General features: G+C 34.1%; 10 protein-coding genes across 14 annotated transcripts in view; 6 read left to right on the top strand and 4 right to left on the bottom strand.

Annotated features, from left to right (window-relative positions):
* The window catches only part of LOC120202433 (probable beta-1,3-galactosyltransferase 4), a 3674-nt gene extending 443 nt beyond the window's left edge, over nt 1–3231 (top strand). The window contains exons 1-11 of the mRNA XM_039202857.1: nt 1–105; nt 703–805; nt 887–951; nt 1032–1243; nt 1342–1405; nt 1513–1585; nt 1778–1898; nt 2141–2228; nt 2338–2463; nt 2549–2655; nt 2739–3231. The exon at nt 1–105 is cut by the window's left edge and continues 443 nt beyond it. Of these exons, the coding sequence (XP_039058788.1) occupies nt 1–105; nt 703–805; nt 887–951; nt 1032–1243; nt 1342–1405; nt 1513–1585; nt 1778–1898; nt 2141–2228; nt 2338–2463; nt 2549–2655; nt 2739–2887 (1213 nt within the window). The 3' untranslated portion in view covers nt 2888–3231. The remainder of the gene's footprint in view (nt 106–702; nt 806–886; nt 952–1031; nt 1244–1341; nt 1406–1512; nt 1586–1777; nt 1899–2140; nt 2229–2337; nt 2464–2548; nt 2656–2738) is intronic.
* An 8604-nt stretch (nt 3232–11835) lies between these two features.
* On the bottom strand, nt 11836–14152 carry LOC120202392 (transcription factor MYB97-like). Its single transcript, XM_039202822.1, has 3 exons — nt 13808–14152; nt 12222–13344; nt 11836–11984 (listed from the first exon to the last, which is right to left on the bottom strand). The coding sequence occupies exons 1-3, from the start codon at nt 14150–14152 to the stop codon at nt 11836–11838; spliced, it is 1617 nt and encodes a 538-aa protein (XP_039058753.1).
* A 13105-nt stretch (nt 14153–27257) lies between these two features.
* On the top strand, nt 27258–28156 carry LOC120202405 (probable tetraacyldisaccharide 4'-kinase, mitochondrial). Its single transcript, XM_039202831.1, has 4 exons — nt 27258–27449; nt 27564–27623; nt 27707–27787; nt 27876–28156. The coding sequence occupies exons 1-4, from the start codon at nt 27318–27320 to the stop codon at nt 27990–27992; spliced, it is 390 nt and encodes a 129-aa protein (XP_039058762.1). The 5' UTR covers nt 27258–27317; the 3' UTR covers nt 27993–28156.
* A 679-nt stretch (nt 28157–28835) lies between these two features.
* LOC120202404 (GDSL esterase/lipase At5g55050-like) lies at nt 28836–30783 on the top strand. The gene is made up of 5 exons (XM_039202830.1): nt 28836–29098; nt 29698–29831; nt 29954–30187; nt 30265–30518; nt 30554–30783. The coding sequence occupies exons 1-5, from the start codon at nt 28840–28842 to the stop codon at nt 30747–30749; spliced, it is 1077 nt and encodes a 358-aa protein (XP_039058761.1). The 5' UTR covers nt 28836–28839; the 3' UTR covers nt 30750–30783.
* A 1876-nt stretch (nt 30784–32659) lies between these two features.
* On the top strand, nt 32660–37593 carry LOC120202432 (rab3 GTPase-activating protein catalytic subunit-like). Of its 4 annotated transcripts, none has more exons than XM_039202854.1 (14): nt 32660–32921; nt 33105–33169; nt 33605–33805; nt 33937–34034; nt 34319–34512; nt 34635–34816; nt 34979–35323; nt 35404–35468; nt 35836–35884; nt 36002–36137; nt 36436–36520; nt 36619–36688; nt 36809–36949; nt 37134–37593. In XM_039202854.1, exons 1-14 carry the CDS (start codon nt 32825–32827, stop codon nt 37455–37457), a joined length of 2052 nt encoding a protein of 683 aa, XP_039058785.1. In that variant the 5' UTR covers nt 32660–32824; the 3' UTR covers nt 37458–37593. The 4 variants fall into 4 exon arrangements, with proteins under 4 accessions (XP_039058785.1, XP_039058784.1, XP_039058786.1 ...); XM_039202853.1 differs by having other exon boundaries at nt 33602–33805; XM_039202855.1 differs by lacking the exon at nt 33105–33169 and having other exon boundaries at nt 32693–32921.
* A 4108-nt stretch (nt 37594–41701) lies between these two features.
* LOC120202431 (dihydrolipoyllysine-residue succinyltransferase component of 2-oxoglutarate dehydrogenase complex 2, mitochondrial-like) lies at nt 41702–49666 on the top strand. 2 transcript variants are annotated; one of them, XM_039202852.1, is made up of 15 exons: nt 41702–41705; nt 45197–45263; nt 45364–45438; nt 45622–45685; nt 45776–45803; nt 46118–46188; nt 46698–46772; nt 46873–46928; nt 47005–47049; nt 47200–47475; nt 47579–47673; nt 47908–47998; nt 48095–48205; nt 48890–49084; nt 49213–49666. In XM_039202852.1, the coding sequence occupies exons 2-15, from the start codon at nt 45213–45215 to the stop codon at nt 49402–49404; spliced, it is 1425 nt and encodes a 474-aa protein (XP_039058783.1). In that variant the 5' UTR covers nt 41702–41705; nt 45197–45212; the 3' UTR covers nt 49405–49666. The 2 variants fall into 2 exon arrangements, with proteins under 2 accessions (XP_039058783.1, XP_039058782.1); XM_039202851.1 differs by lacking the exon at nt 41702–41705 and adding an exon at nt 44938–45026 and having other exon boundaries at nt 45176–45263.
* A 564-nt stretch (nt 49667–50230) lies between these two features.
* LOC120202403 lies at nt 50231–51095 on the top strand. Its single transcript, XM_039202829.1, has 2 exons — nt 50231–50729; nt 50834–51095. Exons 1-2 carry the CDS (start codon nt 50447–50449, stop codon nt 50995–50997), a joined length of 447 nt encoding a protein of 148 aa, XP_039058760.1. The 5' UTR covers nt 50231–50446; the 3' UTR covers nt 50998–51095.
* Nucleotides 51096–52243: 1148 nt separating this feature from the next.
* On the bottom strand, nt 52244–53580 carry LOC120202391 (mitogen-activated protein kinase kinase kinase 18-like). The gene has a single exon (XM_039202821.1). The coding sequence runs from the start codon at nt 53549–53551 to the stop codon at nt 52244–52246; it is 1308 nt and encodes a 435-aa protein (XP_039058752.1). The 5' UTR covers nt 53552–53580.
* Nucleotides 53581–56214: 2634 nt separating this feature from the next.
* LOC120202430 (aspartic proteinase-like) lies at nt 56215–60789 on the bottom strand. The gene is made up of 14 exons (XM_039202850.1): nt 60704–60789; nt 59550–59934; nt 59393–59453; nt 59030–59124; nt 58808–58920; nt 58509–58677; nt 58381–58420; nt 58167–58231; nt 57574–57687; nt 57394–57458; nt 57089–57245; nt 56881–57000; nt 56629–56717; nt 56215–56484 (listed from the first exon to the last, which is right to left on the bottom strand). The coding sequence occupies exons 2-14, from the start codon at nt 59916–59918 to the stop codon at nt 56400–56402; spliced, it is 1542 nt and encodes a 513-aa protein (XP_039058781.1). The 5' UTR covers nt 59919–59934; nt 60704–60789; the 3' UTR covers nt 56215–56399.
* A 2035-nt stretch (nt 60790–62824) lies between these two features.
* Nucleotides 62825–65158, bottom strand: LOC120202429 (probable WRKY transcription factor 31). The gene is made up of 5 exons (XM_039202849.1): nt 64848–65158; nt 64670–64753; nt 64396–64566; nt 63951–64298; nt 62825–63570 (listed from the first exon to the last, which is right to left on the bottom strand). Exons 1-5 carry the CDS (start codon nt 65001–65003, stop codon nt 62839–62841), a joined length of 1491 nt encoding a protein of 496 aa, XP_039058780.1. The 5' UTR covers nt 65004–65158; the 3' UTR covers nt 62825–62838.
* Between the last annotated feature and the right edge of the window lie 3562 nt (nt 65159–68720).

The raw sequence follows: 68720 nt of genomic DNA, 5'->3' as shown, positions 1-68720 counted from the left end.
GAAGAGTAAAGGATTGGAACCAAATTCAAAGTCTTTTGTGACCAAAAAATGGACTCTTTTGCTTTGCATTGGCTGTTTTTGTGCTGGGATGCTGTTTTCTGATAGGTGAATTCATCTCACCCTCTTTTTTTACTTCTTTAAACTCCATGTCTTGATTTGGTTGTAGCTTGTGTTTGCAGTTTGGTGGAGTGGATGCTTGTAAAGTTCTCAATTTTTTGAGTTTTATATTTTATTTCCATATATTGCTTTTGCTTTTGTAAGTTTCCTGATTTAGGATGGTCTTGTTTAGGATATCTATGGGATTCTTATTTGTAGTGGTTATGGAAACTTTGGATGTTGTAAAGCAAAGATCTGCAGTTTCATGGAGTATATTGGAGACTTTTCTGTTCTCTGTTTCATGTTCTTTTGTGATGGTTTCGGGTTTGTTTTGTTGATTGGTGTCATCGATGAGATCGAACTAAAGTGATTAGAGTTCGAAATCTGATAGAACTCATGATTTCGACTGGCTTCATGCTCTGTTATAATTCATAAGAAACCAGAAAGATGTCACCAAATCTTCATTTGGCATGGCATTTTCTGTTTTCAAACACTTCATTTGCTGTTCCATTTATCCGACATTGGTTACTTGAGGTCTCTGCTGCGATTTTCAGTGTGAATTTCGGTTAATTTCGATAATTAATTATATTTTTTTTCGACATTTAGAATGTGGACAGTGCCGGAGGCTGAAGATAAAGCTGCATCACGAGGACCGGGGTTTAAAGATGACAGGCTAAGGTTAATTTCGGAGGGCTGCCATCCGATACTGGTAAGTGTTTATCTAAATACTTGAAAGTTATGTCACCTACTGCTAGGTTCGGTTAGCTCATATGATGTCTTCTGTTAACAGAAACATGTGCAGCACGAGCCGAAGAATGTACTCGGGGAAGTTTCGAAGACGCATAATGCTATCCAGTAAGTTTATATCTGTGCTTGGTTCGGTTTTCCTGTTAAATTTAGTGAAAGACTTGTGTTTTACTGAATGTAAAAAGCAGAACACTGGATAAGACGATATCGACTTTGGAGATGGAGCTAGCAGCTGCGAGAGCAGTGCAGGAATCCATAATTAATGGCTCTCCCATTTCAGATGACATGAAAATTCCCGAGACGATTGTGAAACGAAAATATTTGATGGTTGTAGGCATCAATACTGCTTTTAGCAGCAGAAAACGAAGAGATTCAGTTCGTGCTACTTGGATGCCTCAAGGTTCGTAGATTGGTTTCTTTTGTTCAATATATTAACACATTTCTAAAATGATTTCGTGAGACGAATGATTATCGTTCCTTCATCGGTATGAAAACCAGGGGAAGAAAGAAAGAAGCTCGAAGAAGAGAAGGGTATCGTAATGCGATTTGTAATTGGTCACAGGTGGGTACTTTATTCGAGTTAAAAGCTATTTTAGTTGGAAGTTCACATCCTGTATCCTGTGGTCTTTGCTTCAACTTACCGTCGAGTTCTTTTCTGTCCGTTGACAGTGCTACCTCAGGTGGCATCCTTGACAGGGCTATTGAAGCTGAAGATCGAAAGCACGGCGACCTTCTGAGGCTGGTACTACCCTCATTCTTACATCATCATCAGCTTTATGTATACATCTTCTGTTCGATATGAGCCTTGCAGAAAAGAGCTCTTTTCTGCAGTATTATTATCGTTTACTTCGATATCTAGAAGCTAGAACATGGTCACAAAGCTTTTCGACAACCATTTTGCTTTGCTTTGATTTAAAAAAAATCATTTCTTCAGGAACATGTTGAGGGTTACCTTGAATTATCAGCAAAGACCAAGACATACTTCGCCACTGCCGCTGTCTTGTGGGACGCCGATTTCTATGTAAAAGTTGATGATGATGTGCATGTAAATATTGGTAAGGGAAGCAATATCTCTTGCCTGGTTTTGCAATTTCAGAGAACAGAGTCTTTTCGGATTGGTGAAGATCAAGCTCAATGTTCTTTAATATATTTGTGCAGCCAAAATGCATGTTGCATCTGAAACTAATACCGATCAGTTTTCGCCCCTGGATTCGTAGATTAAAATATGCAAATGCTTCTCGGTTTTGCTTTTCTCCTAATAATTTTTTAAAGGTGGTCTATCTATGTGGTTTTGCAGCAACACTTGGAGCAACTTTGGCTAGCCATCGGTCGAAGCCAAGGGTTTATACCGGTTGCATGAAATCCGGTCCGGTTCTTGCTCAAAAGTAAGCCAAGCGTGTTCAAATTTTCAGTGTTATGTTTTTAACTTTTAACTAAACGTTTTGAGATATAACCTTCCGTTTTAAATTTCTCACTTTCCTCATCGGAGAACAGGGGAGTAAGATACCACGAACCCGAGCATTGGAAATTCGGCGGGGAGGGAAACAAGTATTTCCGCCATGCTACCGGCCAACTATATGCCATTTCTAGAGACTTGGCTTCTTACATATCGATTAACCAGTAAGTTCCCGCATCTTCCGAACGACAACTTCGCATGATCTTTGTGTTTTATGTGCCTTTTCTCTCATGGAACATAATTTTCCAGGCATGTGCTGCATAAGTATGCCAATGAAGATGTCTCGTTGGGAGCATGGTTTATCGGGTTGGATGTCGATCATATAGATGACCGCAGACTCTGCTGCGGTACGACAGGTAATGTTTCTTCAAACGTCCTCCTGAGGTTATGTGATGCCGATTGTTCAATAAAACCTTGATGATAACAAACATCGATGCAGACTGCGAGTGGAAGGCTCAAGCAGGCAACATCTGTGTTGCTTCATTCGACTGGACCTGCAGCGGGATATGCAGGTCGGTCGAGAGGATGAAGGACGTTCACCGGCGGTGCGGAGAAGGGAAGAATGCTTTACGAACCGCAACTTTCTAACAATGTCCGGTTTCCTCCGAACTCGGGAGGGAAGCGAGCGAAACGGAAAACGAGCTTTTTCTTTCAGACATGGAGAGTTCACAAATCAAACAACTGTAGAAAACATGAATGGGTTGAAGGCTGCTGATAGTGTCTGCTCCATTTCACACAGGGAGAAAGACCCAACAAAGAGCAGTTATATATATATAGAGAGAGAGAGAGAGAGAGAGAGGGGAAAAGAGCTTTTGTAATTAACCATTCTTTTATTTGCCTTCTCTTTTTAAACTATGAGTGGAAAACTCCATAATAAGTATAACAATATTAAGGCTTCCGCCATTGATGCCTTTCGAGTTCTGCTTCATGAATTAGCATCTTCATCTCTTTCTCTTTCATGATTATGACTGAAAGTCGTGATGAATATTTCATCAATACCGGGCGTATTCGTCAAATCCGATAACTTGAAATTTATATTAAATCAATCTTTGGGAAATTAATCGTATTTAGCTGCTCAAGTTTTGTTATGTTTTTGTTTTGATCATCTAATCTTAAAAGCTTTTGATATTACCATCTAATTTTTGAATTTAATTTCTTTGCCATCCAATTATTGATTGTGTAACAGCAGTACTAAAGCTTTACGTGTTGGATAGTTTCATTTATGGAATTAACCTGATCTTTAACCATTCTTCTCTCTTATGAATGATATTTTTTTCTACCATCGTTCGACTGTTGTTGGTATTACTTAAAATGTATTAAAATATTTCTTTCTTTTACTCTTTCTTCTTTTTAATTTTTCTTTTCTCGAAATATCCTTAAAATCAAAATAGAAACAAAAATAAAGTTGAGCTTTGAACAAGACAGGAGTAACGAAACATGCCTTTGTTGGGCTATGAGCAATGGACAGTCAACGCTGTCAATGATCAAAATGAAAGAAAAAAAAGTTAAATGAATTGTACATAAAAAGTATTATTATTATTGTTTTGCCGCCCAAAGGGAGAATCTTTTAGTATCGCGTGGAGTACGTATAAAAGCTGCGTCAGTGTATATGAATTGTGAAGCAAGAAGAGATCAAGCGATGTCCAAACCTGCTTGTTTTATTTCTTATCCAGGCTGCCAATTTTGGTTACTAAAGCTTAAATAGCTTTATTGACCTTCAGATAGATTCAAGGAGAAGTGCTTTACGGAGACTTAATTTAAAATTAAACGACGATTAAAAAATGACTGTAACTAAAAATATTATAAAAATAAGTAAAAATATACATGAGACCTTCCGTTCTTCAATGTAGTCCTTCACTTTTTTCACTTAATATGACCTTATAATTTAAAAAAAAGATTCAATTTAATTTTTTGACCAATTTTTTTTCGTCTTTTACTGATGAGATCGTTATTTTGTATTGACGTGACACGTCAAGCAGCTCAATCCTGCGTTTAATGTTGTTATAAATTAGGTAAATTATATCATTTATCATTCAACTATTTTTTTCTTCTATTTTAATCACTAAAATTTATTTAATCACCATAACTTATTTTATTATTATTTTATATATAAATATTATTATTTAAAAAAACTAAAAAAAAAACCATTCCCTCATCCCCTACCTCCAGCCCCCTCCCTCTACAATTCCCCACCCCACTCGACACAGCCTCCCTCCCTCACGTCTCCATTGAACCGACAAGACAGAGAGCTTCATACCATTCCTTGAAGAAATAAACACGAAACTGAGGATCCATGCTTGGATTCTTCAAATATGTACAAAATTACGAAAATTTGACAGAGATTGCACCTTACAGAATTACAGGGCAATCGAAGTAAAAGAATCTTTGGATTCTTCTATGGAATTTGCTAAGAGCTTTGGTGTCTTGTCGGTTCAATGGAGACGTGAGGGAGGGAGGCTGGGTGGGGTGGGGAATTGTAGAGGGAGGGGGCTTGAGGTAGGGGATGGGGTGGGATATTTTTTTTTTGTTAAATTGGATAAATAAAGTTTAGTGACTAAAATAGAAGAAAGAAAATAGTTAAATAATGAATGACATAATTTACCCAATTTATAATAGCATTAAATGGATGGTTGAGCTCCTTGACGTGCCACGTCAGCACAAAATAACCGAACTATTGGTCAAAGACGGAAAACGTTTGTCAAATAACTACATTGAATATTTTTTTTTTCTAAATTGGAAGGTCACATTGAGTGAAAAAAAGTGGAGGGACTCAGGTACCTTTTTGCATAAAAAATATAATATTTTCAATTGAGCGTATCTGAAAATGTTATGGATAAGGTGTGCAATCGAAAAATATTAAGATAATATTAACATTTTAGGTTGCAATCAACCTAAAATGTTATGTTTTTAAAACATTTTTTGTTGTGCCCCTTCCATACCGTTTCTTAACCTATAGGTTGTTGTTATTTAAACATTCTCATATTTAAGACCACGTGTTGACAGTATTATAGAATTAAGCATTATACATTGAAGGGGATAATTAAGAGGTCTAAACTTGTATTATAAAGTGGTTTTGGTATTTTTTATATATGTAAAATATATACCTCTATAGTAACTAAATTATAGGGTATGGTTTATTTTAACTACTAAACTATGAATTTCATCTAAACTTGGAGCGAAAAGAAAATACCTTTCAGTGAGGCGGTGGCCGCCTCCACCACCGTCCTTGCTGCTTTACTCTCTCATTCGACCACTTCTCTCAAGATCTAATAAGCCCAACACAGTGACGTTGAATCCTTTTTTATGTTCTTTGAACAAGTGATTGGTCGGCCCCGCTCTGGTGTTTTTGGGTATTAGGGTTCGCTAGCTTTTATCCCCAATTTTGCTACTCGATTGATGGGGTGTTTTCTTCTAGCTTGGTGTGATCGATTCTTTCTCTACCAGCTGTGAATTTATTCATGTTTCCAATTTATTGCTATTTCGTTGGTTTACTTGTGAAATTAGTTTCAAAGTTTTGAGATACTGTGTGGGTTTCTAGTCAATTTCTGGAGTCAGATTGCGATAGTTTAAATTGTATGCAAGTTGTTTGTGTAAAAGCTATAGTATACCAGTCTATTGCTCGTTTGAAATATACAATATGAGGGAGAGTGTTTCAGGTCTTCCATCAGAAATTGCTTCTTTGTTTGTGGATAATCTACCAAACACTATTCATTGGAAAGGTTTATGGCAGATTGTGGGTCGCTATGGTGAGGTTCTGTGTTGTACTTTCCAAAGAAGAGGAGTCGAGTAGGCTCTAGGTTTGGATTCGTAACGATGTTGGTTCTGAAAGTGTTGTTCTCAAGGATTTAGCGTCTCCAGAATTGTTTGAGCTTGGTGTGTGTCTGTCAGGGGTTGTGGAGGTTTAAGGCTTTGGTCTTGAGGTTTTTGTCGTGGTTTTTTAAGAGGAGCTGGAGTAGATTATTATTTAGTATTTTAGTGTTAGGATATTAGTAGGTTGATTTTATTATTTGTCTGAATTGTTGTGGCTCAAGTATTACTGGTTGCCATGCTATTTTCTGGTGGATTTCTTCATTTCACCGTTTACTGTTTGGTTGGTTGTGATTGTCCAGTGGCCTGTACTTTGGTGGGTGGTGTCTGTCTTGTGCTTTGGTGATCTGCCGCGTTTGATTGTGTGTTGTTGTTGCAACTGTCTTGTGTTTAGTTTGACTTGTTATATGTTCTTTGGTGTTACTTATTGATGTTGTCCACTGTCCGCTCCTGTGTTTGTGTAATGCATTGTCGTTTCTGCGGTCTGAATTATGTTCGATCTTTCGTATTTTGGGGAGCTGGGTGGTGTGCTTGATGCTCTTGTAGTTGGGTATTATAATGGGGAGACAGAGTCAGTGCCGTTGTTTCCATGGTTTGTGTAACATCCCAAAATTCGGGTTAGTGACTAAAATGAAAATTTTTGGAATTTGAGGATCAATTTAAGGAAATTGATAAGTTCAAGAATTTAAATAGGACTATTTCAATATTGGATTAAATCATAATTATGGAATAAATAAAGGGCATTATGGTAATTAGTTTAAAAAAATATTTTCTTTCCCTTATTAAGAATGAAACACATGGGATATGAAGAGTGATCTAGAACTCTTCTTTTCCTTCTTCATTTCTTCTTCACGTAGGTTCAAGCTCAAACCTCAAAGGTGAGTTTTAATTTTTATGATTAATTCTTGAATGTTTAAGTTGGGTTTTATTCCATGAGTGTTATATAAGCTTAAGGAAAGCTTATATAAGCTTAAAACACCAAAAGGAGAGAATTAGAAAGGAAATTGAATTAAGGGTTGAGAAATAAATTCTTGATATAAAGAGGTTTTTAAAGTTTTAAAGATGGATTTGACTTGTCAATGGGTTAATTAAGAAGTTAAAGGTGATAAAATTGAATTTAGAACACATGGAAAATTTAATTAAATTCTTTGATTCAAGAATTATGGTGGATTATGGGAGATGGTAAAGTTTTATAGTGTTATAAGAAGTTGATGCATGTATAGATAAGTTTTAAGGCATAAAGAAGGGTTAATAAGTAGAATTTGAGGTCAAAGTAAGAATTTTCGGGCTCAAAATGTAATTTCTGGGTTGTGTGCATCGACACATCTTCAATGTGCATCGATGCACTCTCAAATAAATTAACATCGAGTACAGTTAGTGCATCGATGCATGAGGAGTGCATTGATGCATCCCCGTAAAATGGAAACATCGAATGTAAATTGTATATCGATGCATGGTAGTGCATCGATGCACATGTTAAAGAATGCATCGATGCACTGAAGAATGCACCGATGCACTTCAATGGGAAATGAAATAAATCGTTATTCAGTCTATGAAATGATAGATTAAAGTATATTAATTGGATATTGATAGTATCAATACATGATTATGTAGACATCGATCGAAAGCAAAGTTCGGATAGGTCGACAGAGTAAGATATGTAACAGAAATAAGAGTTTAAGAGGGTACATTGAGATCAGGTGAGTACATGATAGTAAGTGTACGTTATGTTAAGGAATTAAGACTTGCGATGAGTCCAATTCCGATATTATATGATATAAGTATTAAAGCATAAACATGTAGTGATATGGTGTTAGATGTATGATATATGAGTAAATGCATATGTTTGATTGTTGAATGCATTTTTATGTGTGAACTATGTAAATGCTTGTATTATGATAATAAGTCATGTGATCATGAAATATATGATAAAACTTATATATGAAAATAATATGACCCATATATGCTTCTATTAGAATGCTATATGGTAGGCTAGTATAATAAAATATATTAGATATTGATAATAAGACATAAGATTATATACATATGTAATATATGTTAAAAGATAAGAAATAATATGTTATATGCATATAAGAAAAAGGTATGTGATGTGATCATGTGTAAAAAGGATGGATAATGTGAATTTCATGGAAAATGCTATGTGAAAGTAAACTACGTGACTATGTGATAATATGAAATGTGATAAAGAGCTATGTGAAAGAACTATGTGATATGAATAAGTGAATGTGTAATGAGATAAAAGATAATGCCCATGTCATGTGTTATGAGAGCTATAGGTATAGTTGGCATGCCAAGAGTCGAGGGTCTACGCGGTCCTTTGGGACATAGTGGTCTTTCGGGACATATGTGTTATATGTGGTCCTTCGGGACATCTACGCGGTCCTTCGGGACATAGTGGTCCTTCGGGACATATGTGTTATATGTGGTCCTTCGGGACATCTACGTGGTCATTCGGGACATAGTGGTCCTTCGATACATATGTGTTATATGTGGTCCTTCGGGACATCTATGTAGTCCTTCGGGACAAATTCTACGCTCCCCTAGTGGGATTTATACGAGTTGTGGTGACAGTATAGTGCACAACCTCTATGTACTCACGTACTTTAAGTTCTCAATAGTGTGCATGGGCTTTGAAAAGAAACCATAATTTGATATAATGATATGTGTGTTTCTCGTGAAATGGTACATGTGATATGCGATATGTATAAGTGATAAGTTAGGATTATATGATAATAATGGTAACAAATGTATATGGGTAATAGTGATATGAGATGTGATATGATTATGTATGATATGATCATAAGTAATTATTGTTGTGGTTGAAGTGATGTTATATGTTTATGTTCAATATATGCTCATATGATGGAATTGAATCAATGATAAGGAAATAAGTAAGGATAAACCGGCAAGTGATGGGTTAATAGGTATATAAGTATAATATGTGTTATATGGAATGTTCATGCATTTGTTAGTTTACTTTATGTATTTACATGTCTCACTAAGTCTATGACTTAGCGTGTAAGTGTTTTACACGTAGGTGTGAACAGTCAGAAGATCAAGCTTCGGATCCGTAGAGCAGCATATCTCCGCACAAAGTTCAAATCAGAAATATTTTGTAAAGTATGTATTGTCATATAATTTAGTATGTTGGCATGTAACCAAGTCATGATATATATATGTACGCTCTGACGGAGTCTGTTAAGGTTTTAAATATGTTTATGTAAAAGAATTACTTTATAGAATAAAAGTTTTAAATTTTCTATGGTTTTTTTTATAAAAGTATATACTTTGACTGGTCAATGTGACACCTCGGACTCATATCCAAGTCGGGTACGGGTTGGGGGTGTTACAGTTTGGGTGTGTTGTAATTTTATTGTTTTACGTATTGCAAGAGATGTATTGGGTCAGCTAGGTAGGCTTCAAATGTTTTAGTTCTCTGGATATATGTTTCTGTCCTTGTTCGAGACTATTGGCAACTTGTGTAATTTGGAAGCGGTTTTCTCTGGTAGTTCTGCTAGCATTCGAAGCCTTTTGTTTCTTTTGAAAAGATTGAATAACTCTTTTGTAGTTCGAGCTTTAAGTCTTTCCTTTTCATTGGGTCAGTTTCAGCAAGTCAATTTCTCCATTTCTTAGTGCTTGTCATCGTTTATGTTTTGGTTGTTGTTGATGTTTTATTAGAGGTGTTGGTTCATTCCATTAATTATGATGCCTATGTATGGTCCTTGTTTAGATCCAAAGTCATTTTATTGGATTGTCTGTGTGTAGGCTTATTTTTGAACTGGTTTGGGGATTATTGTAGGGCTGGGGTTTGGATTGTATGTTGTAAGAGTTTTTGTGTATTAGATCCCTACCACCTCGTACACTCTTTTTCCTCCATTCAGGATTAGAGAAGTTTTTTAATGAGGTCCTTGAGTTGGTGTACTTTATAATCCTTCATAATACAAAGTACCCTCTTTCAAAAAAAACTATGAATTTTATCAATCATATTATTAAAATATTAAAATGACTTCAATCAACTCACCAAATTAATAGAATTACAATGAGGATTGAATGTATAATTATACAAATTTGCTTAATTATTACATCCAATAATGCAAGGAAAATAAATACATTAAAAATAACATTACCTAAAAGTGTGAGTAATGTTCTTTTAGAAAAACAAAGTTCCTAAAAGATTAAATCAAAAGTAAAATTAACAATCAATTTATATGTGAAAAGTCAATTTTCGATATTGATGTGTCTTTAATAGTATTTTCCGAGAAACTGATTTTCTAGAAATGTTGGGGAAGAAAATTTTGGAAAAACAAACGTTTTTTTTTATGATTTCGAGCGATAAAACCACACTTACGTACCAATCCATCATTTTCAGCGTCTCATGTCTAACACCTCTATAAATAAATAATCAATCGGTCAAATCTTCAAAAGTGTTCACTGTGCCCACAAATCTAAGAATTACAAGAAGATGGCCGTAAGGTACTTTAGAGTTCTTTTTTTGTTTATTGATTTCCGAGATAATTGTATTGACGGCCGATGTTCGAATTTACAGTGCAGGTGACTTGGGGACAATGCATGCAATTTTAAGCTTCCCAATAGGTGCCTTCGTGCCCTTTCTGCTACTCAAATACTTCAACAAACCCAATGCTTCTCCATTCGACGACAACACCGCCACGATATTGGCCTTTTACATCGCTACGTTAACGTACGTTGCAGCCATGGCGACCGAGTTCATGCTACGAACTGACGACATCGAATGCCCCAACATCATCGCTGCTATCGCTCGCTTATCTGCACCCTTTGCATCCATTTCACTCGTGAGCATACCTTTCCCGTCCCTCGGGTCGTTCCTGATGATCGTATGGTGTGGTTTCTTTGTTAAGTTAGCACTGGTCGACTCGTACCGAGAGGTGTTCGAACTGGCCTGCGATTCAGCTCGATGTGTGTCTCATCTGATTCGAATTAAGATGTTACGTCGTAGCGAAGTTGAGAAAGAAGAGGTCGATGACGACCGGGCATCTGCTGCTAATGGTACTGTCGACTCTATCGTTTGACGATCAACAGCTCATGTATATAGTACATATTGCTTCTATTTTCACGTATATTACAATTTCATTAATCATCGTGTAAGTATTTTAGCTTGTACGTTTCCTTTTGGTGATGCCAGTGTATTTTGGCTTCTATTTTGTAACTTGGAATGTACAGCTACATATTTTATTTTTAATATATACTCAATATTTTGTAATTAATACGTTTGTTGATATAAAATTATTTTTTATTATTAGGATTATACGAGTATAACTATAGATGTATATAAATTGGTAAAAATACATACTTATAGAGAAATTTTATTAGTTTTAACTTAAATAAAATGAATAAAATTTATATGTATAAATAAGTGTACTGAGGTTGTGTTGTTCATGTGCTGGATGTAAGGAGTGAATCTTAATGTGTTTTAGTGATAATCCTTGAGAGGGTGGGTTATCCCATATTCCCATGAAAGCAACCAAGACAAGTCCATTACTATTAATTACATGCTTTTGAAGAATAAATGTTGATTATCCTTCAAATTTTATTAGGGTAATCATATATTTTATACATTAAGCTTAGTACATGTATTAATGTGTATATATATACACATTATACGTATGGTATTTTTACTTTACCGAGAATACTTCTTCATATATCTAATATAGAATGATATAATAGGGAAGCTATTTGCTGTCATTCCAAAAGTCTGTTGGAGACTTCCCACAGTTGTCGTACCAATCGGGCATTGCCATCGACGAAGGAATATCGAGTAGCCCGGAGTAGTCTTCTTGCGTAGCGTTGAGCCCTTGGTCTGTTGCTGTTTCTTCTTTTGCTATGAATCCCACATCGGTTGAAAGAAGAAAAAGTGCAACAGAAATAGTCAGAATCAAAGTAGAAATGGTGGCATTTAAAAGGTTAAAAATTCACTATAAAAAGGTTCCTAAACAATGACAACCCCACTTTGGCCTCTTTTCTTTCCCTATCTTAGACAATAATGCATATTATCACCATATTTGAACTTCAATTATTAACCTCCATCTTGCATTAAAAGTCTGTTTCATGGACTGACCTGAAGCTAGACCCTCGGAGCTGGTACTGAATCCGACCATACATGTTGGCCGCCGTGTGATATCGTCTTTGTCGGCAGCCAAAAGTTGAGCCTCCTCCAGCATATCATCCAGCAAGCCACAAAAAGGGATACTCAAAATCTTATTGCTGTCATTGTTGTTGTTATTATTCTGATCAAAGGTAACTTCTGAATTCCCATCTAGGGACAAAAAATGGTTCGAAGGGAGCTCGTCGTTCCTTTTAGATGGAGAAGTAAATTCCGGAGTCGATATGAACTGTACGGTATCGAAATGGTGTTGATCGGCGAGGATCCTTGAAGACGAAGTAAGATCGAGTGTGATCGGATCCAAAGAATATGAAGGGGAAGGGTAGTGTGGGGATGTCAATGGAGTACTAGTACCACCAAAGGTTGATGCAAAATTATGGGGATCGAAAAATGAATTCTTCTGCAAAGGAGGATGTTGTAACATAAAGCTCGAACCAGTACTGCCGCTGCCACTGCCGTTATTGACAACAACATCATTGTTACTTTCGCTTACATTGAGTCTCAACCGCTTGTATCGCATCGGTAGCTGAAGTGGAGGGGTTGCTCTAGGGAAGAAGAAATCTGAGGAGACAGTATTATTGTTATTATGACCGCCATTGCTAGAATTGATGTTGTTATTACAAGTATTTGATGTTGAAGAATCAAATAGAGGGAGAGTCGAAAATGCAGGCCCATGGGGAGATTGAAATGGGGACACATGTGTTGAAGGTGAAGGGTTAGGAAGTGGGGGTGGTGTCGAAACCGTGGCCGGACTACGGAGATATGGCAGTTCCGAATGCGGGCTATAGAGTATGTGAGACGTTGACCGATTGATATGGAGAGGGTGCGATTGCATTGACATAGAACCATGGAGATTCGGCGACGAGGATGGCCTCGGGGTTTGGAAGGAGAATGAATAGGTCGATGTGCCTGTAGGGGATGCAATCGGCGTCGCCGGCAGCGAACGGTGCTGGTTTTGTTGATGTTGGGAAAGCAAGGGTTGGATATCAGGAGGGTATAATGGGAGGCCTCGACGTTGCCTTCTCTTGACTCGTGTGTTCCAATAATTCTTGATTTCATTATCTGTTCTTCCTGGGAGCTAGATTGCATCAATGGAAGAAAAAAAAGTAAACAAAAAAGCAAGAAATTAATAACAGATTATTACTCATAAAGTCATAATTAGATAAGCTATAATAAAAAAAATCCAGATTCAAAGCTATTAAAAAATAGCTAGAAAATTCAGAAACTGAAACAACAAACAAAACATATCATACTACAGGAAGTAAATTAATCAGCTAGACATTTACCGTCGAAATTCTAGAAAAAAAAATGAACAACGACCAAAATGCAGACACTGACTGAAGTTCATGCTGATGAAATGAGGATGATAACTTTTAAAGCAAGAAATCAACAAAGAAGATGAACAAAAAGCATAAACAAGATCGAATAACAAAAACACAGTTTCATTTTCCATGAAAGAAAATCAAAATGTACACGTGAAAATGACTTTTTTTAAGAAGGAGAATGAAGAAGAAACGATGACCGTTCTTTGACGTGTTTACCTGAGTAGCCATGCGAGCCCACTTGTTACCCATTTTAGCATGCAACTCGATAATGATTCTTTCTTCTTCAGGAGAAAAGGCTCCTTTTTTCAAGTTCGGCCTTAAATGGTTAGCCCATCGTAGCCTACAACTCTTCCCACAACGTGCCAACTCTGTGTTCTTTTGCAACGCATTCCAGTTCCCTTCACCGTGACTCCTCACGTACTCGGCCAATATAGCATCCTCCGCCGCCGTCCACGGTCCCTTTTTCAAGATTACACCGCCTTCTTCGCTGCCGTTGTTGTTCAACCCCACACCGCCCTCGTTTTGTCTACAAACTTGGTTGTTTCCGCCCATCATCATCATCTTCCGCTTCCGCTTTATATGATGCTAACTAATAAATAAGACAAAAGGGAGACAAAAGGGACAAAAAACCCAAGTCTTTGTCATTAGTTACATCGAAGGAACTCAATGACATAAGTCTGGTTCTGTCTTTTTGTTTGTTTTGAGGTTGTCTTGTGAAGACAAAGCCTCTGCATGTCAAAGGAGGGGTTAGAGCCTTAGCTAAGAGCTTAGAGATTTTTTTTGTTAGAGTTAATTCAATGGTAGGCCATAATAGGCGGCTTTATTTCTCATTACAATGGAAGTCTACAGCTTATTTGTTCTGGTTTTTCCCTATGGTTTTTTTACAGCAAGGAAATGACTTCATTTTGGGTTTTTATCTTAAACATATTAGTAATTTACCTCTAACTATGAGGTGGAATTTTTCCGTTTGGTAATTCTAATTACTGGTCAATCAAAGGGGCAGCAATAGGTTTTGACCTTATTAATAATGATGATTTTTTTTTACAATTATTATTGATGAAATTTCTATCATCTATTGTGTGATATATTATCATTTATTACATAAGCATGATATGATGTTGGTTTAGTTTTTATAATATTCAATCTATTGACTCACAGTAAAAAAATAATTATAAAAATATTTTTTTATTTATAATATTAATATTTAAATATTATGTGTTATTTAAGTGACCTATATAAGACTAGTCCCTGTAGTATAATATTTTCTATTTTGACTTTTAAAGAATTTTTTATATAAAAATAAAATTGTTTTTTAAAATTTATAAAAATTCAATTTTGTAACATAAATATCATGTAAAAAATAAAAAATAACTATAAATACAAATACATTTTAAAAAATTGTCAGAATATGACTTATAACCTATTAATAAATTGAAAAGAAAATACTTAAATCAAGTCTAAAGCACTTACCAAAAGTCTACCAACACCAACAACCAAAAATAAAAACTTCCTCAAATTCATTAAAAAACCTCTATAAAAAATCAACTACTATATAATATCAAATAAGGAAAAAATTAATCCATTAAAAATAATTAAGAAAACTCTATAAAAATATAAACTACAATATAATATAACGAGATAAGATATCAGATTTAGTAAAAAATATAAGTTTAAATTTTAAAATAAATAAGAAAACTTAATTTGAAAGGATTTATCTTCTTAATAAATTTCTGTATTAATCTGAATTAGTTGATCGACAAATCGAATATTGATAATATTAAAAAATTTATGAAGAAAACAACACATGGTCTAACACGTTTTCAGTTTAATATATATATATATATATTATGGTTTAAGCTACATGAACGTGTGCGAATGTGGAGCTGAAAATTAGAATCGTAATTTCTGTTCTGCCCACCAACTTTGACCCAGCTCCCTAAAGCAAAAGGTCAATGCCATCGACCCTTTATAAATGCGTAGACAGGGAAAAGCCATGAACAATAATAGCTTCTTCCTTGGAGCATAAACTTTGATCTCCCATGGCTTTGCTCCAAAACATCTTTGGTTGTTTCACAGAATCCTCATATTCAAAATATATATGCCATGGCGATGTTTGCGTTCTGAGGAATCAGAAGAAATCCTGGAAGAAGACGACGAATAAACCGAAGCAAAGCAACCGCAATTTCTTCACCATTCTTTCCTCCATAAGAGCTTCAACGACCTAACAAACCTTTAGCTATGGCTTTTATATATACATATGTCAGTGTAGAGGGGTATTTGTACGTACATTTCTTGTTTTATGTCTGGGTTGTTTATTTTGATAGGTAAGAAACGTTGGAGGTTTCTTAGTTCTTCTTAAGCATTGTTCCCAGATTCAATTGTTAGAAAAGATTATATATATATATTTATGATTTCAATATTCTTAATCTTTGATTTGGTAGCTTTAGATTTCAATACAAATATGGCTTAATGCAATTGCAAGTACATCTATGGACTCCTATATGTAAAGTCGGATCTGGCTGCAGAGAACCGAGACGTAAGATTTTATTCCAGTAATAATGAATTTAAAAAACTATATTAAAAACTAAAGGGATACTAAATTATAAAATTTTAAAACGATGTAAAATTAGATAATTAATAAAAAAATATAAGAATTGAAATTTTTTAAGAGTGTAATTGAATCAATATGCTGAACGAAAGTTTGTCCAACTCGAGATTTCGAAATCCGGGAGCCGATGTATTGAAGTGTCTCATGCTTCTGCCTCGATGGTGTTCGTGGAATAAGACCCTACCAAGGGAGACAATTTCAGATAACGTGATGAACCGAGACTTTCTAATAATTTTTCCAATGATAGAGTTTAATAAGATTATAAAAACGATAACATTTTCAGATAAATTTATTTATTATTAACAAATAAATACAATCGAAATCAAATCTAATACTAGCTTGATAAAACCCTTTTATATTCAAATATCATATTAGGCTTAGGATGTGTATATTCTTAATCATTTTATCCTCTTTTGTGTTCATCCTAAAAATTTTTTCCTTACTTTAGTCTAAAATTTTGGATGTGTATTAATTAATTAGTATTGTGATCTTTCTTTAGAGGTTGTTAAGCCATCTTATTTCATATATGAGAAACAATTTGTCAAATTGCATATTATTTATTTATTAGATTTTAAAATTTCTCATATTTATTAATTTATTTATTGAATATATCAAGCAATTTCAGTATAAGGGGAGTATTGTTCTTCATAGAAATTTTAAATTCAAATAGCTACTTCATCAAGATATATGTTGTCAATTACTAAAAAGAATTATGAACAAATATTATCTCGTAACTATTTAAACTATTTAAAACTTAGGATTTATTAAAGCCAATAAGTTTGTACACTGGGCATGCAACTTATGCATGGAATAATTTTATTTATAGATACAAAATTGTTACTCTTGCCAAAAGAAAATCCTTTTAAAGACATTACATAATAGTTTATGTAAATGAAACGTGACTGTGAATTTTGTTACAGTGACTGAAATCGTGGGTGGATGCAAGGTGGATCTAGAAATCATATTTTTTGAATTAATTACTGGTATTCGATCTATTGATCGACTAATCCAGATCGGGTACTGTAGAGTCGAGGGTGACTCTCCCAACCCAGTTTGCTCCATTCGCAAATGACATGATTCGAACCCCTAACCTTGTTTAAGAGACCTAATTTCTCATCTCACTAGACCAACTGATTGTTGGTATCTATAAATCATATTAAAAGGGAAAAAGAGTGCAATTTTATCATTATACTTAATCAAAAGTTTAAAATATTCTGGGACTATAAAAAAACTGTATCATGTTCAAAGGGGCAAGGCCACTATTTTTATATGAAGAAATTTAGTGTAAGAGGTAGGGTTACAAACGAGTCGAGTCGAAGTCGAATATTGCTGAGTTAGTCTCGACTCAAAAACTCTGAAATGGAGTTCGACTCGATTCGAAAACTCTCGAGTTTAAAATTTTAAAGCTCGACTCGAACTCGAAATCATGAAGTGAAGCTCGTAAAAGCTTGAAATGGCTCAAAATGAAGAAAAATCTTAAAATTAACTCGATTGAAGCCTCAAACTCGAACCATAACCTTAAATACATGAAAACCTTATGCTGTATTTTTTAAAAAAACCAACACATAAATGTTAATAATATTAATAATTTATTTTTTTTTAGAAAAATTAAATCTTAATATATTATATTTTCGAGCTACTCACGAGCTTTTCGAGTTAAGTATCAAGTAACTCATTTCGGTTCGTTAAGAACTCGAGTTGAACACGAGCTCGAGTATTTATCGAAATTTGACAGAGTCAATCTCAAATAACTCGCAATTTATCTCGTGTCATTTACGACTTAATGAGAGGATATAAGCATGTGGTATAATATTAACCGGGTAAATATTTATAGTTGAAAAATTCTACCTTGTGATGGGTGGTGTGTGGGGGGTTTGATTGAGGATCGATAATAGAGATGGAGATGGATGGGAAGCTCCCCTAGCTTTTAAGTAGAGAGGAGAGAAAAGAAGAAGAAGAATAGAGAAGAGTTTAAACGTCGGTAAAAAGTTTTGAGAAGTTAAATTTATGGAAAAATAGTAGGGATGGTAACATGTCGAGTTTTGGTCAACCCGATTTGACCTAAAAACATGTATCCTTCACCTGAACTCGACCAGACTCGAAACTTTTTATAAGTTCCGCCTAACCCGAATCGACCCAAAAAATATATATCATCCACCTGACTACGACTCAATCCGAATTTTTAGAGTAAAAATCTGAACTAACCTGATAAAAAATAAATATTTAATTAAAAATAAATTTTTTAAGAAAAATATATTATTATCCTTGGACCGGGTCAGGTATGTTGTTTTTACCCTCCACTCGAATCTGTCTTTACTCGACCTTGTCACTAAAAAATCAACCCGACCCGAACCTAATTTTTTTTTAAAATCTGACACTATCGAATTCGGGTTATATTGTCATCCCTAAAAAATAATGTCAAATTATCGATTTAATGTATCACATTAATATTTTGTTAACTTAATAATGGCGGTAAAAAATAACCTCTGAAAATTGTACCCACTATTAGGGTTTATTTCTACCCACTATTAGGGTTTCTCGGCCACCTGGACCAGTTTTTCTTTCTTTTCATTCTTGTGATTTTGGTTTGCTCGCCTCTAGTTTGTGTGAATTTGTTGTCTCACCCATGGCACGTATATACGAATTAAAGATGTCACATTAATTTAACAAACATTTGTTGAATATAAATACTTAAAAATTTATTCTTTTTTAAATATTTTCTATTTTAACTTTAAACTTTTACCTTAATCGTATAAAATCATAAAATAACATTTAATTATTGAAAACAAATATGAGTTCAAGCAACGATTAGACAGTTTGGTGATATTCATAAATTATATGAAACTGTCTAAACACCGCTTGATTTTGAAAGCCATTTATATCATAGTATTATATATAAACTATTTAATAATAAATACGACCAAAAATAAAATGTCTTAGTTTAAAATTACAGACATTTGTAAAATAAATTAGATAAAGTAAACCAACTATATAATGTACATGCCACTAATAAGTCAAAGATAGGATATCTTAGTGATATTGTTGGTAGGTTTAATTTCCAAAAGATGCTCGGATAGCCCCCTACTTCACGTCCTTTTTCTTTATTCGAACTTACGCATGAAAATTATCACAAGCTAAGTAAAACTTAGTGAGACAACAACATAACTAAATTGATATATATCATAAATTTCGTAAAGTATTATAACATAAAACTGTAATTTGAATAAAAATTCTAAAACTTTCAAACCGGGCTATTCAAGCTAATTTCCCCTTGAAAACCTGAAAATCATCCTCTCATGATTTTATCAAAAAGCATGCAAATCAATATCAAATATCATAAACAATTCATATTTCTTTCATTCGTACATATTTCAGAACTTTCATTTCATTTTCATATTCTTTTCTTTCATATTCCTGTCATAACTTTCATAATTATTTGTATAGCCCAATGTATATGTAAGATAATACAAGGTACATCAGTAGAACATAAGGTGCGCACTGGGCACATCACTGTACCAGTCATAACTGAAACATATAATGCACTCCAAGTGCAATCATAACATGGGCACCAACGGTGCATATAACTGGAAACTGATAATTGGAAAGTACTCAACTTAATGCATGCCAAATGTACATACGGCTCTCAATACATCATACAATGAGCTTATATTTCATAATATAATCATTTATTAGTCAACGTTGAAAATCATAAATTTTTAGAATTCTTTATCATAAAATTCGTACTTGAGTAGTCAATATCCTAAATCATCCATAAAACATTTATGCAAACATTTTATAAATAATGCATATTTAAAATAGAAAACATACTTTAAAATAATACGGGTTGACTTATCACAAGTCGTCCTCAATCAAATTAATTAAATAAACTAATTGTACCCATTTTAACACTTTGCTTATAAATCAAAATATAAGTCTCACTAAGCTTTAGATTTAATCATTTGCTTTCAAATGCTTCAACTACATAATTTATCGATATTTCATTTTCTGGCGGTTTGTACTACCTTCATAGAAATATTATTTTGTATTAATCCACATACTTAAAAAATTATTCTATTAATACCACTGAAAACTAGACTCGAATACTAATCTAAATATATAAGACACTTCTTCTAGTTCTACTTGTACGATTAATAGGCAATTTTCAAAGTTGACTGACATAAGCTGTTTTTAGCAGAATCTGCTGCCATGTTTTCTGGCCTATCCTTGATTAAAAATTCATATCTTTTTGTATACACCTCAAAATCAGTAGCCATTTGTTCGGACAAAAATAGACTGATATACAAATCCAATGGTATAAAATTCATCTTCTAATAATTTAAGTATAATTTATGGTGAATTTCTAAACTTACTGTTCGAATCATAATTTCTAAACAACTTTACCTAATTAGCATCTTTAACTCAAATCCATTATTATATAAGCTTAATAAATGAACATAGAGGCTACAATCACAATTCACATAACATTAGGAGTTACTTCTTACCGTAGTAACTTCGCCATTGGCTTATCGCAAGCTAATGTTTGTGTGATGATATAAATCACTGGCTCGATTGATGATGAGACCCTGATCTTCAAGTTGGACGGAGGGAAACGACAACGAGGTTCACCTATAGACAAGGGATTTGATAAGGATAATGGTGATAGTCCTCTTCAGGTAAAGAGGATTCTGACTGTGTATGGAGAGAGCTCAGGTCAACAAATTAACCTAGACAAATTCGATATTTTTTTCAGCTCAAATGTTATTGAAGAGAACAGACGTGATGTAAAGCGTATCTTGGAGGTGGCTAGCAATTCCAATCCGGAGCGATATCTGGGATTACCAACAATTGTGGGAAGAGATAAAAAATATGCTTTCTTGAGTTTATAAGTTCTGTGCTCGCATAAGAAACTGGAGTGTTCGGTTTTTGTCACAAGGAGGGAAGGAAGTGTTTATTAAATCTGTTCTTGAGGCGATCCCTTTGTATGTGATGAATTGTTTCCTATTGTCGAAAATGTTTTGCAAAGAGTTTGAAGGTATCATGGCCCGATTCTAGTGGCAGAAAACGGAAGTTAAACGGGGTATTCATTGGAGTTCTTGGGAGGGGCTTAGTTTGTTAAAAGAAGAATGAGGTCCTGGGTTCCAAGATGTGGCAAAATTTAATATTGCGTTACTAGCTAAGCAAAGGTATAGGTTACTTTTGAATCTCTTATCGCTGGTGAGTAGGGTATTGCGAGCTAAATACTACCCTACAGGAGTTTTCTTCATGCGAGGTTTGGCTCATCACCATCGTACATCTGGCGTAGCATATGGAGTGCCCGCGGATTACTTGAGAAAGGGCTCCGGTGGAAAGTCAGAAATAGACGATCCATATCCGTTTGGAACGATTTTTGGCTTCCTCGGTGGAATCAAAGGGGGTTGGTATATCCTCGGGTGGACTCAATAAATAAGGTCTCTGATTTAATAAATGAGAGGGATGCTAGCTGGAAGGCGAAAGTGCTTCAACAGAACTTTTTGGACGAGGAGGAGTTGATTCTAAGTATTCTTATTCCACACTTTGATCAGGAAGATATGCAGGTGGGGAGGGGGGAGCGATCTGGTGTCTACAGTGTAAGGAGCGGGTATCGCCTGTTGCTTGGTAATGGTTTGGTGTCTCAAGATGAAAATGTAGCTTTGAAGGCAATCTGGTAGTGTGCATGTCAAAGGAAGATAAAAATACAAGCTTGGAAATTCTTATTCAATTATCTCCCAACAAATCAGAACCTTTATCAACGTAGAATATCAAACAATATGTACTGTTCGATGTTCCCTACGTCTATAGAGGATAGGGTGTATGTGGTGCGTGATTGCCCGCTAGCCTATTATCTTTTGCAGGCTTTGGGGTTCTTCTGGGCCCCAACCGTTGCAAATTTGGATTTTACAGGTTGGTTTGTGTGGTTAATTAAGCAGAATAATTTGAAAACACATGCAATTGTGTTGATACCCATCTGGTCTCTTTGGTTCGCCCGGAACAAATATTTACATCAAGGCCAGGTTTCAACAGTCGACGAGATTGTTACCTTTGCTTAACTCTGTGCTTGGATTTTTCCAAGGCTAATGAATGTTTGCAGACATCAGTGGTTTCTCCTGAGGTGAAGTGGAAGCCTTCATAGGTGTAATACCCTAAATTTTGGTTAGTGATCAAAATATAATTTTTAAAAGTTTAGTAGTCAAAGTATAGAAGTAGGAAAAGTTTAGGGATCTAAGTGGTAATTTTCCAAAAATATTTTTTATTCCATAAATAGATAATTTATTTTTGAGAGTGAAGTTTTATTGAAATAAGATTCTTGATCCATAATTTATGTTGAAAACTAGAAAGGGTTAAAATCTAGTAAGACATCGGTAAATCAAATCGAATAGAAATTTCAAGAAAAATTGAAGGATGTTAGGCTTAAAAATATTATTTCACATTTTAAAATGATGGAAAATAATATAGACCATTGGATTTGAGGATTTAATTCCATGTTAAATTTAGATCGTTAGATTAAAATAGCAAGATTAAATTTTTTGGAAAGTTGCATGGACAAAATAATAACGGGTGAAATAATTTGTTCATCTTTGACTTTTGGAAGATGATAAGGTTGATGTGGCTTGGTTTGATTGTAATTATGAAGTTTCATTAAGGGTAAATTAGTCTTTTCACAATTAAATGAATATTAAATTCATTAAGCTTAAATAAAGCTAAATTAACAAGAAATTAAGTTTGGAAATTTCATGAAACTTAGCCTAAAATCAGCCACCAAGCCGTGAGTCTCCTCCAAAGGTAAGAAAAATTTTCTTTTCAATTTTTAAGTAATTTCCTTTGGTTTTTAGATAGTGATGTGAAATAGAAAGTTATTACACGCGAAAAACGCTATCATTTGGTTTACATGTTAATCTTGCTTGTGTTGAAAGATCCCAAATTTTAGGGTTTATGTTCACATTAGAGTTTATAGAATTGATGAAGGATTTTGATTTTTTGAGGTTATAGAATCATATACAAGCATGATTGATGATTAAAATCACTTGTACATGGCCATATAAGCTCATGTTGAATTCAGCCAAACCCTAGCTTTAGGGGAAGATGTATTTTGATGAAATTAATTTAGAGGTTTGATTGTTGAGGTCTTGAAATGTTGAATAAAGGTTGGTTTCATGCTTGAATCAAGTGAAAATCATGAGATTTACACCCTAAAGCATTCGACCTTGAGGAAATAAGTTGGGAAAAATTGTAGAAAATTCCCATGGGTTAGAAATGATATTTGGAAGGTTCTACAAACCTTAGAAAAAATTTTGGGCTAATTTGTAATTTTTCAAAAATTGAGGGACTTATTCGGCAATTTTAAAAATTTATAGGCTGAATGTGTAATTATTCAAAAGATGATGTACATTTTTGGAAGTTTCTGTTTGAGGGCTGAAATTAAAGTTGGAATATAAAATTTAGCGATTTTGGAAAGTTTGAAAAGTTTAAGTACAAAATGACAAATATTGAAAAAGTTAGTGACTTAAGTAGTAAATATGACATTGTTGAGATATTGGGCTGAAAATTAAATGTTGGAAAAACATTAGGTTTTTTTTGAGTTTGAATTGAAGAATTTATGACAATAGCCCATTATGAATAAAAAAGAAAAATTAAGATGAATTTTAAAAGAATTTGAAAATAATAGTATTTTTTAGTATTATTATTTTGTAAAAAATGTTAGTAAGGATACTAATATTGTAATTTATATTTGCATGTTTGATTATGGATGCCTGTGTAGATCATGATCAAATTTGTGATACAAGCAGATCAAAAGGTAAGGAAAAAGTTCAAGAATAGTCGGATTTTGTTAGCAAGGCATAAGAGTGAGACATACCAGGTGAGTGCATTTATTATGTACTTAAAAGATATGAGAACGACTTGTGATGAGTCAACCTTGAATGTTTTTATAAAATCATGTTTTATCGTATTTTGAAATATTTTCATAAAGTTTATGAAAATAATTTTATGAAATAATTTTAGGGCATGAACTGTCCTAAAATAGATGGATGAACTTTTATATTATTTTAACAACTATCGATGTTTCATAATAAATGTTTAATATGTGAATTTGATTTAAAGGCATATTGTATGCGCATTGAGTGAGAGTCATAAGTGCATTTCGACATACTTGGAGTATGATGATTATCGATCGATTTTGTTTAATGCATATGTTGCATTTTCGTATTAGTAACTTTATGTACTTTCGGCACTATGTGTGCATTCATAGTATTCATAATGAGTTTGTGAATTACTATTTCGATATATTAGTATAGTGTCGTTACTACAATACTTATACTTTCGTTTAGCACTTATGTACAACCCATGTACCTTGCACTCTCATTTGACATACATTGGGCTATGAATGAATACTTTTGAATATATCGATTGATAGGTATGTTGGACATATTAAACATTGTTTCGTAGGTTATTTGACGGAAACTTTACTTATCAAGTCAGTTTTATGTATTTATGTATTTTATATGATAAATCATATTTTGATCTTATGATGGTTTACTCATGTTTTTAAAATGTCTTATTTATGTTATTATGTCTCACTAAGTGAATACTTAGTGTGTGATGGTTTCACGCGTAGATAATAGCGTACAATCGGAGTAAGGAGTGCAACTGACATCGTAAATTAAAGATTGTCTCATCAGTAACTGTATGACATCTTTAGATGTTTACTTTTTGATATTACTATTTGGCATGTATTAATCATATGATGATGCTCTAGTATGTATTTGACATATGGGTTGTAGTAGTATATTATGTTCAAACTTTATGGCTATTTTACATATTAGTAGTTAATCAACGTTTATAATATTATTATATTAAATTGTTTAACTTAAAGAAACAAAATTTTATTGGTTTTCAAATATAAAAATGTTTTAAAAGTCACCTGATATTTATAACTCGTGTACGAAAAACGAGTGTTACAAGAGGGACAAGCTGTCAAAGCGAATTTTGATGCTCGGTTCTCGCCACAATCAAAACTTGCTTGGTTAGGAGTGATTAAGGAATAACGAATGCCTTATTTTAGTCGCATGTAGAAGGAAAAACGGTTTTGTTACCTCGGCTTTCACGGCTAGAGCAAAGGCCGCCGTGCATGCGGTGGAATTGGCGATGGACATCGACTTTCAAAATGTTATGGTGAGGGTGACTCAAAAACGGTGATAAACAAACTGCAATTGAGCGAAGATGATATATCGGAGATAAGTGCACTGATATGGGAAGCAAAAAGGAGAGCTGATCAATTGCATGCGTGTAAGTTTACCTTTACAACAAGACCGACGAATAAAGATGTGCACATTCTGGCAGCCGATATTTGTCTTGGAACGGAGGATTGCTTCTGGGTTGAGGAGGGGCCGCGCTGCGTGGAGGTCCAAGTAGCAGAGGATAGTCGAGGGATCGTCTCACCGTAGCTGTTGTGTTTTGTTTAGGATCATGCTTTGGCTCTATTCTATTTTGTTTGTTTCTTCTTCTCTGTTCGTGAAATGTTTTGAAGCCGGTGAAGGTATAAGATGAAAGGCCAGTTGAGTTTTCTGTTTTGGTTTAGTTTTTGCTGCTTTGATTTTTTAGTTGTTGAGTGGTCTGTCTAGCTGTATCCCACAACTGGTTTAGAAACGTTTGGTTAATTATAGCTGGCATTTACACGTTTGGTTGATTGATAAATTTATTATAAATGATATTAATTAATTTATTACAAATCGATAAGATTAGTGACTAATATGTTATTTTTGAAACTTCAATGAAAAATAATAAAATTTACTCAAACATTAGTAATTATTATTATAGTTTACCCAAAAGTTAATTGTATTTTGTATTAATTTTTAGGGTAAATTATGAGTTTAGTACATAAACTATCAATTTTTATCTGTTTAAATACCTAAATTTTTGTTTTTTTCAAAATCATACCTAAAGTTTAGTTTTTGTTTCATTTTAATACATTATCGTTAAAAACTTTAGTTTTTTTCATTTTAGTAACCCGTTCAAATTTCAACGTTAAGCTTTAAAAAAATTGAAAGTTTATGTTTTAAAACGGATCAAAACTGATAGTTTATGTATTGAACGCATTAAGTTTTAATAGTGAATACTAAAATGAAATGAAAACTAAATGTTATGCATAGTTTTAAAAACAATTAAAAATTTAGATAATTAAAAAATCAAAACTGATAATTTAGGTACTAAACACGTAGTTTACTCTAATTTTTAATTGACAAAACTACCCCCTGTTCCCTCCATAATCCCCCTCTTCCAATTTTCCGCCGATTTCAATGCTCGTATTTTCGTTGCTAACAATGGAGAAACTGAAGCAAGCAGTGAAAGAGATCGCCTATAGCCAAAACCAAGCTAAGTTATCCAATCTTCATCGCTCTCTTATTCCTTTCCTTTCCTTTGCTTCGTCTCTCTACGGCGCCGTTCTCTATATTCGTCATTCCCTTTACCGCTCTGGCTTCTTCTCTAAGAACAGGTCCGATAATATATTGAAGCTTAGTTTGAAGGAAACTAAAAAAAAAGTTCAATTTTTGTTTAAATTATTTTGTGGGTTTTTATTTTTGAAGCTTGCTGGTAATCAGTGTTGGAAATTTGACGTGGGGAGGAAATGGAAAGACTCCAATGGTTGAGTTCATAGCGAAGCGCTTAGCTGATTATGGAATTTCATCTCTCATTTTGACAAGGGTAATCTTTCTTATCGGGACTACTTTGATTACTTCATTTGATGTTTCATATGGTAGCTGTAAATTTATACTGGTGTTCTGATTGGGAAGATTGGACATTTGATTTAAGTAAGTTTGAGTGGATTGTAATTGTTTTGTGTTTTTCAATTTCAATGTTTAGTGGCAAAGAATAGAGCTAAATTATGTTTCTCAGTTGCTTTCACTTTCAATACAGCTAAACATTGTTTCACTTTCTCATTCTTGAACAAAAGATGTGTATATTCGGCTTGTATGTTTGTAGCCGAACTATGTCAAGGAGTTGTCTAAAAGCTCGTACTTCAAAAACTTGGCAGTTTCGGAACAAAAAGTCTAAGATTTAGGAGTTCAAGAAATCAAGGAGTCGCTTCCTATTTTTTGTACCAGAATGGCTCCCTCGTATTTCTTTGAACCGAGAAATATAAGCACAAAGTTGCATTTGGAAGTGTTGCATGATGCAGTCGTATTATGTGTTTCTGCAATTGGTTCTCCTGATGCTTTTGTGCTGGCGGTAGAAAAGGTTTTACTATTTTATCTTTTGTTATCTCTTTTCCGGTTTAATTAACATGTCATGCATAATGGACCATTATTTCTCTATTATAGTTTTTTTACAGTGGTGAATGACTTGCTGCAGATTGGACCGTTACTTGTCTATCGAATCGACTTCAATGACCATCACTCATTTGAGATCGAGGTAAAGCACCCCTTCTCCTTTATATCCCAGATTTATTTTCCGAGCAATCATGTTCTCATTTCACGATGTCAAATGAAAACTAGGATATTCATATGATAAGAAAGCGGCTTAGACAACTTGAGTACAAGTTCGGTTATAAACCGATTGTTGTAATTACAGAAAAGGTGAGTAACCAAGAAAGCTGGTTTCAGTAAATGCAGAAGATTTCCCTTAAAACGAATCCTTTAAGCATGTTAAACTTGATTTTACCAGGACTATGATCGAGACCCCGAGATCCTGAAACATTTGCATCCTTTTCGAGTTCTCGTACTCTGTTCCGAAATGCAGATTTTACCTCGTAAGGGATGCGACGAGGATTGCTTCAGGTAGCTATTGAAGGAGCTACTTGAAGTGTAAATGCGTATCAGATGCGGATTAAACTTCTGATTTTAGACAGAGTAGTAATTGCTCATGCTATGCAGTGACCAAAGTTGCTTTAATGAACACTGAACCAGCAACATATTCAAAGAGTTTAGATTGTCTTTGTTCTTGCACCTTAGTGTTTAATTTAGGTTTTAGTATATCCGGTTCGGTTCAATTTATAAGAATGCCCATTTGGAACTATCGGAAAATTGCATACAATGGGAAAGTAATTTGGTAGTGATAGTTATGCGTTTGCCTGCTTTAAAATAAAAAAAAAAAGGTAAACTACCTCAGACTCAGATACCATTGAACTTTAAGCATTGTATCGTTTGTACCATTGAACTTTTGATTTTGTCAATTATAGAACTGAACCTTGATTTTTGTTTCAATTATACTTCTAGGTTGATAAATCGTTAACAGTCAGATCAAAATGACGTCGTTTTGGTGAGGTGTCTACGTCGACAGTTGTTAGCCACGTCATCATGTCGTTAATGATTTAACAGTTTAGTAATATAAGAGATTAAAAAATAAGAGGTTAATTAATTTAATTTTATTATTTGATAGTTTAATTAATTTTAATTTTTTTATTTAAGAGGTTAATTAGGTGTAAAAAAAATAAGAGATTTAATAACATACTTTTTAAAAAGTATATAAAACTTCATACACCTTTGATTCTATATATATATATATAACATTTTTTATTCAAATGAATAGAGTTGGAATATCTTTCTTTCTCAACACTTACATCTTCCACTCCCCACTACTAAACAAAAGCCTTTTCCTTCAAAATATAAAAGACTTGCACTGAAAACAAATGGAGAGCAGAGGTTTTATGGAAAAGAACTTGTTGTTATCGTTCTTCCTCTCTGTATTAAGCTTGACGGTGGGATTATCGAGGGCTCAAATGGTGCCGGCGATGTTCGTTTTCGGGGACTCCTTGGTGGATGTCGGGAACAACAATTACCTTCCGGTCTCCATCGCCAAAGCAGATTTTCCTCACAATGGAATCGATTTTCCCACCAAGAAACCAACTGGGAGGTTTTGTAATAGCAAGAACACAGCAGATTTTCTTGGTAAGTACTAATCACAACTGATAAATGTTTTTTATATATGTTTTAGTTGTGTTTCAATGTAAAGCAGTGGAAAATAAACATGCAGTCATGCAAAATAGTAATAAAATAATTATTTTTTTGGGGCAACATTTTCTCAAAGTTAAATTTTATTTATATAATAAAAAATATTAAACATTAAAATTTAAATTATGACATAATAAAATATAAAAGTAATATTTTAATATATGAATTACCAAATTTAATAAAGCTTTGGTGATTAATTATTTTCAAATATAAAATGTATTGTTATTTCAAAATATTCATTAGTATGTGTGCTTTAATAACAACGAAAAGCAAAAAGGTTATAACGACTAAAGTTTTAAGAGTATTGATGCTCAGCTCATGTGGATTGAATGTATAAAAAGTTTTTTTTTTGAATAATCTGTGGTAAGTATATGGTAGTATCTATTCAAGGATAACTCTTAACCTTTTAATATTGATCGCTTACACCTGACATCTATAACATTGACATCTATAACATTGAATAATATTCTTTAACTTTTTTTAAATAACCTTATATTTAACATTGAATTTCATATGTATAAATATCACATTGACAGCTGAAAAATTAGGGTTACCAAGTTCACCACCCTATATTTCCTTGTCAAAGAAGAAAGATGCATCATCGTATATAAACAGTGTTAGCTTCGCCTCCGGCGGCGCTGGAATCTTCAACGGCACAGATCAAACTTTCGTAAGCCACGAAAATCCGAGATATGCCACATCTTAAACTTTACTGCATGAACTAATTGCTTTTCAAACCGAACTATTAGGGTTTTCTGTTTCATGTGCTTTTTTCAAATTTCTATTGACCAGCGTCAATCCATAACATTGTCAAAACAAGTGGACAACTACATCGCAGTGCTGAAATTTTTGGTACAGCAAATGGGACCACCTTCCACAGAAAATCACCTTTCAAAGTCTCTCTTCACCATCGTCATCGGCAGCAACGACATCTTCGACTACTTTGAATCGTCGAATCTTCGAAAGAAGAACACCCTACAACAATTTGTTGACTTGATGGCTCAAACCCTAAAAGGACAACTCAAGGTAAACTAATTAGGTGATATAGCAAATAGTATTGTAAGTACTTGATCCTAAAAATTTCCACCATTTTTTTTCAATAGAGACTATACGAATACGGTGCTCGTAAACTCGTTCTCACCGGCATTGGAGCGATAGGGTGTGTACCGGAAGTAAGGGTTGAAAACGAAACACATGAATGCAGTGAAGAACACAAATTTTGGTCTGTCAGGTACAATGAAGGAATGAAGGCAATGTTGAAGGGATTAAAATCAGAACTTCAAGGCATAAACTACTCTTACTTTGATACTTACAGTGTCATGCAAAATGTGATCCAAAAACCATCTTCTTACGGTACGTATACATACATACATAGAAGCTAAAATATGAGAGTTTTGAACTTGGGGATTTGAAAGCTAAAGTGCCTTGTGTGCCCGTTTCCATGTATTGCTACAACAGGAACGATCATGTTTTCTGGGATTTGTATCATCCGACCGAGGCGACGGCTAGGGTTTTCGTGGATAATATTTTTTATGGTCCTTCACAATACTGTATCCCAATGAATGTCAGGCAATTAGTTTCAGTTTGAAACTTATAGTGAATGATCAATAGCTTGCAGAGTTACAGTACTCGGAGAATGAGATTATGCTAGCATAATACGAATACATGAAATATCTTGTTTTAATAATAATTATCTTACAAAAATTTGAATATTTTTTATGCGATTTTAAATTTATTTTCATGTATTGCGTATATTTCTCTTATCAATAATGTTTTCTTAAAATATCAAAGATTAATAAATGTAAACAATATTTGATTTTGATTTGAATTGTGATACATAAATAATAAAAATGAATTAAACTCAATTTGCACCTAAAGTATTTCTTAATATTTTAATTTTTAGAAAACTAAAATTTTAAATTATTGTTTTTATAAAAAAAATAAAGATAATTTTAATAATAAAATCACTTATTGCACGAAACTTGAAAATATGGTGTATCGTTTTAATAATAATAATATATATATATATATATTATAATAAATAATGAGTCGATGTGATCCAAGTTATTGATTATTTCATGAACCAACGTTGTCTTGGTCTTTAAATAGGCCTTTTCAAACTCTATTGTAATTTTAAATTAAATTTCAACTTTTTACTATTAATTATGTTTTTCTTTTTTGTAAGAGCATTTATTCGACAAATATTATTGTTATTATAATATTTAAAAAATATAAATTTATAAATGTTTAAGCGTGTTGTCTCTGATTTAAATTGCAAAATAATATGACTGATTTGTAAATAATATCTAAAAAATCTAATATTTATTATTTAAGGAAATATGAAGCTTATTTTTAAATTTTTGTTCATTTTAAGCTAATTTATTTTTCTAAAACTTATAAATCTCTTGAAGTAGTAAAATTCATAAAATAAAAAAAATTGAATTAGCATTTTATTTATAAAAAAGAAAAGCGATCGAGTTTGACACATTATATCATGTTAACCTAAAAGTGTTAGGTGCTACATGACATCCAAGACGTGTTGACCATTTAAAACACGACAAAATCTTTTATGATTACAATGAAGATTTATTTATAAAATCAAGTGGGCGACGTTTCTGATTACTATGTTGGTTTAAGGATGTTAACAATGTCAAATTCTTTTATTAGTCCATATAATATAAATAAATCATAAATTTGGTCCCTATATTTTAATTCGATTATTTTTAATCATTATATTTCAAAAAAAATCAATCCTAATTTAAATAGTAGACATAAAATCTATTAAATCAAATGTTGCTTTTTATTTTTTTTAATACACACAACTTTTAAGTTTAGTTAATGTTTTCTAATTCTAAGTTCATGTAATTTAATTATATAATATTTAGAACCTATTGAGTGACATCGATGGAAAAAGAGAGTATTATTCTTCATAGAGGATTTGAATTTGAATATTTATGTCTATAAGATGTGTACACTGTCAATGACTACGAAAAATTATGAATAGATGTCACATTGAAATCACCCTAGACTATTCATAAAACATTATATTATCTCTAATATTATTTGAATTAGAACTAAAAATTTAAATTTTAAAAATTTAAGATTAAAATTGACTAAAAATACAATATAGGATTCAATCCAAAATTTATGCATAATATAAGGACCAATAGTAACATTTCACCCATTAACAATATGCTTTGGGAACGCCAAATGATTGGTTCAATTTACCACAATTAGCTCCTTCATTTGTTTTTTTTGGGTCCAAAATCTCCGTTATTTTAATATATTCGGTGATTAATATTACTAAGTCTAGATATAAATATTTTTATTGTTAATTTTATATATTGGTTGAAAGTCTTATTTGTTTATTTTTCCTGTTTTTTAAACTAAAAAAAGTAACCTAACCTCAAGTACAGAAAACAAAATAAAAAAAATAATATTTAAATATAATATTTGTTAAATAGTTTTCAGTTTTTTTTAAAAAATTTAAATACATTTTCCACTCGGTTTTGTTCTTCACCAAAGGAATCCCCTGCTCTATCTGAATATATATAAAGGAAACCACCATTTTGATCCATTTCCATTTTAACAAATTATCGCCATATTTTGCTCTTCTTCCTCTTACCGCTCCGAATCTTAAAGCGCGCACCGACGGCGCACGATATGGAAGCTCCGTCGTTTGTCTCCAGAGCAAGAATCGCTCTCCACTCCGCAGCTGCCAAAGCCGAGAGAGTTCTCACTGATTTGAAATCCGATCTAGGTAAATTTGAAAATCTCTATATTTTTGGTTGTAAATATCTATTGCAAAATTTTATTGTTATTATTTTTTCGCTTTGCTATTTTTAGATTCATTTTTATCATTTTCCGGTCTTTATGATATTGTTATTAGATATTAATGACGGATATATATATTTTTGGTTTGGTTGCTGTTCGTTTGGTGAAGATTGTGAATTATCATATCCGAATGAATTCAAAAATGAATCTCCGACGAGAGAAGACGAGTCTAAGGTAAATTTTTGTTGAACTTTGGATCTGAAATGTATCCTTCTTTTTAAGCTGAAATGTAGGATTAGGCTGTTTAGCCTGTTTTAGTTTCGTAGTTGTTATTACTATCTTTAGATGATTGTTGGAACCTTTTTTGGCTGCTGAGAAAATGAATAAAGTTTAGAGGTATGTTTGACTTATTTGAGTATTCGAGTTTAGTTTAGTTTAGTTTACTTGGAATTGAATTGGAGGATTTGCAATTCGTATGCTATTTAGTTTCCCTGCACTTTTCCAGCTACCGAACTAGGCTTCAACATTCTGCCGAGTACTTAGTATGGTGAATTTTGTTGAGTTCTTTTTGCACTTTTTGTTTTCCCTGATAATCCATGTAAATTAATAAATTCTTCTTCAACACATATTTACTTGTTTTAGCATTAACATCTGTGTGGTGTGAAGCAGAGTATTCATGAGATAAAGCATTCCAAGTGGATGCCTGCAAATCTGGGAACCAAGCAAGAATGGCAGGAAAGATTTAAGAACATACGACTAGGGAGAAAAGGAGTTGAAGATTCAGAGAAAGTTGAAAATTCAACAACAACTGTTGCATTCTATGATGAAAACTTGTACTTTCTAAAAGTAAAGAACGATACCGAATCAAAGGTACATTTATGATTCTATTTATTTTTGCTCTCCTGCAAGTGAGGGTTGCTGTAATGAGAATTAAAATGTCTATTTTCTGTTCTAATAAAATTCAAATGAAGGGACTTCTTACTGAGATTGTTGTCCTACAGGCTTTAGAAGCAATTCCCTCTGTAGACATTATAAATACCATGAACGCCATTAACATTCCTCCAACATCTGTTATCAAGCAATTAGCTTTAGCCATTGAGTAAGTCTTTCGATTCTTGACTTCGGTTGTTTGTTTTCTGCTATTGCTGACATTGAAATTCATTTGATGCCTCATGAAATATGCTGATTTGTAGATTGTTACCTTTATTGGAATTTACTTTCTGGACCATTAACACTGCTTTGCCGTACTATTTAATCTTTTGATGCAAAATATTTCTTGTTTCTGAGATCATTTTAAGTGGTCAAATGTGTGATCTATTTAATTGTTATAATTCAGCTTGTGTATGGTGTTCTTATCTTTTTGTGCTTGCCTTTTGGTTACAGGGCTGGAAGTAATTTTAAATCTATGAAAGATCTTTTGGCATCTTCTGGAAATTCTTCACCCGTGAAGGAAAGGACAGGCCTGAGCTTCTCTGCAGTGAAGTCTTTAGTTCTTCGAGACAAAGAGGATAAACTTGCATCCGACTTTGGTGATGACGCGAGGGTGCTTGCTTTGATTCATTCACTGTTTGATACAGGCAGGTTCTGTATGTGACTGATGGGACATTTTTTTTTGCTAGGAGATATGTTTCTCTTTAAACCTTGACCTTTTTTATTACGGTCTTCCAATTTTTTTGTAACATCCGCAAGATATTTGCAGATGGGGACATCCTCCAAAGGGATCTTGTTTCTGATTCAAACACATCTACAACAATGATATCTTTGCCAAAAGACATTCATGCTGCTCCTCCACATAGCTTCGTTGTTAAGCTTTCTGAAGTCATTGGAAGCTTTAGTACCCTTCGTAAAATGGCTCTCTTTTGGTGCAGGGTTGTTACTGAAGTAAGTCGGTTATGCAGAATCTGTACTAAAATGAATGGTCAACATAGAAAAGAAACTAAAATCCTTCATTGGCACATTTTTATGCTTGTAAAGTCTGTTTGCCTTATAGATTTTGTTAATCTTCATCTAATGAAAAGTGTTTGGAATCCTTTAATCATGCAGTTAAGAAGATTTTGGTTTGAAGGTAGACATCTGCCAGGCATTCCTGTAGATGAGACTCCTGATCTAAATTCATGTCTTCTATATCAACAAATACAAGTTATTAATTGTTGTATATCAAGAAAAAGACGGCATAGCATTGCCACTGAATCATTTGATTCTGGAATGGAGGAAACTAGTTCAAATGTTGAAGAACCAGATGATGCTATAGGCAAAGTGGTTGCAACCTCTGCATTATATGCACGAATTAGTACTGGAGAACTTGTCCTTCGACAGGGAGCAAATCAACTGGCTGAAAATATGACCATGTTAGAAACTGGTGAACCTATATACTCACCTATTACTCAGGTTTGGTTGCTGATTCAGCTAACAGATTGCTTACCGTTTGAACCTATTCCTGTGGTTCACTGTGTCATATATGACTGTAGGAAGGACCATTGCTTACAGAGGACCTTATCAAGGAAACAGAGGAGTTAGTGCTTCGTACAGGGAGGTCAGTATATTGACCAAACACCCTTTAACCTTTGTACGTTTTATATAGATTTCAAAGGATAGAATTCTTACTATCTTCTTCTAGTGGTCATTGTTTCACTGCGTAAGATTTGTTTATGAATCATAATATTATTAAGGTTCTCCTGTTTGATTTAAAACTGATGTTATCTTTCAGGATTAACCTATCTAATGCGGTTATGCATGTTGAGTCTTTTTTATTATTTTCAGATCTTTTCCATATTCTTATGTACACATCAAAGCTTTTGAGTGAAAATTGCACATTTTTCCTCTGCTGTCATATTACTCAGTCGGCTATTTATATTATTCTTGTGATTCTTTTACTCATTGCCTTATCTTTTGATGGCCAGTGTTGGTGCTGGGTGTTCTCAACTCCTCTCAGACATGCAGGCTTTCAAGGTATATTTTAGCACAAAGGAATCAGCTCTACCTTATTGCTGTTGTAGATACATATGAATGCAGAATGTTGTTTCAATCTATTTGTTACCTATCTAAATTTGCTTAACCATTTTTTAGGCTGCAAATCCTGGCTGTATTTTAGAAGATTTTGTTAGATGGATCTCTCCTCCTGATTGGACTGAAGCTGAGCCGAACCATGAGGTTAACTATTCGGTTACAAGAGGTCAACTAAGTTGCCGAATGAAAAAAGAAGGTTTTTTTCTCTTTATCCCAGTTTCCGCTACTTAATTAAGTTTGCTGCAGTTTAGTTTCTTTTTGGTCAGGTTTTACTTTTGACATGTGAACATCATTTCATTCACAATGTTTGTATATTTGCATGAACTTGTATTATGTCCTTATGTGACTCGTTTTGGGAGAATGAATACTGAATAACTTCTAAGTAGAGGGTTTTTACTTCTTGATGTATTTGTTAGACATTCTTAACCTACAGGTAGTCACTTGCTAGGACATTTCTATGGTTGATTCTGATATTTGAATTATATACATTTTAGGTAATTTGTGGCATGAACTATGGGATACAGCCAAGCCGATACCAGCCATTAAACAAACACCTCTCTTCGATGAGGATTTGGCTGTGTAAGTTGGATGGAAAGCATTTTCCGTTACAACTCTAAGGCTTTTCTATCACGGGAGTATTGTTCTTACAATAATTGCATGGGTTGTGGTTCCTGCAGGGAAGGAATTCTGAATTTCTTAGAGGACATCCCCACTTCTGACCTCTTTCAACAACTGTTTGTTTCTTTAGTAAGAATTTTGATCTGATTTTGTATGATAATTTCTTTTTCTCTCATAAATTTAAGTCGAACATGATTAGTCAACTAGTCTTTCTTCATAATGCTAATGTCTCATTTCTATAATTTTCAGCTTTCTTTGGGATTTACATTAGCCGAGGAAAAGCTTTCGGGTAATGAAAATTTGTCAAAGCTGTTCTACGAGTGCAAAGACTACGTTGTTGCGACTTGCCAGAAAAGTTTCTGGAATGACAAAATGGATGATCTTTGCCAGGTAGTTTCTGTTGTACAATGCAACTTGAATATCATGTTATATTAATGTATAATAAACTAAATGCGAAGTATTACGATGGAGTGCCTCTGTTTCGGGCACATTCGAAGTTTCCCAGTGAGGGAAATGAAGCTTTGGTTTATAAGATTTTTTTTTTCTGTTATCTGATGGTGTTCAATGTCAATAGGTGTATGAAACAGTGGAAAAGATGGTTTTGACTCCGGAAGAAGTCATAAAGACAATAAAGCAGGCAGAGGAAACGCCCGCAATTGAAAACGGAAATGGTTCTAGTGAACTAAAACGTCGGTTTAAGAGGCTCAGTCTCAACTTCGGCGGCAAGGACAAGCAGCAGCAGAGAAAATCTCCTCCGAAAGACCGGAAGGACTCCGTCGACAATCCTTCTCGATCATTTGCTAGCTTTTTTGATAGCAAGTCATCTTTATTTTCAAAGATATCCCCTAAAAATCTCCCACCTCCATCCTTAGATGGAAGTGACTGGACATTGGTTTGATGACTTGATCTTACCATTCTTTGCCACCGCCCCTCCGCATTCGCCGATTGGTTTACGCAGAGCATAGTTTTGCAGGTAATTGTAAATTATTTTTAAATGAGCAAATGGCATTAAAGTTGCTTCTTTTTTCTGGTAATATTAATGTGCATTGCTTCAACAATATGTGAAAAATGACGGTAATACAAGGAGGGAAACATAAATTGTCAGTTCTTCAATAGTCTGAGCTTGAATTTTCTGTAATCTTCATCCTCATCTTCTTTGGCTATCACTTCCGTTCGTGTTTTGGTCTTCACTACCTTGTCGAATTCCAAATACTTGGAGATGAAATAAGGCTCCACAAAATTAGCCAAGAAATGATCAACCAGAATCAATGCACTGCATTTCCATGAAAAATCCAATAAATGAAATTAACATTCTTTATGATTGAAGAGGATTGAAAAAGAAAAAGGGGCCAAATTCTATAATTAGTTTAGTATAATATATTCCATCTACTTCTAAAATGTATATAATAGTCCTCGAACTTTTAGAGTGTTTGTAGTTTGGTCATCCAACTTTTAAAACTTGCAATGTAGTCATTAAACTTTTTGTTTGTTTTCAATAAAATCCCCGCACGTTACTTTTTGCTGAAGTGGCATTTTAACTCCGTTAACCCTATTATTCTTCTTCATCTTTTCTTCTTCTCCTCCTCCTTTCACTCGATGAAGTAGACGGTTCAGATGATACTCATTTTGGCACTGCATTCTCTAAATCTCCCCAGCAGTTTCTCTATCTCAACCACACTGGCGCGTCTTGATTCCTGATACTGCCTGTTGAACCCCATTGACAAGACCCACTGTCTGATTGTTATCCACTAACCACTTCAAGTCACCCAAACCAAAAACACCCCTCCACAATCCAAGTTCCCTATCATTGCTCCAACTTTAATGCCCAACTTCTTGACTTTTGCAATCATTTGGGTTTTTTCCAATGCAAAATCTTTCTCCACCCAAACCACCTCAACGTTCCTCAAGACCCTATTCATTTCCTTACACTCAATCTTCCTCAAAATCTCCTTAACAAACGCTTCCCGTTCCGAATCATCAACCAAAATCGGATTCACCTTCTCACTCCTCGTCAGAATATCAATTACACGCTTCACTTCTTTGCTGCCTGGATGCCCTTTGTTGTAATCTCGGAGACCCCATCCATTTCCTTATTCTCAATCTTCTACATGCTTGGTGAAGGTATCCGGAGGAAGAGGCAAGGAGCGTCGCCGCCACATGGAGAGGCGTCGTTTGGCCGTGATTCCGACGGTTTGCTTCCGCTATCGGATGGTTCAACACTCTGGCCGCCTCCGACGTGAGGGTCTGTTGGATCGTGCTTAATCCAGCTCTCATTTATTTACCTTTCTTCTTTTTCCCCCTTTTTGGGTATCTATATTCCTCGTTTTATTTATATCGTTTCCTTCTATATATACACACACACCTAGATTTGCATGTTCCAAACAAATTAGTGTTAATGATAATACTGAGTTGAGATAATATAATTTATTTGGGACAAGATAGGTTACAAAATACTCAAATAAAGGTCTCATCTTTTAGGTGTTATTTACATACTGATATTATTTGAGCAATTAAATAAAAACTTAGTATTTTCTAAGCATGTTTAAATAAGAGTTTAATATTTTAAAATGTAAAACAATAATCTAGGGGATCGTTTGGTTTTACGAAATATAATTTTTTTCTTAAAAATAAAAAATATTGAAGAAACCGAAATAATTTTTGGAAAATGAGAACAAAAATAAGTGAAATATGAAAAATAGAAAAGTTGTTTTTAGTATTTTCATTAAAATTCTTTTAAAAATTTGACAAATAAGAAAACACGAGATCTAAATTTTTAACTTAACTTACACAAGTTTAAATCCTTCTAACAATAATTTTTGATGTAATGATATCTAAAATCCTCTAACTTTTACAAAAAAAATGTGACCTCTAAACTTTTTTTTACACTAATAAAAAATTAGTTGACTCTATTTTCATATGTAATGAGGTAAGGGGGAGGTAGGGTAGTAGGCTGCCCCCAACGCAAAGTTGAGAATAGCTTCCGTGAAAGACATCCCTTATGAATTGCCCTCAGTGAGACTCGATCCCACGACCACAAGGTTAAAAGCCTTGCGTTCTACCTCCGTTATGAATTGCGTTTTACACTAATGTGATCTTTAAATTGATTTTTTAAATATTTTAATTGTGTTCTATTTTTATATTTAATATATTAGATATCTTAATAATTGTTTTATATTTTATAATCTCAATTTATATAATTTCTTATTTCTTCTAAAAAATTAAATAAAACATCAAACTTTATATAAAAATCATTATGCTCTCGAACTTAACCAAAAAATCAATTAAATCTATTTATCTATCACGTCATAGTCTATCAAGTACTGTCACAACAATTAAATGATTTATCACATCAATATAATAGATTGTCCTATAAGTTTCGTGAATTGTCTTGTAAGCTCGTGAAGGTCAACATTTGATTTTGTTAGTCAAAGGGTTAAATTGATTTTTTATTCGTTTGAGAGTCACATTTAATGCAAAAAATGTTTAGGGAATACACTAGTGTTTTTTCCCCTTAAAATTTTGAGACTCTCAATTACCACTAAACATATATTTTTTTATTTTAATGAAACTTTTGTGTAATCTTGTTTATAATAATATTTTTATATATTTTTTAAATTTAATTAATGTCAAATATGCATTATTCTTACTATAAACTAAAATAAATTTTGTGTTATGATTTTTTTTATCAACTTTATTGTTTTATATTTGTATAACTCACGTCTTCAATTTATGTAATATTTTTAGGGTTAATTACACGAATGTTCACTTATATTTGTGTCTTATTCACTTTTGATCACTGATTTCAAAAAATATAAGATATGATCACTTTCTTTTTTATTTAATTAAGATATGATCACTTTCGTTTTTATTTAATTAAGATGTGGTCACCCGTGTTAAATGCCATTAAAAAAATTAAATATTTTGATGTAATCACACATTTGGTCCCTTTTATTTGCATATTTTCTCAATTTAGTCATACTTTTAAATAAATTTTAACATAAAATATATATTTTTAAATGAAAATGAAAATAAACTATTTTTAAATTAAATAAATAATGAAATATATTTAATAAGTTAATATAAAAAATATTTTAAAGTTAATATATATATAATTATATTAAATATAATCTGTGTCATGGGTACCTGATTCATAATTTTTTTATATTTTTTTAAATTATATTATTTTTAAAAAAAGTATATAAAAAATTATAAAATTTTAAATTATATATAATCCATATATAAAGTTTAAAATTTGAAATAAAATTTATTAAAAATTAAAATAAAGAAATATAATTAAATTTCAAATGTTTTGACCCGACAAGGCCCTTCTTCACAAACACTTGGGTCGAAACTCCAATGCTTCAGCGGCCGTAGACCTTCAACCCAATTATCATTCCAAAAATCAACACTTTCCTCGTTCCTAATACTCCATCTCTAACGTCATTCCAAACCAAATTGACATCGGTCCATAGTCGCAAGCAGCCTGCTCGAGTGATGGTCAAATGAACTATCTCCAGCATACGATACTTAGCTCGTAGAACACGAGCCTAAAGTTGGAACCTATCAGCTATTAGACGAAACACCGCCTTCATAAGGAAAGCTTCATTTTGCATATTCATGTGCTTAACTCCTAGTCCCCCCAACGAAGCCGGAGTACAAATGTCATCCCAAGGTGCACATTCCTTTTGTCCTCATATCTCCCCAAATGAATTTTCTAACTAACCGTTCAAGTTCATTGCAAATTCCTTTAGGGAGATAACAAGTTTGCATTGCATAAGATGGTAATGCCGCAAGCAACGCCTTCGCCAAAGTTACCCGTCCAGCAAAAGATAAGGTCCTTGCCTTCCATCCACTCAACTTATCTCTAACTTTTTGTACCAGGTACTGATAATTCTCCTTCGAACTCGACTATGCAATAGGGGAACCCCATATACTTGCCCAAATCATCAACACACGTGTAATTGAAACTATCACTGATATCAGCTCGAATGTGGGATGGAACATTTTGAGAGAAGCAAATAGTTGTTTTCGCCACACTCACCTTATGCCCCGAACTATAACAGAAGTCATGGAACACCCTTTGAATAGTATCAAGCTGCTCCAAGGAAGCCTCCGTAAACAACATCAAATCATCCGCAAAAAACAGGTGAGACAAGCTAGGACCATTTTGCGACAATTTGATAGTCTTCCAATCACCCTCATTAACAGCATGGTAGATGGCTTGCGACAACCGCTCCATACAAAGCACAAATAAATAAGGCGAGAGGGGATCCCCTTACCGAATCCCCCTAGATGACTGAAACATCTCAGAAGGTCTACCATTCCACAATACTTCAGTCGTTGTTGTCATTACACAGCTCATGATTAAACTCCTAAGATTTGAAGGTATACCAATGTCCATAATTGTATCCTCAATAAACCTCCAATCCAATCAGTCATAAGCTTTTTCAAGATCTACTTTAATAAGCTTTTTCAAGATCTACTTTAATAACCATCCACTCCTTGGCGATTCTGTGGTCGATCTTGGCCAAGAGGGGTCTTACCCTTGTCATTTTCCTGAGTAACCACCTGACGTGCAACCTTTGGCTGTGAAGAGATATTTGGGTCGGCATTTTCATTCTCTTCTCCCAACGGCTCCAAAGCCAGCACATCAAAGCGAGTGGCTATCTTGGAACTTTCCTTCCGATCCCCTGCCTTAACCTCTTGTGGCTTCCGAGGACGTCGTTTTCGCTTGGGTGCTGCTATCATCCAAGGACCATATAAATCATTCGACTGCTCAGTATTCCTAGGAATCTCCTCCGGAGCGCTTACCTGATCACCATTCACCCAGCTACTCGTTCCCGCAGCTGAAACACCACACAATTCATGTGAATATCCGTAAATCCCATACTTAAAGTAGATATGTGGGAGTCCTTCATATCCAAGCTTCTAGAAGAATCCATCATCAATACCAAATTACCAATATAAGGAAGTAGCGACTTTGTAAGATCCACCATCACTGCAAGCCTCGCGAATCTTCCTTGTTCTCCAGCATTCGTATTATAGTCGATCTTAACTACCGACCCAATTGCTGAACCCCAACAGCGACTTCGTATAATATCTTTATGGCAACCCAGGAAGCCGAACCCAGACCATCACATTCGATGGATGACTCTCCGACGTACTAAATTCTCTAGACCATGGTTGCACCGTTAAGTAGCTCCCAAAAATCATCCAAGGTCCTTCCATCAATACCCGATTATAATCACCATCTAGTTCTAATCGAACTAAGTGATAACCATTGTCAAGGTCAATTAGTTGAAACCGTCCCTGAAGGTGCCACAACAACTTAATCTTATTCAAGAGAATGCGATAACCAGTTGTAGTCAATGGAGTCATGAACCCTATTGGAGAAATTAACGACTGGATAAGGACCACTACGATCCACCAATGCGTCTCCTTCTTGCAATGTAACATCCATATCACCAAAAACAACACTTGGTGATTGAAGTTCGTCTCCACTAGTCACGGTGGTAGCATAAGACTTTGGAGCAAGAGCCTCCAGTCCCATCGTCGTCGGAACCGTTACAGCGTTGCTATTGCAATCATCCCCAGCATCCCCTAGCAAGGTCTCCCCCGACTCAACCTCCATAGCCGCAACGGCATAATTGTCTCCCACAACAAGAGAGCCCCAGCCTGGGTGCCCACTTTCCTCCCGAGCACCATCTCTAACCTCCACAGAAACCTGATGAACCGCCCCCTGCTCACCACCCTCAGACCTTACTAACGGAGGCGGGGTGTTAAGATTAACCACCGCCAACGGTGGGGGTAAAGGCTGGACCATTCGAAACCCAATGCAAGCCCTAGCAAATTCCTAACTTTTTTCCTTTATTAACTTATCTCGAAAAATAAGTAATTTTTCAATAAATTGACTTGCACATTAGCATTTGAAATTATCCTTGATGGAGAAAAAAAACCTAACCACCTTATATCATAATTATATTAAATACAATCTAATTACAATATTTCAAAAAAAATATACCATATAAATATATTAAATTTGGGATGATTTTTTTACGGTTGACGATTGACGATAAACACTATTAATTTAATTTATAAAAATTTAAAATTCTAAAGGACTCAACATATAATTATAAATTAATTGAAAATTTAAAGATAAATTATTTAAAATAAAAGGTAAACTATACATGTGACCGCCTAACAATTTTCCCTTTTCATTATGACCACCATTTTAAAAATTTTATCAATCAGGTCACTTAACTATTTAAATGCATTCAATTAAGCCACTTGTCGTTAATATTTAACGAAAAAACTGATGTGATAGTTAAAATATTTGGTATAGTTACACATTTGGTCATTGTTACTTATATATTCTATTAATTTGGTCCTAATTTTAATAAACTAAAATAAATTTAACCCTCAAAACTAGTAATAACAACAAAAATTCTAAAAATCATCCTTTTCTAGGTAAAAGAAATTGACATTGGATCTTGAGAAATTGATTTGGGAAATAGGTTGTTTTGAACAACAATTGTAAAAGTCATCCTTTGCTAAGTAAAATGAATCGAAATTGGAATTGTTGATGACTTTGATAGAATAAAATAAAGAAAATAATTTAAATATTCTTAAAAAGAAAAAAGAAAGAAATAAAAGTAAAATACTAACCAAAAAATATAATTTGGTTACATAATAAAAAATAATTTTAACTGTTAAAATGAAAAAAAAATTGTCACCCATAGTAACTACGTATATTTTGATACTATTTTATTAAAAAGAACAAGTGAAATGAATAAAATGCATATAGACATTTTTTTATTAATGCACATAAAAATCAAAACAACCTTTAGATATAATTAATTTAAGTGTTAATTAATTATTGAATTTATATTATGTTGGGTTCCTAAGCCAAAGTCGAAGGGTTAAGTTTATTTTAATTTATTAAAATTAGGATCAAATTGATACAATATATGAGTAACAATGACCAAACGTGTAGTTATACCAATTAATTTAACTATCACGTCAGCTTCTCCGTTAAATATTAACGACAAATGACTTAATTAAATGTATTTAAATAGTTACGTTACTTGATTGATAAAATTTCAAAAATAGTAATAAAATTGAAAAAGGACAATAATTAAATAATTACTATTATAATTTATCTTTTATTTTAAATAATTTATCCATAATTTTTAACTAATTTTTAACTAATTTATAATTTTTAGTTGTTAAGTCTTTTAATTTTTTAAATTTTATAAATTAAATTAATGAACGCTGTCGTAGAATTTTCTTAATTTCGAGGGTATGAATTATTTATACCATGTTTAAGATATGCCATATTCACTGTTTCTCTCCCTCACTGTCGAAGAAAGAAACCAAAAAAAAAAAAAAAAACTTGTTAGATATTTTCTTTTTCCTTTAGCAAATCACAGTGTATTCGAGGACTCTCATATTTGTCTGCAGAAATCAGGTTTAAGTTAAACCTCTCTTCCATATATAATTTTTTCTTCGCCTCTCATTATTGCCCTTTTCATTTGTATTCAATGTTTAGATTCAGATCCACGCAGTTATATCTGACTATCTATTATGTTATAAATTATTATTTGATTTCTCCTTTAGATTATTGAGTTTTGCGTTTAGCTTCTGGACAGCGGTGATGTTGGGCGCTTTAAGGAGAAAAGTTGCGACCGGAGGTTCATCAGCTTCGGTTAGAACTTTTAACCTCTTTTTTTTTAATTGTGGTTTGTTCAGCTAAAGGATAAAGCACTTGGGATTTTATTGAATTGTTTTTTCCATTTCTTTTACAGGTATTAGGGAAGTCCTTGCAGGTGATTCGACCGAGCGTTTCAGCATCTAGAGTGTCTTCAAATGTTGGAAAAGAGGTAAATAGTTCAGCTGAAATTGAATATTATTCGATAACCTTGCTAGTGGTTCGGTTTCTCTTGAATTTTGATTGATGTCGTTATTTGTTGCTATTAAACCTTTAATTTATGTAGAAGATGTTTGGATTTTTATCATACATTGGTAACCATTCTCACGAGAATTAAATTTAAGTGTTTGAACAGATTATGTTTCTTCAGCCGAGGGGAATTGTCCATGTCCGCAACTTCTCTCATCTTGTTCTACCAGGTAAATCTTTGGCTTTGTTTTGTTCTCATTTTGGTAAAATTCTGTTGATTGTCGTTGTTATTAATTGAAATTATTTCTTCATTATTTCAGGCTCTTCTGCTGGCTTGACAAAGACAAGGTTAGTTGGTAGTGAACTTTTGTAACCCATATCAATTTTTGGAATTGTACTGTCACTGGTTCGTCATTTTTTATCACGGTGAGGATATGAGTGAACTGCAGGAGTGATATGATTTATGTAGGGTGATTAGCATATCTATCATTATCAGAAGGTCCATTTCAGTGTTAATTAGTCCACCTCATTTTTGTTTATCCAGAAACTATAGTAGTCAGGGAAATTAGAAAGGAAATTCCAATGCCCGTGCTTTTTTTGTTCTTTAGATCAGTTACCGCTCCTTGGCACTTCTTTCCCCTGACAGCTTTTCTTATGTGCAGGGATGTCATCTCTAGCATTCAGTCGGAGACTATCATGCAAAAGTCATGCAAGGCTTTCTCTTCTGGCGATGGTATGATATTGATCAACGTCCTCTATGATATTAATTTTACCAAATGCCTATTAGCGTTTTTTCCTTGTTTAAACTGGTTACTATTATTAAAACATGGGTGTGGCATTTGGGGTTTTGTTAGAATTTAGTTCCTGTATATTCTAATTGTTCATTTGATGAGCAATTTATCTGGATTAGACCATTAGCAACTAAGTACTATCAAGCTCATTTAGCAGTTAGCAATAGGGCCGGCTTACCAAGAGGTACTAGGTCAGGCAGTATGTCAAAATAAGAAAATAATCTTAACCCGGAGGTTGTTTTAAATTCTTTCTCTGCAAAAGTGTGAATGCAGTAGTATGGAGATTTTGGGTGTAATTTTGTCGTATAATGAGTTGGAGTAACACTATTGTGGTACTAGACTAGCAGGTCCTTGGCTTCCACGTTTTTGTTTCTGCTTGGTACAACCATATATTCCTTTTTTATGTTAGTTTAAAAATTTTATTAACTTCCACATATTACTTTTGGTGAAGGTGATCTGGTTGATGCTGTTGTCCCTTTCATGGGAGAATCAATTACTGATGGCACTTTGGCAACATTTTTGAAAAGTATGTTTTCAATTATTGTAATTTCCATCCTTTACTAGACATGTTCTTTTTCATGGTTGTAAGTGCTTGATTGTGGATATATTTGAATTTTTGAGAGCAGAACCTGGTGATAGAGTTGCAGCAGATGAACCAATTGCTCAAATAGAGACAGATAAGGTACTATTTCTTCACTCTTCTTCTTTAAAAGGTATGTGTATACACCTCTAATACATGTAGTATTTATATTCATCAGGTAACAATTGATGTTGTCAGCCCTCAAGATGGTGTGATACAAGAGGTAATTATACTATATCAATAAATTTGTACCTTTGGTCAAACAGCATGCACTTGTCTAGTTTGTTGGTTATTTCTAGACTCCTATCTTCTCATTGTTGGGAGCAAGGGGACTGCATTGGATCTCGAATATAAATGTTACAATTCTTGCCAGTATGTAGCCAAGGAAGGAGATACTGTGGAGCCAGGTGTCAAAATTGCTATCATTTCAAAGTCCGCCGAGGGTGCAGCACCTGCTGCTCCTGCTGAAAAGAAACCAGAAAAAGCTGCTTCGAAGCCTTCTCCTCCTCTTGAATCAGCAAAGGAGGATAAGCCAAAAGCTAAAGTTGAAGCTTCTCCTGCTGTGGAGAAGCCTAAAGCCCCTGCTCCATCACCTCCAAAACGAACTGCTACTGAACCTGTACTTCCCCCCAAGGAAAGGGAAAGAAGAGTAAGTTTTGTCATTTTCTCATTACATTCTAACGATATGTTTGGTGAAAAATGATGTTGGGCATCATAGAAAATAAGTCGACTGAGTGGCTTCATGATTACAGGTTCCTATGACAAGACTTCGGAAACGGGTTGCTACTCGGTTGAAAGATTCTCAAAATACTTTTGCAATGTTGACAACATTCAATGAAGTCGACATGTGGGATCTCTTTTCGCTCATATTTTAATTTGTGTCATGCATCCTGCAGACTATCTGTGCTAACCAACTTTCTGAACATTTCCATTTGGTCTGTAGAGAACTATTTGCTTAACACGTCTGTTACAAATTTTCTGTGAAGTTAATTAAATCAGAATACTTTATAAAGGCTATGGTATATTTCTGATAAAAACCGATTCTGTTATTCTTTTCTAATTCATTTGCTTCTCGTTGCAGGACTAATCTGATGAAGCTTCGCTCTGATTACAAGGATGCTTTTGTTGAGAAACATGGTGTCAAGTTGGGATTTATGTCAGGATTTGTTAAAGTATGCAATATTTGTTCTTGAAATTCTCATGTATCAATTCATAGCCTGTCTACACCACATTTTCCCCTTACCATTTCTTCTATTTTATTATTTCAGGCTGCTGTCAGTGCACTTCAGCATCAGCCTATTGTAAATGCTGTCATTGACGGGGATGATATTATTTATAGGGATTACATAGATATCAGCATTGCTGTTGGTACTCCGAAGGTAAAATCCATTTTGTGCTCGTCTTTCTTTAATGTTATCTGATTTGCCAAATCACAATTTAGCCATATAATGGCTTGCTGGAGGATTTTTTTTCATACAATGCCTCTACTCCCCATAACTCTCCAAACCCTTAAATTGGTGGCTACTGCATGCTTAAGAGCATTCAAACCCATAGCCTCCAGAATGATATAGCGACAAAGGTGCCAACCAAGCTAAGACTTAGTTGGTGGGTTGCTAAAGCTTTAATTGTTACCTTTCTTTCTAGTTTCCGAAGAAACTTATAGATCTGTGAGTTTTATGCATGTAAAAATTGTATTAAAACTGTAAATTTCGTGTGAACTTAGAGCAGATTTTAAAAATGAAATGAGGAATCAGCAGGTTCAGAATTTTATCATAGGTGACAGTTAAAGAAAATTAGTTGTTGAAGGGTCTTGTTTTTCATTTGTTTCTTTATCACCAAGCTGAAGTTGCTTTATCTATTCCATGAAAAATGAGAAAATGAGATATCTAGAAGATTATACAATTCTTTTTTCTAAACTTGAAAGTTGCCAGTGGTATAGCCTAGTGTTTATAAACGTATGAATGGACCTCCTAACTGCATAGCCACTGAAAGTAAGGAAAAAAAAATAAGAATGTGGTTCATGTTTCTATGTTAAGCTTTTTGTTCTTTATCTTTCCTGCCAGGGGCTTGTTGTTCCGGTTGTCCGTGATGCTGAGAAAATGAATTTTGCCGAGATAGAGAAAACGATCAATGGCCTTGCAAAGAAGGCAACTGATGGGACCATATCAATTGATGAAATGGCTGGAGGCTCATTTACAATATCCAACGGTGGTGTTTATGGAAGTCTGTTGAGCACCCCTATTATCAACCCTCCTCAGGTTAGTGGTTATAAACAGAATATGCGTACACTTACACATGCTTCTGTGGGTTCTCTGTCGTCGTGACGTACTCATATTGCTTTGGACCAGCAAGAGAACCTGACATGATTAAATAAATTTTTTGGCAGTCGGCTATCTTGGGTATGCACTCAATAGTGTCCCGCCCAATGGTTGTTGGAGGTAATGTAGTCCCAAGACCGATGATGTACATTGCCCTCACTTACGACCACAGGTTGATCGATGGAAGAGAGGCTGTCTTCTTCTTGCGTCGTATCAAAGATATTGTGGAAGACCCTCGCAGGCTGCTACTTGATGTATGAAAGCCCTAAACTTAATAGCAACTGCTCAGATATCTCTTGGTTTTCTGGCACTCATAAACGCTCGGTGTTTACCTTGTGGCTTCATAAACAAGAAGAATAAATGACTGAAATTTTGTAGGGTTTCATTTCTCGATTCACCCTTTAATGGGTTTCGGAATTGCCGGTGGCCACTTTTGAACCATATCGAGTATTGATATATACATATTTCTAGTATCTGTTGTGCAAAATAAGATATTTGCTTACACCGTTCGCGGTTCAAGTTCACACACGGCATGAAATGTCTTTGGTTTTGCCTTAATACAAAGTTTTCTGGTTATTGGCAACACATTTTGAGGTTTTATATTTTACTTGTTCATGTTTGAATCATCATCTCCGATTCATTAATGTTGTTGCAAGAGATGTATGATATAATGGATATTGTAGTAGATAAGAGTTGAAATGCGCCACATATCGGAGCAGATCGTGATAACTGGAATGCTTTTTATTAAATTCCGTCAATTGAATCAAAGCCACAGCGGCAATGATGGCTGGAATTGCTTTACGTGGAAGCGACCAGGGTTTTGATAGTAACAGCGAAAAGGATTTACGGGTCAAGGTTGCTTCCATACATGTCTCTGGAGCTGCTTTACGGGGAAGCGACCAGGGTTTTGATAGTAACAGCAAAAATAATTTACGGGTCAAGGTTGCTTCCATACATGTGTCTCCAAACTCATGTCCGAATGTGTCGGAAATAAATATCGGCGAGAATTCGGAGAAAAGAAAGAGTCGGCATAACATAGTCTATGCTGCTTGAAAACTGAGGCTGCAAGTTATTCTGATTCTCCTTGTTAATCCTTCCTGTGGTAATGGAAAGTATAATTCTTTAATTGAATAGGGAGCTGAAGTTTTGAAGCGGATACCAAAATTTCAACATGTTCTTGAACATTTTCAATTGTAAGCTTTTGGTTTTCCATCCCATTTTCTCACCCCCATAAATTGTACGCGACTTCCCCCCCCCCCAGAAACCATTGCAGCAATTTGTCAAATACGTATATCGATCGAGATGATTCATCTCTTGTTCATGCTCGTTTCGGCCGAAATGGCACTTGTTTTGGTGCTTCTCTTCACTTCTCCTCTAAGGAAACTGGTGATCAAGATTCTAGACAAGATGAAAGAAGGCAAAGGCCCTGTGGTTTCAAAGACTGTTCTAGGAACATTGTTTGTTGTTTTCATCTCAATCACTTACAATGTGGTAGAGATCCAGAAACGATCATTCGAAAGCGGTCTTCTTAATCCAACCGACGAGGTCCTAATGGCAAATCGAATCTTGGAAGCATCTCTAATGGGTAACTCTACATTCATCAACTCAGTTCATAACTTCATAAAAAATGTCTGAAAACTTCAGTTTTGACACAAAACAATTATATATATATATATATATATATTTCAGGGTTTGCTATATTCCTTGCACTGGTTACATATAGACTGCATCACTACATGAAAGAGCTTGAAACAAAGAGGAGGAAGGAGGCTGCAGAAGAAATGAAACCAATGCCTCATCTAAAGCTTGCTGATCATGAAGAATACCCAAAGAAGGCAATATCTTCAACATGAACAATTGGTGTTAGAATTTAGGAAGTGAAATGTCATGTATAAGACAAGGTCATATGCTTTAATAAGATAAAAAATATAAAAAGAATGTTAACTTCTGCAATCTGCATTTCAGTGTCTTATCTTTACGCTTTACATATTAAGATTTGTCTGATACAGAAAAGATCATCTGTTGCACAGTAAAATGTCAAACTTCTGCTGAAAATCAGGATCACAACCTTGCTATATCCCAGTTTAATTGGATCTTTGAAACTATATATTCATTCTATCATGCATGTTATCTTCCGGAGGGTGTTCATTTTCCGTATCGAAAGACTCATCATCTGAAATAGTGTTTCGGGACGAAGATTCAATTAAAGGTCTTTTCTCCAGCTGCACTACTGTTGAAGATTTGGTCATAGAGTATTCCTGCATGTTTCAATACATCGGCCTACTTCGAATACATCGACCGTCTAAGACTAAACGTATTCACCGAGGAATATGCAGTCTTTGATCCATTTCCTCAACAGCATGGTTTATAGAGATCTATACTGTTTATTCACACGTTCTGTCGTCTATTTCTCTCAAGGTTTGTTTCTTGACAAGAAAGAAACATGTTTACAAGTTGTTTGTTGCAGTGTGTAGATTTTTTGGTTAATAGTACTTGGTCATAACAAGTAATTAAAGAAATGAAGACTTTTGTAGGAAAATACTGAGTCTGGGTTTTACATCGGTTGACTCGTACAAAAAAGTTGGTAAACTGTTGCAACATGTTGGTTTCTCCATTGTTGCTACCTAGAAACCCTCTTTTTGTTTTCACATGCGTTGACCTTCCTCATAGCTTGACTTCTGTTAAAAGTCAATGTCCCCATGGATTATTGAAAAGTCAAGCCCACCTTCCAGTCTCCATAATCATACATCTTCTCTAGAAGAAACTGATGGAACTAATCAGAGATCAATGGAATATTAGGTTGCAGTGCAAGGTATTTTGACTATCTAACATCTATGTTGATTCGATTCTTTATTTTTCTCGAAGTATTCGTGTTGAAATCTTCGAATATACGTAAAATTACCCGTGTTGCGGTTCGATACTAGTCTTGAATCCGAGTAGTATAATCGCCGTATGGATTACTGCCTATTGCAGAATATGTTAAGGTTGATTAATTAGTTGCTACTCTTTACCTAACCTAAGCTTGCAGAGAAGCCAAAGTTCACTTCTTTTTTCTTATCTGATCTACCTAACCCTTTAAGTGTCCTCTGTTCACACAAGTTAATCACTGGCATCGGCGGCATGATACAGGCCGGTAGTCTCTGCCGGGGGGATTAGCATTGGAATAGAACAAGAAATTTCATTAATTTTCTCAAAATTGAGATCATCTGATACAAAAATATCATCTCTGTCAAATACCAGAGTAGAGGTGAAATCAATGGTGTTTTCTGCAGAGTTGTCTAAGAAGAAAACTTCTTCGGAGATCGAGCTTTCGGTTTCGAGTTCTTCGTATGAATCCATGGATGACACAGATGAAAATTGGAATTCATTGTGTTGTTCAATGCTACTGCTTCTAACCGTGATCCAATCCTCTTCACACAGTGTCCAATTGGAAGGTGGTGGCAGAGTAGATTGAATCAATTTCTTGATTCTATCAGCTGGAGAATTCATGGAAATCTCTCTGGAATTCAAATTCTTTTGGCTTTCCATCACGTTGAGTGAATCCCAGAAACCTTGATCCAACACAGAATTGGGAGAATCCATGGTGGATTCCTTTACTTCCTTCAAAAGGGTATCTGATTCTTCCAAAAATGGATGTTGAAGCAATTCTTCAGCTGTCCCCCTCTCTTTCAAATCCCTCTTCAAACACTTTCCAAGGAAATCCTTTCCCTCCTCGGATAACCATCTCGGAATCTCCGGCACGTCCCCAGAGAATCCGATCTTATACAGAGCGGACACCGGATCATTAAGCTCCGGCCATGGTGAATTCCCGGTGCTCATCTCTATAATTGTACATCCAAGTGCCCATATATCAGCTTCAAAACCCTGCTCCTCCCCACGTGCCACCTCCGGCGCCATGAAAGCCGGTGTACCTGAAATCGCCGACATGTCGAAACCGACATCTTCACCGTCTTTTCCCATCAATTTAGCACACCCCAAATCAGCAATCTTTGCACCTTCTTTGCCGATCAAAATATTTTGGCTCTTGATGTCACAATGTACCACTCCATTAACATGTAGATAACTCAAACCCTGTAAAATCTGATGAGTATACAATCTAACTTTCTCTTCACCCAATTCCCCTCCGACCCTACGAATTTCTTCTGAAAGCGTACCTCCGGCAACGTACTCCATGCATAGATTGTACGTAGCCTTGCCGTTCGCTTCATTCGCAACATCATTCCCTATGTACTTAACTATGTGAGGACAGCTTAATTTGGACAACACATAATTCTCTCGTTGTAAGAACGTAGAGCGACATAACTCGGTCGACTTAACGGCGAAAAGGTCGCCGGAAGGAATCGAAGTGGCTAGAGACACGGTGGCCGTGGCGCCTCGGCCTATTGCTGGTCCTCTAATCCACTCCATTAGAGAGAGAGAGAGAGAGAAACAAAGAAGAAAAATATGGGTCTTTTCACTTATGATATAATATGCATATATATATATATATATATATATAAATGCTTTGGTTATGGTGACTTAATCCAAACACCAAAGCATAAGCAACAATTTAGGAAAGATTCTTATTGACAATTTTTTTTCTAACTTTGTTAGACGTGGTTTTTTTTAGTTCATAGGGCAAGAATGTACCACGTGGCGTGATATGAGTGCTTGCTGATCTCCTACGGACGGCGTCATGGATGGCGGTCGCTTTAGCTTGTAATACCATTCACACGAAGACGCATGAGCACGTGCCGAGATTGCGGGTGGTTACTTATAATAGGTCGAATTTGATTTCAATCCTTTTACTATACTGAAAGTGGGTATTCAGTCCTTATATTTTAATTTGATAAAATTTGATCCTTACTTATATAATATCATTTATTAGTCCAAATAGTTAACATACTAATTATTTGTACTAACTAATGATATTATAAAAATAGAGGGACAAAATAATATATAAGGACTAAATACTAATTTGAACATAATAGAGGAAAAAACCAGAGTTTGACCATTACAACATTATGGGTTCATTTTAATCTTCTAATTAGTACTGTGAATCATTGCGGCGCCAGGACAAATCAGTCTGGACTTTTAACAGTGTGAACACAATTAGGGACTTTTAATTATTCTATTTGGTTTAGCTTAAATCACAAGCTGTAAACATAGACTTGTTTCTTCGGGTAAATTACATCAATCATCGCTGAACTTTACACTCTCTCCTATTTCACTCACCACACTTTAAATTCGTTCAATTTTCTCATTGAATTTAACATAATTAGTATTTTTGGTCACTCGGTCGTTTTCTCAATAAACGGCGTTATAAATGAATTGTTATACAGATGCAAAATAACGTCGTTTTAGTGAAAGTTTTGTTTTTCTAAAACGACGTCGTTTTAACTGAGTGACCAAAAATGTTAACTATATTAAATTCAGTGAGGAAATTGAACGGATTTAAAGTACACTGAGTAAAATAGGAGAGAGAGTAAAATTCAGTGATGATTGATGTACTTTACCCTCATTTCTTCAATATGCATGAGTCATAAATGTTTTGCATTTAGGCTTAATTCCCAAATAAGTGTCCAAAATATATCTTTTTCGTTAAATAAGTACCTATAAATTTTTTTAGTTCATCCAAAAACTTAACGTTACAAACCGTAGTAATGTGTTGTGTTTACACTGTTTTTGTTTGCTTAATGATTAGGGGAATGGGGTGTACATGAACATTGGTTCTTACCCAATCTTAGTGTAATTAGCTGTACAGACATAAACCAAAGCAAAACCCAAAGACTGACATTGTGGGCATCGAAACAGCTATGATAATAATAAATCTTTGTTTCAGATTCGCTGGGCCTGGCTGAATAAATTCCATTTCCACTTACAATTGTATTCTGCCCTTACTCTTTACGTATCAATAATCCTATGTCTAATCACTCCTCTAATCAATCTAATCATTGTTTTCCATCTAAATATATGTTTTCTTTGCGTAAATTATAATATTTCTCGCTGAGTTTTATTCTATCTCCTATTTTACTCACTGTACTTTTAATTTTTCTAATTTGATATCTGAACTTTACAGATTGAATCATTTTGCTCACTTTGCCGTTAACTTTTTAAAGGTGTTATGACACGACACAAGCATCGAAACGACGTCGTTTTGAAAAACTCAAATATACACCAAAATGTTACATAGATAACAGAAGAGTGAGCAAAATGATTCAATCTGTAAAGTTCAATGAACAAATTAAAAAAATTGAAAGTACGATGAGTAAAATATGAGAGAATAAAGTTCAGTGAAGAACTGTGTAATTTACCCTTTTTCTTTTTAGATAACTTTTTGTGGGTATTACATCCAAAAATTGATTTAGTTTTTCGATTGATAATTGAGTCCAGTGATAAAAATATTGATATAGAACAATGATTAATATTAATAGTTAGAAATCTTGAAAATTGATTTGGGGTTTAACAGTGGTATAATTTTATTTTTGATAAAATGATATTAAGATGTATATCTAAAAGTTACTAATATTTTCCAACTACATTTGCACAGCAAAGCATATGGGTGAACATCAAAATCCCACATAAATTCGTCCTTTTATAATGCCACCTATTCTATTTTAAACTCTTGGCTGGATAATGTTATCCCAACTTAATTACCTCGCTGCTGTAACTTCCAATGGATTCTTCCACACATGAAAAACAAGTTCCGTGTAAGCCACTTGCATGCCTTAAATCAGTTGAATGAAGGAGGGAATAAACAAGTAAGCGTTAAATATTCAGTTAGTCCTCATACTTTGTCATTTTCTTAGTTTTGTACCCAAAGTAAACATCAATTTAATATTTTTAGTTGTCACTTTCAATTTAACATAAATATCGATACAAGATACTTATATCATTGAGTACTTTTGAGGTTCACAAAGAAAAATTATCCATCTTTTACTTTCCGATATTTCCCTTCTTCTTTTTCTCTATTTTTTCTATTTTCAGGTTCTTTTAAAATTCTTATTATTTTTTTATACTAATTATAAATTGTATCATTAGTAATTTAAATTCTTAACCAAAAGACGTGTTGCATTATAGATAAAGCCATCGGGAAGGGTCTCGTGGAATCTTTTCCTTAACCAAAGAGCATAACAAGAAACAATCCAGGGAAAATTACAGATCGTGCTGCACGAAGTATTTACATGTCAATTATTGTGTGCGCACGGTATTAACTTTCAAGAGTACTACAAACACTGCAGTAAAGCTGAGGCGTTCAAATGTAGAGAAGATTCGCTTACGCAGCCTCGGCAAATCCAACTTGCATGTTCCCGTAGTCAAATACGGTATGGAACTGGCCCATAAAGACATCGCCGAGGATCCTGTATATCGATGAATGGTAGTTTGATTATCAAGGCATTGAATGTTCTCTGGCCTAAGAGTTAATGTCTAATATAATTATGAGTTTTAATCATAGACGACATAATTATCCTTGGTTATGTATGTGGACGAGTGAAAAAGAATACCAGAGAGGTCCGCTGGGAGGTGGTACATCCAGAGCTGTGAATCCACTGAGGCATTGAGCGGCATCGCCCTCGCCCACTTTCACGATATACTGGTTCCCATCACCCAAAAAAAAAAAAAGGAAAGGTCGTAAAAAGAGAGAATCACTGAACACTAACATGACATTGCAACCAACTCGGTGGTTCATGATCATGAACCACATCGAAGGAAAAGACTGATGTACCTGAAGAAAAAATCAGCATAGTATATCATACCTGCTCAGGGCTGAGCTCTAATAATTTTCCGCCAATTGTGAAGGAAACGTTAGGCATAGATGAAAGACTTTTACAATCAATACTTGATTCTCCCATTGGACTAGGTATCCGATCACAGAGCTGCAATTACAAATTTCTGAAAACATAAGCCCGGAAATGAACTAGCTGTGATATACTCAAAGGTCGTGAAAAGGGCATGCTTATTCACCTGATTGACATAGTCAAGTATACGCTCGGCTGTCTGGTTCTTCGTAAGCTGGTTTTGCATCCATACAACTGCCATCTCACAGGCAGAACACATAGAATCACGTAAACCGCCAGAGGCTTTTCCAACATTCTCAGTTAAAATGCTTTCGATCCCCATACTGAACGTGATAAAGTTTACAAGTCAACGAAGCAACATAACACATTCAGTAAGATGAATTCAAGTATTTCTAAGCTCACTGATTTAAGTTAAGCAACTTCAATCAAGATAGGAAACAGGGTGGAAAACAGAAGAGATTTGTGTACAACCTTACACCTTGAGTTCCATCAAACATGCACAGACCTATCTGCGAGCAAATTTTCCTCGGTTGGTCCTGTCAGTGCATGATAATAGATAGAATAATTAGGAATTGCAGAGCAATAAATACTTTAATCATCTTCAGATGCCATTTGCATCACAATAAAAGCAAACTAAAATAGATCATATACCTTCTCTATTAGCATATCAATTATTTTATCACCATATTCAGAAACTACAGCCTTGCATTCTTGACTTACAACCCCTGATGCTCCGATAGCATGATTGATTTGAGTAATGATACCCTGAAAACATGTTATAAGAAAAAATCACCGACAGAAGACCAGGAAAAACAATCCATTTTTGTCAGCAATGGGAAATGCATGCACAAGGTCAATGCAATGATTACTATTAGCACTCTGTCAAACACTTATAATCATACGCATCTATAATCACAAGATGGAAACAAACTTAAGAGGTTATGGAATGAAACTTAAGTGGTTACAAACAACACATCCTAATTAGGAACGCATTGTTACTTCGGTCGTTAGCAATAGTACCGATACAGCCTGAGAATCATTTAGTGGAAGGATAGGAGTTCAACTATTGCTTAGAATTGTTAGCAAAAGGACAAATTTGACCATAGACATAATAATACATCCAATGTTTCCATAAGAAACCATCATAGAATGGACAAAACATGGTCAACACTTGACAACAACCTTGCACAAGAAGCACAGCTACACAAGCATGCATACACATAAAAAGACAAATTAATACAAACCGTAGGACCAGCCAACATTGAAGTGCCTGAGTCAGCAATAGCACTGCAGCCACCGGCACAAAATCCTGTAAAAGGAATGAGCGTAAGGAAACCAATAAAAGAAAACAAAATATTTGCATGTCCCTTATCAATTATCGTTATAATGTTAAGCAGAATATCATGAAACATTTTTGCCAATTATTTTCATTAGGTAACAATGAGGACAATTTCTCACCTGTTGTTTCATTACCAATCAGGAAATCACCCATATCAAACTGCAAGCCAAACAAACAGTAACATCATAAAAGGATACATTAAGTCAAATATATTGTGTAACACACAAGGAATGTTTAAAATCCGAACCTGCCAGTATCCTTTCTGTGTTACAGGAACATAAGTATGTTCTCCCTTGAAATGTTTAGGATCAATCCCGCCAAATACCAATTCCCCGCCAAAATCATCCTCGGGGTTGCGGTTAAACCAAAATGAAAAAACTGGTTGCTTAACAAGACCTTGATTGACCATATTGTACCTGGAGCACTCAACAGAGTCAAAACCCTAGGATCCAGCAGTAGCATCCTTAATTGCTTCACTTTAAGCATCTTAAGCCAATAAAACTGAAACAAAAAGCACATAAAAACAAAAAAGAGGATACTACATACCACATAGGCACAGCATCTCCCACCGAAATCTCTCGAAATCCAAGACCAAGTATACCATCAAATTTGGCAAGCAAAAATGTTAAGCTGGGCTCTTGTGTTGCCTCGATAAACTCCTAGGCAGATGAAGAAAAAAAAAGTTACTTCTAAACATGGACCATCATCAACAGCCATGCTGGTGAATTACAGCGCAAATATATATAATAAAAAAATTAGCAAAGATACCTGATTTTTAACTACAAGATCGCCAACTGTTACATAGTCTTCACTAAAGAATCCAGAAATGGATCCAGTGCCATATTGAATAGCTGCCGGTTTACCTGCAAGTGGAGTCATTTAAAAGAAAACATATAAGCATCAGCCTCATTATCCTCACTTTGACTCCAATTAATATCCTTCCAGTCACCTGTATGCAAAATTTTCCAATCTAAAGCACAATAAAATTGATTATACATGACAACAAGCAGATTGTTGACAGTGGCACTTACAGATTGATCAAAAAACAATAAGCAGTTTATGATACAAAAAATCATAATCAAGAAGACAGATTTCAGGAATTTTAGAATGAACCAAGAAGCAGAAACAAACCATTAGCTTTATACGTTTGCGAACGCTTTGACTTATAAGTTGAATGGAAATAGCAAGCTATCTGCACCCAGACACCAGAAAATCGTTAGAAATATTCCAGATTTATACAACTCCAACCCTTAAATACTCCAATAACAACTTAATGAATAAAACTCACCGAGAAATAACACTTAGATGAAGGCACCCACAAATTAGAACTGCCAGTGTCAAAAATTACAGTGAATTTCTGTGGTGGTGTGCCAATACCAATTTCACCAAAGTACTGAGCATCCATGTAGTTCTTTAGTGCCACAATATCGATATCATTTGAATCTTGTAAGTTTCCAAGATGATGATACTTTCCAAGATAACCTCTCAATGCTTCTCCCTCCTTGGAATAAGATCGAGCAGTTAACAGTTCACTCCGATCAAGTTTTCTCTTTTTTAGTCCAATTCTGACCAATCTATCATTGGGTGTGGAAAAGACGATAGGAAACAAAAGACAGAGAAAAAGAGTGATAACCATAGTTCTATCTATTTCCCCCATTCTGGTAACTTCGAGTCTGCAATGGGAAGGCAAGTCAAATGTTATCAGAACTACAAATGGCAAGCAGAAAAAAATATTATACTCGAAGGGTAAACAGATTCTGAAATTTTTGCCTACATGGCAATAAAAACTATTCACAGTTCACCCAAGTCTACAACACTTATTCGCTGCCTTGTAAAATCATATCCTCAAAGAGTAAACAGATTCTCAATTTTTTAGACGTCGTGATTATTCCATGCTATTTATGATTGAATTCAATATCTTTAGGTGCTGGGAAAACACAACACCATACACATAAAACTATCTATAATTGCTATTAAGGTCAAAATAGATTGTTTTAATGCAAGGGTTAAAATAGTTAGGTTCAAGCTAAGGAGAATCTTAATTAAAATCAAATGGTCGCTCTACACAAATTAGTAGAAAATAATTGAAACCAATATGGAGTTCAATCGAAATTAACTAATCAGGCTTCACTTTTCCCAGGAAACAACGAAAATCCTCTAATATTTCACCAACCAAACATGGAAAAGAACTCATATCAATGATCAATCAAAGTCAAAGTAGATATTCACTCAGTAACTTCTATTTTCCAAGGTGATTTCGGCTTTCTGCGATCTTAAAACCTAAACATCACACAGTATTCCTAAAAAAGAAAAGCAAAATTACTACCAAAAAAGAACCCACTAAAAGATTGCAATCAAATATTTGACAAAGATTAGAGAAGAGTAAAGGAAAATTACAAATAAGCTAAGACTAAGAAATCTAAAAAATAAATTGATTCTTACAATTTTGTTTATGATTTCAAAGTTGAAGAAGAGCAGATTGAGCAGCGACATTCAAGTTAAGAATCTGAGCTCCTTTTATTCGGTAGTTTAAAGCAAGGTGTGTTGCCTAACTTAGATTACCGGCTTCTTGGAGGATCACAACCGTACACGTGGAGTCATGTTAGTTGCGATAGTATTTTTTAAATTTGTTGGCCTTTTCTTATCGAGTAAGAAATTGAGAGTGTTAGTCCAGTTCGGTCGAGTGCATGAGAATAATGGTGAGGTGAGCTAATTAGAACCGTTGACCTCGTGATGAGTGGTTGCGAGTAAGTGACAAAAGTTTGAGATGATCAAATAACAATATAGTTAATATTATTATTATTTCTAGGGTAAACTACCTATTTGATCAACCACCTATTATAGTTTCTATTTTGATCACTCAACTGTTAAATTATCTATCTTACTCATATAATTTGAGTTTAAGATAATTATGGTAGATATTCTTAAAAAATTCTAGCCCTTTCTTCTTCTTCATCTCTTTTCTCTTTCTTTCTTCATTATAATTTGTATCAATTTTATTGATCAATCCAACTTTTTCTTCTTTAATTTTGTTTAACCGGTAGTGGCACCGGTTTTGATGCTGATTGTCGTCTGTCAGTTATCTTTTTTTCTTTTTTTAGTTTTTTAATAAGAATAATCATGTCTTTGTGACATGTTTTTTGTAGCTTACGATTTTTTGTCATTATTTACAGTTTTTTACTGTTGTTTTGTTTATCTTTTTTTCTCATGGTTGGATTTGACATCGTCACGACCGATCAAGACAATGCTTATTTGTTATCATAATGATCTTTCCTGCTTTGGACCTTCGGATTGATTTGGATACGCGTTTTGCGTTCGTGGATAATTTTCTCACGTCACTTGACTCTGATTTGTGATTTGTCGATGATCTTTCAATAGTTTCATCCCCTTTTGTGGTTAGTTTACCGATGCAGGCATATTTCTTCGTATCTTTATTTCATTCGAGTTTTTTTGTTAGATTTTTTAACATTTTCCTTTTTTGGTCCTTATGTGATCTGGGTGACTATTTTTTTTTGTCTAAATAATAATAGAAAAATGTCGTAATTATATTTTAGGTTTACGATTATGCTTATAAATCTTCATTATATTTTTGGATATTTTTTATTTTTAATAAAACTATCGACTTTCTATAAAAAAAAAAAGATAAGTATAGTAGATAACTAATAAATTATCTTATTCTGTTAGGTTTTTAAATAAAAAGCAATAAGACGAGATCTTCTAAAATTAAGAGAAGTACGCTCAAATCATTCGATTTTTCATATTTTTAGTTATTTTTATTTTAGTCACTAAATTTTTATAAAACTATAATTTTGCCCCCAAATAAAATCGTAGTATGAAATTAATTTCTAAATGAAATTGTTTTTGTATGAACTGTGATATGTGTGTTTGTAATGTTCGAGAACATCTTGAATCTGATTTTCATCTAAATCGAACCGAAAATATTACATTATTACTACTGTTTGATTGATTTTTAAAAACTATCTTTAGAGGAAGTTGTTATCCATATGTAAACCCTGAATTTTTATTTAAAAGATAGTAGAATAATGATGGTTGTGGATCCATTTGATGATAGTAGAAATTTTATGATAAACTCTTTTTTTAAAAAAATAAATTTATATTTTTGTTTACTTTTTATTTTTTTTAATGAATCACTCGTTATCTTAATACATGACCTCAAAAGTCTAATTTGGCCCCCCAAATAATAATACCTAGATGCTACCTAGAATTTAACAAGGTTTAGCCTCTACTATTTATTTTCTGACCTTTAGTTGTATTTGAAGTTGAGGGTATACCTTGCATTAATTTCTCAAATAAACTCTATCATTTTAAGCATCAAATCCTAAAAAATAAAAAATAAAAAGGAAAAACAAACCAAACAAATAATACCAAACTGTATCTTGAAGAATCTTCTAAGGGACTGTGAATTATCGGAATCTACACATGCATGTGTATACACATAAAACCCTAGAAGGTAACATCGTTCTAAAATTTGAAAGAAAGAAAAAAGTATGACTAAAATATACCTCAACTTTCTAAGGAAAAATAAAAGTTACAAACATCAAATTAAATACATTAATTCAAGTATTGTTGTCCCCTGTGTTTCTCGACGTTGTGCTGTTGTTATTACCACCGCTATTGTCTCGATGAGAATTGCCAATAATGGAAGTAATGGCCGCAACCAGCGCCGCAGTGAAGTTGGGATCAGCCGTGATGGCAGCTGCCGTATTGGCCACCGGATGTCCCCGCATTTGGTTTTGAGCTAAATGGCCGGAAAGTTCATTAATGTTTCCTTGAGAGCTAAGAAAATTACCCAAAAGTTTCGGTTGGTTGTAAATCGGGTGGCCGAACAGGTGAGGCGGGAAGCTTGATGAATTGTGAGGCCAATGTGGAGAAATAGGGTGAAATTGGTTCAATGGTCTTTGATTAGGGTTGTGAGTGAGGTCCAATGTGAGAGTCGGAAACGGAGCTGAAGCCGAAAGGGTGACCAAACTGGGTAAGCCAGGAAGCATCATCCCTTTGGGGACGAGATTCGAGTTCATGATCCCGTCTGCACTAGGCATCGAACCGGATAATATCGTCGATGCAGCGGCCGACGTTGTCGACGCCATTGCCATTGCGGCCGGAGGTAGTGGATGGTTATGGTTTCCTTCATAAGTTGTAACAAGGATGGTTCTATCCTCCGCACACCGTTGCACCTGTTTGCGAACCGGACAACCGGTAGCCATGGTGCAACGGTAGTAAGCTCGAGGGCAAGGGTTTCCTTTTGCCATCTTCTGCCCATATTTTCTCCATTGACAACCATCAGAAATCTGCGCCGATTGAAATACGTACATGTTAGCTTTGAATCAGTCTTAGTTTATTAACTAAAAGGACTAAAACTTAGTGACAACTTTCACCAGGTGTCATTGTCAATGTCATTTCGTGTGGTTCACTGTGATATACAAACCCTAAAATGTTCTTGAAAAATTGAATATAACTTTACAACTTCGGGTAATGACTTTCTCAAAATCTGGTTCAACAAAAGTAGGCGGGTGCCAACCTAAAGTTGTGTGCTCACCGCCATTATTTCTTGCACGTGGGGAGTTTGATTCTTTTTGCTATTTTATCAACCGTTAGAAGTAATTATCAAACTAAAAACAGTATTGGCAACAAGATTACTGTTTGAATAACTCAATTCTAATAACCTTACCATTGATGCTTCGGATCGAGCTCGAACCGAGACGCGAGCTCTTCGAATCATGGCCATGGTCTGTTGTGCTTCTTCATTATCCTTTGAGGTATTATTAAACTTGGGAGCTTTATTAGGTGACCATCCATGAGGATGAGGAAGGCCTTCAGTGGTAGTACTTTTCTTTTCTCTTCTCTCCATAGACTCAACAATGGTGTTCCCGGCCGAACCTGATAACTCGGGCGATCGATCCTCGGACAAAGATTCCGAACCCTCATCTTTTCCAGCTTTTGCTGGTTGACCCAGATCCATGAATTGTCTTGCCACAATGCCTTCACCGTGTGTTTTATCCTCCATTGGTTTATCAGTCTAATACAAACATGATCAAAGATCACATACAATTATATATCAGTAACTAATGGTTGACCTATGGTGCAATTATATATGATATCTGCTGCAATTTTACCTCAGTATTGTTAGCTTCCGAGCTCTCAGCTATTCGGTTTTGTTGTTGTTCCATCAATGAAACAAGATGCATCTGTAAAGCATGGTAGTTATTATTCACCTGGCTAAGAGTGAGTTTCAATCGTTGATTCTCCGCGTTTATCCGTTCCAACTCAGCTCGAACATCTGCTAACTGTACCCATGAAAAAAAGTCAAATATTACCTTCCAAAATCTCCTTTTGATTGAAAAATAGTCATGATCAAAATGCGTTGTCAGTCACCATATATTCACCAACCTGATTTACCCTTTGTTTCTCTTTCAGGTTCCGTGATGATTTCTCACTTGCAGTACTATTTGTTGTCAAGAGATTTAAACCAGTCTAAAACAAAAAAAAGAAAAGTTCGAAGTAAATAACTTTCTACATATATACATACATACATGTATGCATATATCATATGTGACAATTCCCTTACATTTACATCCTCAGCTTGATCTTGCAGCCACCCAGGACGTTCACTTTCGCTCTTCACATGATGATCATCATCGGCCTTCACATGTCGTCCGGAAGTTCGATCGCCGGCGAAGAAGTCCATCTCGTTGACTACTCGTCGATGATCAACGGGCTCCATTATCACAGCTTGTTTCTCTCCAGGAAAACACAAAAGGCTTCGAACATATATACCAAAAAAGGGATTGCTTGGGATGAAAGAAAGAACAAAAAGGTGGGTTTCATCAACAGTGTGTATCAAAGGAGTCCAGAAAATGGGAGAAAGAAAAGGGATAAGGGGATTATATAGGAAGACTTGATTAAATTGATTTGTGAAACAAGAGAGAGAGAGAGAGAGAGATGGTGGCAAAAGGGCATCTAAAATGGGGATTGGACTTAGACCAAATGTGGAAGGAGTGATGAGGTAGGGGATCGTATTAATTTCTCAAAGCATGAAAATGGATTTCAATGAGAGTGAGGTAAGATGGTGCGTCAAACCGGACACTTGGCTCTGCTTCACCGCAATGTTTATTTCACTGAGAAATTCATGAGAAAGAGTCTTCAAAAAGTATTGGAAAAAGAGAAGAAAAAAACTGTCTTTATAAATTATTAAAAATAAATAAATAATGGGGAAAAAAAAAAGAAATATCTTTTGTGTTTTAAATTATCCTTTTTATTAGTTCCATGGTTTAAACAAAGATTAACATTGCGTAGTCAATTATAATAAAAAAGGCGGTTCAGTTTTCTATCAAACATTTAATATAGATTTAATTAATTAATCATGTAATTAATGGTTTGGGGTTATTTTAATTATTATTTTCCTAAAATAATATTTTAGTATTTGCCTTTTTGACGTGTGAAAATCTAATTTTATGCTTTTAAATATAGCTTTACTTGTTATTACAATTTCCTTTCAAAAGCGGCTTTGCCTTTGACTGGTTCTGAAACGGCACCGCTGTGATTGGCCGCATTTTGATTCCACGTGAGGGTAAAAGCAAAAAGTCAATGATCTCGACGGACGGATTCTTTAGTTAAGATGTGAGTCCCACATTTGTTTGACCAATCCGCGTTAAATAAGTTTATTTATTTGAGAAAATAAGTAATTTAATATTTTTAATTTTAAAAGTGGTCAATTAAAATTAATCAATCATGTAATTAATTATCTATTAATTTTATATAACTTTAATTAGTATAATAATAAATTTAGTTTCAACGTTTATATATTATGTAAATTTTATTATAACTTTAAAAAGTAAACAAATTTAGCTCTTGATATTTTATAAAATATGTAAATTTTGCCCTTCGTTGTAAAACTTGACTTGATATTAAAGATGAAAACTAGAAAAAGATAAAAGAAAATATGAATCAAATGATTATAATTCATAATCATCTTCTTATTTTAAATATTAATCATTTGATTAATAAATTTTCTATCATTATTCATTTTCATCCTTAGTATCAAATAAATTTTAAAGTCACCTCTCTTTTTTCTAGTCGCCTCTATTTTTTCTCAACCTAATCTTTTTACAATATTTTTGTGGCGTCTTCTTCTTTCTCTTTGATCTTTGTTTAGCCAGTTACGGCACCAATCTTAATGTTGATTGCCAACCGATAGATAATATTAATTCTCTTATTTTTTTATATTATATTTTTATATTTTTTTCTTGAGTCTTTTTAATTTTGAATAAGCATATATGTCATTGTGACATGATTTTTATATACTCTTGTGGCACGATCCTCATATTTTTCGTTACGTTTTTTCGCATACCTTTACGGTTGTTTTGGTTCTCGCATAAAAACCATCACGACATTTATTTTCTGATTGGTTAGTCGGTGATCACATATAGTCAGATCACCTCTTTTAGTAAAAGGTTGTTTGCCGATGTAATTAGAATTGTGTAGCGAAGCAGCCTGCCATATTATTTGGTTCGCTTTCCACTCATTTATCACTTCGTCAACCGTCTCATTTGACAAAGACAAGGAGTTTGTATGAAGGCTATTGGGTTTTGATATTGGTCGTCATTCTCAATGGAAGATTTTAATTTTCTTCGTATTTTTAGGTTTATTATTTACTTTTTGTTTGAGTATTTTGGTGACTATTGTCTCCAAATTTATCTTTTTATTACGATACATTGTAATTTTGATTCCTTCTGTTATTAATAAAATTCAATTGCTATTGTTAAAAAAATTACAATACTAAATTATTCTTATTTTTTAGGGGATCAATTTGTGTAATATTTTTTTGTACCCTCTAGTTCTAAGGTTTCGTCTTGATTAATCTAGACTAACCGGGGTCTCATACCTGGTTTTGGTGGGCGAGACTCTCAACAGAGATTTTCTGCATACATAAGGACTCGAACTTCAAAATCTGCTTAAGTGATATCAAACTGCTTATTATTTAAATCAATCCTCGTCGATAATTTGTTCAATATCAATAGTTAGAGGAAACTAAGAGATTCTTTTTATTAAATTTATATATTATCAGCCCATCAAATATATTTAAAACTTAGTTTTATTTATTTGGTCTAGGGATCTTGTCCCATATACGTGTGCCATTATACGTAAATTTACACGAGATAATTATCATCTCATCATTTTTGTGTGTGTGGTACACCTTAGTTCAAATCAAAATCTATATCCAATTTAATTTTTAATTCTAATATAATAATTTACTTTTTCCCCCCATAAATTTCGATATTTTTATGTTGAAAGTGAAAGATTAATTATTTATAACCAACAGAAATTCTAATCCTACACGAAACTACAAATTTCAAGCTTACCTTTATTCCTTCTTTATGTGTTTTCTACAAAGGTAGGTTCAAAGTATAGCTAAATAAATCAAACATAAAAATTATCATCAACGTCACTAGTAGTTTTTCTTTTTCTTTTGTTTTATAATAGTATTAATTATAATCGAAACTAATTCATTTCAAATGAATAATCACTAAGATAAATATTATTATTTAAATTTAGTTTATGAAAAAATATCAATACTAATAAAATATAAATAACAAAATCAATTCATGGATTTTGCGATAGATGAATATTATAGATATTAAAGTAAAAAAAATAACTTGATTTTCCAAAAAATAAAATAAAGAAAAGATGTTTACCATGAGGCTGCTTCTGGCGGTCACGTACTCACATTATTACTTGATGTTTTTTCCCCTTTCTTTTTCTTCATAATTCATGACCTTGACTCCTTTTTATGTTCTTTTCTGTCTAAAATGTTCCAATATCACGTTAATGTGTATGCATATATAAAAGACAAATCAAGAAACCTTTTCCTACTCGTGAGCTGAAACTTGGACTTCAAATACTAATTTTTATGATATCTCCCCTCTTAGTTTTGGAAATTATTTCAATCTTAGAGCATTAGAGTTCATCTTTGTTTTCGTTTTCTCACCTATATTTGTTTACTCCCCCCCCCCTCTCTCTCTATATATAATCAAACATATAATAAACTTATGAAAATGATATTAATTCATGTAAATTAAAAATTAATATCTTAATGATTTTATATTATTAACCAACACTAAGATAGTTTAGGGAGATGAGAGACCGGATCATTTAAGCAAGATTATGCGTTAAAATGATCGTTTTCCTAACAAGTCTGCGTAATGATTGATTTGGATTAGTTGTTTAATTGATTAAATATACGCGATTAACCTAAAATAAAATAATCAATAGTTTGAAGTGTTTAATAATGGTTAGAGAGTTGTAAATTTATTTATTAAAAAAAGTTTTTAAAAAAAGTGAAGGTGCATGCAAGTTTTGACAGAAGGACAGAATAAAGCCTAGTTTTTTTTTTATTATTATTATAAGAAAGCAAGAGGAGTTTAAAGCATGCACGTTGTTT

Source organism: Hibiscus syriacus, unplaced genomic scaffold (assembly GCF_006381635.1).
Source record: "Hibiscus syriacus cultivar Baekdansim isolate YM2019G1 unplaced genomic scaffold, ASM638163v2 tig00008706_pilon, whole genome shotgun sequence".
Lineage (NCBI taxonomy): Eukaryota > Viridiplantae > Streptophyta > Magnoliopsida > Malvales > Malvaceae > Hibiscus > Hibiscus syriacus.
The sequence above is the reverse complement of the archived record's forward strand: the minus strand, read 5'-3'. Positions and strand labels throughout refer to the sequence as shown.

Excerpts from the sequence above, each read along its gene's own strand:
- LOC120202392 (XM_039202822.1), bottom strand. The coding sequence starts at position 14,152 with ATGATGATGATGGGCGGAAACAACCAAGTTTGTAGACAAAACGAGGGC. Across the intron at positions 13,345-13,807 it reads GGGCTCGCATGGCTACTCAG|CTCCCAGGAAGAACAGATAA; the intron begins GTAAACACGTCA and ends GATGCAATCTAG. Across the intron at positions 11,985-12,221 it reads CTCCGAGGGTCTAGCTTCAG|CAAAAGAAGAAACAGCAACA; the intron begins GTCAGTCCATGA and ends TGGGATTCATAG.
- LOC120202405 (XM_039202831.1), top strand. The coding sequence starts at position 27,318 with ATGGCTCCCTCGTATTTCTTTGAACCGAGAAATATAAGCACAAAGTTG. Across the intron at positions 27,624-27,706 it reads ATCACTCATTTGAGATCGAG|GATATTCATATGATAAGAAA; the intron begins GTAAAGCACCCC and ends AATGAAAACTAG. Across the intron at positions 27,788-27,875 it reads TTGTTGTAATTACAGAAAAG|GACTATGATCGAGACCCCGA; the intron begins GTGAGTAACCAA and ends TGATTTTACCAG.
- LOC120202404 (XM_039202830.1), top strand. The coding sequence starts at position 28,840 with ATGGAGAGCAGAGGTTTTATGGAAAAGAACTTGTTGTTATCGTTCTTC. Across the intron at positions 29,099-29,697 it reads GAACACAGCAGATTTTCTTG|CTGAAAAATTAGGGTTACCA; the intron begins GTAAGTACTAAT and ends TCACATTGACAG. Across the intron at positions 30,188-30,264 it reads CCCTAAAAGGACAACTCAAG|AGACTATACGAATACGGTGC; the intron begins GTAAACTAATTA and ends TTTTTTCAATAG.
- LOC120202432 (XM_039202853.1), top strand. The coding sequence starts at position 32,825 with ATGGAAGCTCCGTCGTTTGTCTCCAGAGCAAGAATCGCTCTCCACTCC. Across the intron at positions 34,035-34,318 it reads CAATTAGCTTTAGCCATTGA|GGCTGGAAGTAATTTTAAAT; the intron begins GTAAGTCTTTCG and ends TTTTGGTTACAG. Across the intron at positions 35,885-36,001 it reads CAGACATGCAGGCTTTCAAG|GCTGCAAATCCTGGCTGTAT; the intron begins GTATATTTTAGC and ends ACCATTTTTTAG.
- LOC120202431 (XM_039202852.1), top strand. The coding sequence starts at position 45,213 with ATGTTGGGCGCTTTAAGGAGAAAAGTTGCGACCGGAGGTTCATCAGCT. Across the intron at positions 46,773-46,872 it reads TTTGGCAACATTTTTGAAAA|AACCTGGTGATAGAGTTGCA; the intron begins GTATGTTTTCAA and ends TTTTGAGAGCAG. Across the intron at positions 46,929-47,004 it reads CTCAAATAGAGACAGATAAG|GTAACAATTGATGTTGTCAG; the intron begins GTACTATTTCTT and ends TATATTCATCAG.
- LOC120202403 (XM_039202829.1), top strand. The coding sequence starts at position 50,447 with ATGATTCATCTCTTGTTCATGCTCGTTTCGGCCGAAATGGCACTTGTT. Across the intron at positions 50,730-50,833 it reads CTTGGAAGCATCTCTAATGG|GGTTTGCTATATTCCTTGCA; the intron begins GTAACTCTACAT and ends TATATATTTCAG.
- LOC120202391 (XM_039202821.1), bottom strand. The coding sequence starts at position 53,551 with ATGGAGTGGATTAGAGGACCAGCAATAGGCCGAGGCGCCACGGCCACC.
- LOC120202430 (XM_039202850.1), bottom strand. The coding sequence starts at position 59,918 with ATGGGGGAAATAGATAGAACTATGGTTATCACTCTTTTTCTCTGTCTT. Across the intron at positions 59,125-59,392 it reads GCAAACGTATAAAGCTAATG|GTAAACCGGCAGCTATTCAA; the intron begins GTTTGTTTCTGC and ends CTCCACTTGCAG. Across the intron at positions 57,688-58,166 it reads CAATGTTGGCTGGTCCTACG|GGTATCATTACTCAAATCAA; the intron begins GTTTGTATTAAT and ends ACATGTTTTCAG.
- LOC120202429 (XM_039202849.1), bottom strand. The coding sequence starts at position 65,003 with ATGGAGCCCGTTGATCATCGACGAGTAGTCAACGAGATGGACTTCTTC. Across the intron at positions 64,567-64,669 it reads AGAAACAAAGGGTAAATCAG|TTAGCAGATGTTCGAGCTGA; the intron begins GTTGGTGAATAT and ends TCATGGGTACAG. Across the intron at positions 64,299-64,395 it reads CGGAAGCTAACAATACTGAG|ACTGATAAACCAATGGAGGA; the intron begins GTAAAATTGCAG and ends TGTTTGTATTAG.